The sequence below is a fragment of the Notolepis coatsorum genome, assembly GCF_963971535.1.
Source record: "Notolepis coatsorum genome assembly, contig: SUPER_15_unloc_1, whole genome shotgun sequence".
Taxonomy (NCBI): Eukaryota; Metazoa; Chordata; class Actinopteri; order Aulopiformes; family Paralepididae; genus Notolepis; species Notolepis coatsorum.
The window spans coordinates 1,602,921-1,675,009 of NW_028174866.1; the positions used below are offsets into that span (position 1 = coordinate 1,602,921).

The following is a 72,089-nucleotide window of genomic DNA, read 5'->3' on the forward strand; positions in this document are numbered from 1 at the left end:
GGTAATACATGGTACTACATGGTAATACATGGTACTACAGGGTACTACATGGTACTACAGGGTAATACATGGTACTACATGGTAATACATGGTAATACATGGTACTACATGGTAATACATGGTACTACAGGGTACTATATAATACATGGTACTACAGGGTAATACATGGTACTACAGGGTACTACATGGTACTACAGGGTACTACATGGTACTACAGGGTAATACATGGCACTACATGGTACTATATAATACATGGTACTACAGGGTAATACATGGTACTACAGGGTACTACATGGTACTACAGGGTACTACATGGTACTACAGGGTACTACATGGCACTACAGGGTAATACAGGGTACTACATGGTACTACATGGTAATACATGGTACTACATGGTAATACATGGTACTACAGGGTACTACATGGTACTATACATGGTAATACATGGTACTACAGGGTAATACATGGTACTACAGGGTACTACATGGCACTACATGGCACTACATGGTACTACATGGCACTACAGGGTACTACATGGCACTACATGGTACTACAGGGTACTACAGGGTACTACATGGTACTATACATGGTACTAAATGGCACTACATGGTACTACAGGGTACTACAGGGTACTACATGGTACTATACATGGTACTAAATGGCACTACATGGTACTACAGGGTACTACATGGTACTATACATGGTACTACATGGTACTACATGGTACTACAGGGTTGGCTCTGGCTCTATGGTCTTCTTCGCTTTCTACCTCGTCTGGCTCAGGTTCAGCGACAACTTCAAACTCTCTTTCTCCTTCTTCCTCATTATCAGAGAGCTCCAGATCAGAGTTACCCTCCACTATCCTGTACAGGAGTCTCTCTGCATCAGATCTGTCACCTGGAACAATGTTCAGACATGTTAAGAACTTTAACATCAAAATGGACCCAATGTCCTTTTTAATTGCATTCGGAAAAATGTTAAATTGTCCTCTTTAACGGACAACAGGAGTTAATGGTGTAGCTCAAAAACCTGGAGAGATATGCACGGTCAACCAATGTCCTCCACAGAGGACAAATATCAAAGAACGGCTCTCAGGAGGATATACAGAAAAAGCTGGTATTTAATAGAAACACCTGTATCTCAAGTGCCCACTCAACTACACAAAAGCCACATGCACAATGGCCACGTCAGCTGGGTGAAACTACTTTAGATTTAAAGATTTACACAACACAATTCTTAGTTACACACTTCACAATGTATCAGGTAAACCTGTTTATGTGTGTTGACACTAGACGACATACCATGGCATGGAATGGACAATGCGTTATCATCAAGACAGTACAGTACCATTAATTTAACATGTCCAGAAGTACAGTACCATTCATATAATATATATATAATATAATTTGAAACGTTCATGAACGCTGCTTGTTTAAGTGCGTTGATACTGTGGTGGATTTGAATAAGCACTCGGTGCTCTATTAAGTTGAGCTGTTACTATGCTCAGGGATCTATTGCTGATTGATTGATTGATTGATTGAAAACTGTATTAACAGATTGCAGAATGGGTACAGTACAGTTCAATACATACAATTGTTAAGGGGATGCAGACCAGAGAAAGACTTTCGTCTTGTTTACATCAGGGTCCCCCATTTTCAATTCATCATAACATATATGACATACACGACATACAGATAGACAGTACTGCTACATCTATACATTTATGACATACCAGATTTGCAAATACAGTACTGTTTGTGATACAAAAAGTGTCCAGAAAAAGAGTGTATATACATTTGACGTAGAAACTGTACATTGGAGGAGGTTGGGTGGGTGGGGTGGGGTTGGGTGGGTGGGGGCTGTACATTGGAGGAGGGGGGGGGGGGGGGGGGGTTGGGTAGGGGGGGGGGACACTGTACACTGTACTGAAGTATGACACCCACTTTCGTCTTGTTTACATCAGGGTCCCCCATTTTCAATTCATAGTGACATTTATGACATACACAAGATACATGACATGCATGTTGTTAGATTAGTTAGTTAGATTCGAAAGTTATATTATATTACAAGCAGTATTTTCTCATAAGACATGTCGTCGCCTCAGATTACAGTAGGCTATCATTTTGGATTCATTCATGTCATTTTGAAAATAAAGTAATTTAAAAGTTATTGTAAACGCTTTAACCTACGTAAATAATAAATTCTCCTCCATGAGCAGTTATCCTATAGCCTATAGTATACTATGAGTTATATTACTGGCAAAGCGTCTTGCTTCTCCTATCAGGTTTATAAGGGTTTTGATCATTTTCAAACACAAATTCTACGTTATATTCCTCTTCCAGTCGTGTATGTGGGGAAACATACGTCATCACCTAAGTGTGAATGTGTCAACATCAACAGTATCAAAATGTATGAATTAAAAAATGTTGTATTTGTCTCGACATACTTGCTTGTGGGTGTGGTCGTCCAGCACTGGGAGGGTTAATGGTAATCTGATCCAAACCGAAAGTATAGGTGTAACGGAGTTAGAAATGATATTTGTTTGCATGTGAATTTTATCTAAATTGAGAAACATCATACCATATTGTTTTGGGAGCCACCTGGTGACGTGTTGAGGTCATTGTATATCGCGCTGCATGTCCCTGTGGGGACACCGTATCTATCCAGCAGTGTTGTACCGGTCTGGTTGAGGTAGGTTCCTCATTGAAGTGTAGCTCTGCTAATTCACTAATTTCTCTGGTTAGAATTTGTCTAAACATTAAACTGCAGTAACCTAGTGCATAATGCTCACTGTATTACATAACGTAATGATAGCTGTGTTGGTTTGACCGCTGGTATTGGTTCTGTATGTGTGTTGCGTTTGCAAATGTTGTAACTGGAGGAACGTGTTATGGCGCGAATACTTTCTTTGTACAATAATCTTGAGAAGGAAGTCTAATGTACCGTTTTATGTTACACATGCAGGTCTACCAGATGTACAGTGACCAAGAAAACACTACAGCTGTTTCTATTTCATGTCTTTTTATAGGTATGTGGCTTCATACGTAATGCAAACATGTTATATTCGACGTCATTATATGTTGGGGATATACTGATGCACTTCCTGCTATGTCCAGCAGGTCGTGCAAGTTTACCAATTTGGTTAATAGACTTAATGGTATTATACTGTGTGTTGGGTAGTGGGTTTGTTATTTTAATTGTTATGAGAATGTAAAATACATGTACTTTTATAAATACTGTGTCATTGAGACATTATAAAAGAGCAGTGTTGTACCGGTCTGGTTGAGGTCTACCAGATGTACAGTGACCAAGAAAACACTACAGCTGTTTCTATTTCATGTCTTTTTATAGGCAATAAACAGTCGAAAGCAGTTCCGTCTCTTCATTCTCTGACCAGATGACAACCGTTACATAAAGACTTTCGCTGAATACTGTGACTTGAAACAAGAACACAGAACACCTACAGTAAGGTAAGTTCCGTCCTATTATGTCGTTCATGTGTGTAGGTTAAAGCGTTTACAATAACCTTTCAATTACTTTATTTTAAAGTTGAAATAGACCTAAATCCAAAATGATAGTTTATACTGTAATCTGAGGCAACGACATGTTAAAAACGAAAGTAGTAGTATGTTATTTTGTCGGGCTGTCCTAGAATACTCTGACTTGAAACAAGAACGTGGGTAAGTTCCATCCTATCATGTCGTTCATGTGTGTATATTGTACAATAACTTTATGCGCACATTACGACTTTTAATGTAGAACGAGCTTCTTGGTAAAAAAAATAAACAATGTTCTTGCAACAGAGAAATGCAGCCATGCGTCGGAGATGATTCGTGAATTATGGTAAATAAATCTTTATTGCGCCTCAGATACAACAACGCTCAACGTGATCATGTGATGCAAACGCTGCGTTTATGGAAAGTGTCCCTCCCTGGACATGTTAAACCTACATTCTCAGTTGTCAGTTGTTGAAACACGTAAAAGAATGTGAAGAATGTATCTCTGGTCTGCATCCCCTTAACAATTGTGTGTATTGAGCCGTACTGTATTGTACCCATTCTGCAATCTGTTAATAACGTTTTCAATCAATCAATAGGGACTTAGCGGGTGTAAGTTAACAGAGTTAATAAATAACATTTGACATATTATGAATGGTACTGTACGTCTTGATGAGGACGCATTGTCCATTCCATGGTATGTCTAGCTGTTGTATTCTGTAGTTATACTCAAGTGAAGGGTGGGTACCTTTTTATAACTTTTAACACACTACTACTACTACTACTACTACTACTACTACTACTACTACTACTACTACTACTACTACTACTAATACTACTATAACCAGGGTTCGAATTATCACCTGAGAGCTATGGGGGCCCCCTGAATATTTTTTTTTACTATTTTTTTTCCTGGAATTGTGGCTGTTTTCGAAGTCATATTTAGAGGAATATCTCATTAGGATTAGTCTAATACTAAGTAATAATGACATCACACAACATTCTAATCATTAGAGAGGAACTGAGGAGGGTAGAAAGAAAGAGAAGTCACCGCTGCTCTGTGAAAATGAGTTTGACACCCCTGTAGAGAGGAACTGAGGAGGGCAGAAAGAAAGAGAAGTCACCGCTGTAGACAACAACTGACTCAATTTTGGATCTAGAATTCTTATTTCTTGTGATAATATAAATTAGATTGGGAGAGTAGCTTAATATAAGCCTAATCTACTGGGGGAAACCTTGTTTTAACCTTTGAATAGACTGCTACCTAATAAGGTATTACACTCTTATCTTATGAGCTTGTATAGCACATCTGCAGACATATTGATCTAGTGCAGGGGTGTCAAACTCATTTTCACAGAGGGCCACATCAGCATTATGGTTGCCCTCAAAGGGCCAAAGACTGTATTAATGTTAATGTAATGTAAAATAAATATAGCTACTCATTTACATATTGTTAAACATGTTGTTTCTGTATTTATTACTTATTCAAGTTATACATATTGCATATGCATTTGCATAGATGTAGAAATATATGTTAGCTTATGTTATTTTAACAAATAATTTTAGTTTATCAGAACCCCATATTACTCCATCAATCAATGATCAAACCATTCAAGTAAATAACAAAGAAGAATATCATCAAATACAAGCTATGACATTAAGTTTGTTCAAAACCTTTTTGTCACAGTCAAGAAGGGCAGAACTAACAACTGAGCTGCAAAGAACACGTGGGACAGATGTAGCAGATGTTACAAAAACAAATGGCTGCACACAACCTTGCAGAGGCCACTAATGGAAGATAGTTTAATTTGATTGATTGATTGAAAAGTTTATTAACAGATTGCAGAATGGGTACAGTACAGTACAGCTCAATACATACAATTGTTAAGAGGATGCAGACCTGAGAAAGACTTTCGTCTTGTTTCCATCAGGGTCCCCCATTTTCAATTCATCATATGACACACATGACATACAGATAGACAGTACTGCTACATCTATACATTTATGACATACCAGATTTTCAAATACAGTACTGTTTGTGATACTAAAAAAATCCAGAAGAAGAGTATATACATTTGACATAGAAACTGTGCATTGGGGGAGGTTGGGTAGGTGGGGTGGGGCTGTACATTGGAGGTGGGGGGGAAAAAATCCAGAAGAAGAGTATATACATTTGACATAGAAACTGTGCATTGGGGGGGGTTGGGTAGGGGGGGGGGACACTGTACATTGGAATACTGACATACATTTCATTTGACATGGAAACTGTACATTGTAGGAGGTTGGGTAGGTGGGGTGGGGTTGGGTGGGGCTGTACATTGGAATACTGACAAAGCCATGCTTGGTCTTTATTGTACAACTGGGTTAGGACATTTGTAGGGGCCAGTTTTGAATTGCAGTCTCCCGTGGGTGTTCTTTGAGAGTGTTTTTGAAGGTGGGTAGTGATTTACATTCCTTTACAGCTTTGGGTAGGGCGTTCCACATTGTTGTGGCATAATTGCGAAACGTGTTTAGTCCCTTGTTTGAGCCGAATCTGGGTTTTACATGATTTGTGGAGCTCCCTCTGGTGTTGTGATCGTGGTATTCACTGACCTTTGGGAAGTATTTTGACATGTACATGGGTACCTTGGTCGTGTAGTGTATCTTGTAGACCAGGCCCATTGCAAGTTGCTGTACTCTGTTGTCTACTCTAAGCCATCCTAGGTTGGCAAAGTGTGCAGGGGTGAGGTGGGTTCTAGGAGTCAGGTCAAGCAGTAGTCTGACTAGTTTGTTTTGAGATGTTTGTAATTTGGTTTTTAGTGCCTTTGAGGTGCTTTGGTACCATGAGGTGCAAGCATAGTCGTTAACTTTAATTAACAGATTGCAGAATGGGTACAGTACAGTACAGCTCAATACACACAATTGTTAAGGGAATGCAGACCAGAGAAGGACTTTCGACTTGTTTACTTCATCAAGGTCCCCCATTTTCAATTCGTAATGAAATTGCTATTATGTGTCTGCATGAACACACAACTGTAACTGTACTCAAAAATAACAAAATAAGGGTTGTCTCAGTTCACAACTATATTGGTCAAGTTTTGGGTGGGACTTGTTTGCGTCCCTACAGCTTCTTATTCAATTGAGCGAGATGCTCGGTTATGTCACACAGCCAGCTTGCATCTGACAGTTCAGACAATATTTCTTCAACCCTTTGTTTGTTACCTATTCCGCCTGGATCTTTTTTGTATTTTGGGCTGTAAAATTGTCAAAGAATGTCTGAGGAGTAAGTGCTTTTGGCTTTTTTCCTTTGTTACTTCATCAATACCTCAGATGTTCAACACACATGTATGTGTAAGAATGTGTAATAACTAAGGCTGTCAAAGCTTTATTAACGCATTAACCCACAATTATTTTAACGCCGCTATTTTTTTACCGGCGCTCTTGGGGGGCCACATCAAATGACGTGGCGGGCCGCATTTGGCCCGCGGGCCATGAGTTTGACACCTATGCATTAGACTATTGTGTGATGTCATTATTCAGGCTCATTCTTAACCATCAATATTTGTTCATTTTCTTACTCACCTCTGATATATAATGCCATATTTACTTATTTGCATTTTGCATCTGAAAAAATACAACAATTTAATTTGAAAAATTAGACCAAATTTATGAACTTGAATTAACATTTATTTGTCTCTGCACTTATAAATCAAAAACTAACAAAATAATCTAATGGAAAATAAATAGTTGTATGGCACAACAGCAGCATTTATCAGGATACAGTAAGTAACATTATCATCTGATAATAAAATGAACATAAAATAAATACTTGTATAAATCAAAATAAATAATGTTATAAACAAATGTGCACAGGTAATCAAGAACTGTATGAAAAATAGTAGCAGCATCTTCTTAGAACAACAAGAAGAAAAGTAACTACTGCAGCATGTCACCGACATGCAGACTGGAAGAGCCGGGATTCAAACCACTGACCTCTTTTATCCAAAGCGAGTAGTGACGACTATATTCTCTTCCTCAACTTCTTGCTCTGAGAGCTAGTCACAGTCCCATTCATCCACTGCTCTGCCAAATGGGCTCCAAATGATTTATTTAACAATATCTTGGCGTTTTTACATGGAAGGCAGCCAATGCATCCCTCCTTGGCAAATAACCAGTCATATTTATTTTTCCAAAAGTTCCACTGACTCGGACCCCAGCATTGTGGTGGTTGAGTAGCAGCACAGTCCAGGTCTAGTGGTGGAGACTCGGGTCTGGCAGTGGCAACCGGCGCGGTAACAATAACAGGTGCACTGCGCACAGGAGCAGCAGAGCTAACACTAGTACTAGCACTAGCAGTGTCAACTTCAGTGACAGTAGCGCTGCTAGCTGCTGCACTAACAGCGTCAGTCTTTGGCCTTTTTATAAAACCAAAGCTGTCCAGCTTTGTACAGCCTTGCGGCGGGTTGAGCCTTTTTTTTTTTCTTTCTTTTTGGCGGCATGTGGCGTACTGTTTAGTGTTTATGTTTTTAGTTGTTCTTCTTTATTCTTTATCATTATTATTATTATTTAAATGTTTCTTGTTTAACTATGGATTGTGTTTCTTTTATAATGGTATAAATGATTATTTGTGTAAATAAGGTTATACGCCGACCATTAAGAAAATACATGTTAGTTTAGGAATAAGGGGCAGGTAACTATAAGATTTATTCTTCTTCCTGCTCCTTTTGTCCATGGAATGGCTATTTATGATTTTTTTTTTTTTTTAATGAAGAAACTATGATTGTATTATTCCATGTGGCAAATAAAAACTCTGAACTGAACTGAACTGAACACAGACCGGCAGCTTTCTGTTTACAGCAGCTGCTTGCTGCTTCTTCTTCACTAGGTTGCAGTAGCGTTAAACTCATGGGTGACGCATAGCGGCTTGGAGGTGAAATGCAGCCTATTCCACAACATTAATTACTCAGTTCTTTTAAAAACTGAAAAGAAAAATATGATCTATTAACAATTTATTTAGGTAACATAAATAATACTAATTCGTAAAAAAAAAATAAAAAATATTATATACATTTTTTGAGAGACCCCGACAGGGGCTCTTGACTATGGGGGCTCAGACTATAGCTATGGGGGCTGAGCCCCCATTGGCCCCCTCATAATTCGAACACTGACTATAACTATATACTATAATCTTTACATTTAAATGATGTGGAACTACTATTACTACTACTAGCGACTTTGGGTCTTTGAAAAGCGCTATACAGAATAAATTAATTATTATTATTATTACTATTACTACTGCTACTACTATTACTATTACTACTACTATTATTATTACTATGACAACTACTACAGTACTACTACTATTATTACTACTACTATTACTACCAGGGGAGGAAACTAACTTTTTGGCTTACCAGCCAACTGGCGAGTATCTGATTTTTTTTACCAGCCAAACAGATTTTTTACCAGACAAAAAAAATCGCTAATTGTGATAATTACTTCTTTGTATGTCAAGCCGCGTCAATGTTGTGTATGCATCTGGGTAGGCACACTGTGCCTTTAAGACAGCACGGTGGTCTTACGACAGTGCTGTGAAGTACCGTCAAGTGTTGTGGTAACGTCAGTTGGGTTGGTGTGCTGTTGTGCACAGTGCACTGGTTGAGCTAGCCCCTTTCGTGACTGCAATGTGCAAGCCAGGGGCTTTTGAGCATGAAATAAAATGTCTAACCTTACGTCGTAGTCCGGTGCTTTTTTGGAAACATTATAGTCATAACAGATACACCTAGCTGGCTGCTTTGAGCACACGGGGCTAACGTTAGCTAGCAAGCAGCTATAGCTAAAACGCTAACTAGAAGCTAACCACTGTATACAGTTCCAGTAGACTAACATTACACCTCTGTGATTTAAATGTGTCCTTAGTAACTTATACTCGAGGGTTGTACTAGGGTTGGATGCAGTTCCCCGTTGGTCAGTCTGTCTGTTTTCCATCTTCTGCTGTGTTTAACGTTATCTGTTTGCGAGTGCTCCTGATGGCTAATGGGACTTTTATTATTATATGTCCGCGGGTTGGCCAGTACTGCGCAAACGTTTATTAAACATTATATGTCCGCGGGTGGTCTTGTGCAGTGCTCTCGTGGCACTGTCAACTAAAGCGAACACTCAGAAGACGCGCACCGTTTGCCAGTGCAGTGATTGCAGAATGTTTAATTTTTTTGTATACTCGCCAGCAGGGGAGGAAACTAACTTTTTGGCTTACCAGCCAACTGGCGAGTATCTGATTTTTTTTACCAGCCAAACGTAAAAAATACCCGCATTTGGCGGGTAAAGTGGCCTAATTTCCTCCCCTGATTACTACTATTATTACTACTACAGTAGTTCTACTACTACTATTATTGCATACATACAGTAGCATGACGATGCTTATTTGCATAATTGTCTAAAGTCAAGATAAATGGTATTTTGGTCTTAAATCATTCATGATTATTTTTGAGTTGTATCATGAAGTGATTGGGGGGAGTGTAACGGACCACTTGAGATTAAATATGTTTGATTGATTGATTGAAAACTTTATTAACAGATTGCAGAATGGGTACAGTACAGTACAGCTCAATACACACAATTGTTAAGGGGATGCAGACCAGAGAAAGACTTTCGTCTTGTTTACATCAGGGTCCCCCATTTTCAATTAATCGTAGACAATGGATGTCTAGACAATATCCTTTGCTGTTTACTAAATAATATTCAGTAAATGTATGTACGCCTTGAAATGACGTGTGGGATTTTACCCGAGTTCGATACCCGTATGCCTATATAAATTTTGATACCAATGTTATTTAGTTTAGTGTTTGTACTGTGCTGGAAACCGTTATGTGAAATGTTTGTTTGTCTGTTTATGTACGTTTCCAATGCAGTTTTCACGGTGCTATAAGATGACGTCACGGATGGACAACTAAATAAAGATCGTCTTATGCATCAGTCGAGACTCTGTCGTTTGGAAACGTACATAAACAGACAAACAAACATTTCACATAACGGTTTCCAGCACAGTACAAACACTAAATAACATTGGTATCAAAACTACAAGGATTACATTCTTACACAAGACATAAAATCATTCGTTCACAAATTACATTATACAAAGTTACAACCATAATCAAATAAACAACAAAGCATACCTTGTTGCGCTCTCCAAGGAATGTAAACGAAAAGGTCCTTTCGTCCGTTTAAACACACAATCAATACATGATACAAAAGGATAAAAGTCGCGACGCACAGGAATACAAAGGTGAAACGAAGACGCACCAAACGTTCCTGCTGCCGACCGACTACATCACTTCACAGGTGCTTCCAGCTGTCCTGATTAACGGTGCGCCAATAGGGACAGATTTATATAGGCATACGGGTATCGAACTCGGGTAAAATCCCACACGTCATTTCAAGGCGTACATACATTTACTGAATATTATTTAGTAAACAGCAAAGGATATTGTCTAGACATATTTAATCTCAAGTGGTCCGTTACAACTACTACTACTATTACTACTACTACTACTAGCATTACTACTACTATTACTGCTACTATTACTACTATTACTACATTACTACGAGTCTACGACTACTACTACTGCCATTACTACTAGTAATATTACTACTACTACTACTACTACTACTACTACTACTACTACTGCTACTACTACTATTATTATTATTATTATTATTATTACTACATTTACTACTACTACTGCTACTACTAGTACTATTACCCTCTTGGAGCTAAGAGTGGCATGCGGCCCCCCCAGCCCCAGCCCCCTCCCCCCACCCCCCCTCCTACGTGTATGGCCCAGCGCCTCACGTTGGTGATGGCAGCTAACTCGTATGCGTGCTGGAGGGGGGAGCCAAGGCGCGTCTCTACAATTTGTAGCCGCATTGGTTGAGCTCCATTTCTGCAGACCCCTCTCTGATTGGTTGAGCGAAGCCCCTCTCTGATTGGAAATGTACTACCAGATTCGCTTAATAACGTTATTTCGCGTGACTTCGCGGTTTATTCATAACGTTATGCACATTTCGCAACACAGCCAGCTGTCAGAAACTGTACATTGTAATGTTGTTATTTCGCGGCCTGCCCATTTGATGTTCCCAAATCATATTCAGAAAGTATCACAGAGACTTCTATTGACCAAGGAATTAGTTATTATTAGTAAGACACATTTCGTAGCAATTGACCACCAGACTCTTTCTCTTAATTAATATAAATGTTATATTGTAACTGTCTAGTTACACATTGGCTGCAGGCTGCAATTAAAACTTTGAATCTGAGAGAGCTCTGGTCAGCGAAGCCGCGAGCGATTATTATTGGTTTTTAATGACAAACCAATTACATACTATCCAACATATGTGTAAAGGCACACACAACATATTCCAGTTAACGGTATATTTTTTTAATGATTCGTTATGGCATAATCAATACTTCCATGCGTATAAATTGCGTTTGCAACCTCCATGTTTTGGGGCTATTCATCAGAAAACTCGGATCCGGGATTCGGCTCCCATCCGTCGGGCAAGAACTGTGGGTTTTCAGCCTCTCTCTCTGGAGCTTAACGGAGTTTCGACTCCTGGCTAGAGGAGCTTGTCGCGGGTGCGTGTATGTTGCTTATTAACAGCGGAAGAGGGCAAAAATGCTTCCGCATTCGTCACCGCACGCCATGTTATACCAGTAGCAGGAGAAACTGCTATTTAGCAGGGAAACTGCTATTTGTCCAACTGCCTGAAATAACCAACTGTACAACCGATTTACAAGGAATACCACTTTATTTCATTAAGGTCCTATGCTAAACAATGATATGAGATCTATTAATTAAAACCTATGAGCCATGAAGCCGATACGCATTTCCCCTCTGCGACAGGACAGGGTTTAACAGAACCAGAGCATGCAGCAGGTATAGACAGACGTCCCCTAGGTAAATTATATCACCTCTAAGTTAATCACTCTATACATTACAGCACTATCACATATAGGTAAACCCTTCACCTCTAGGTAGAGCACATCTCACAGCACACTTTTATATGGGCAACAACCCTTAGTTAGAATGAGGTACGGTACATACACAATGCACAACAATAGTCACACACACACAGTTTATCCGACCATCTGGTCCATGTGAATATCTAGGGCATCGCCTTCCGCTATCAGCCCACGCTCTCGCTGTAAATCCTCCGCCACCTCTCTCTCTTGGTACGGCCTCATGTCCAATAGGACACTTTATTACAACACCTAAGTAATTCATACAGGGGACTAGGGGTCTCTAATTGGGGGGACTAATCGGACCCCGTAAAGGTTGTCTGCAAACGTAACTCAGTCACCCTCTATATGAGGCACGCAATTATGAACATGCATATGTCCTATTACAGTAACACACGTCAAAATACCCTCTTTAAGAGGCACGGCACATTATACAAAGGAGATGCCTAATCACACACACGGCCCGCTAATCACACTCTCAAATAGGCACTGATAGATAATGGATCAATTGTACACACTAATTATGGCAGACTCCCCAGGTCCGAATTACCCCTCCCTCTTGCTTCCCCTGTTCCCCTTCAATTGGTCACACAATATCTATACAACATATACCAGCCTGGGCTATATAATAAATAGGGCATATAAAAGGACTAGCCAATATGCAGGTTAATTAAGGGCACGATATCATACAGATAAGGTAACTAGAAAATACACACTATCCCATATACAATATATATATATACAGTAGGCCTACACAGTTATAAAAATAGATTATAATACAAAATCCTATACTAAGTGCAAATGTGGGTAACAGTGGACTTAACTCGCCGCACGGCGCGACCCCCCCGAGGGTCGACGCTTGGACCCCGTCCAACTCTCCGGACGAATGTTCCGGCACACGGTGGTCCTCCAGGTTGCAGTTGGATTTGTAACCTGGTAACGTACTCGGTGTCCGCGAGGACGAGCCGAGTATAAAGTCTTTTGGGAGCGATGTAACTCAGACCCTCTATGTCCCGTCCCTACCTGTCTCCAGGAGGGTAAGCCTCCCCTCCTCACGCTACCGGGAACAATGGACGGCTATCTAACTTCTCTTCATCGCCGGCGGATAACTCTCCACGATCGACCCCACCCCCCGGGCCCTACCAGAGTCTGGTTACTGCTTGCGTGCTCCAACCTCGATCTCTGAGTCCCACTGGCTTATCAACAGTCTCAGCGTCTCATCCCTGCACACAATCAGCAACACCTGCGTTCAATAATGAAGCCACTTGAGTCCCTGCTCCTGACGTCATCACTTCGGCCCATTCACATCACACTATTATGGTCTACCCGTTTCTAATGTTGAAGTCTGTGATGCTTTTTTCTCTGACCACATGCCCGTTTTATTTGATGTAGCTCTCCCATGCTGTATTGACAAGCCATCTGCACCGGCCCGCCGATGATGCCGTATGTTTAACCCTTCCACTGCTGTGCTTTTCTCGTCCGCTTTTACTAGCGCTACTGTAACTAGCTCAGCTAGCCCTGTGTGTGTTAACACGGAGGAATTAACCAGGTTGATTGATTGAATTGATTGAAAACTTTATTAACAGATTGCAGAATGGGTACAATACAGTACGGCTCAATACACACAATTGTTAAGGGGATGCAGACCTGAGAAATACTTTCGTCTTGTTTACATCAGGGCCCCCCATTTTCAATTCATCAGGTATATGACATACACATGAGTCATACAGATAGTCAGTACTGCTACATCTATACATTTATGACATACCAGATTTGCAAATACAGTACTGTTTGTGATACAAAAGGAGTCAAGAAAAGGGAGTATATACATTTGACGTAGAAACTGTACATTGGAGGAGGTTGGGTGGGGTTGTGTGGGAGGGGGTTGGGTACATTGGGATATTGACAACCAGACTGGGTAATTTACATTGGAGGTGGTTGGGGGGGGGGGGGGGGGGGGAGAAACACTGTATAAACAAGCAAAACTGTACATTGGGGGGGGGGGGGGGAGAAACACTGTATAAACAAGCAAAACTGTACATTGGGGGGGGGGGGGAGACACTGTACAAACAAGCAAAATTGTACATTGGACTATTGACAAAACCATACTAGGTTTGACTCCACCTGTCTGGAGATCCTTGATGCCGTCGCTCCATTAAAAACCAGGCGCTCCAAACCTAAACCTGAGCCCTGGTTGAACGACAGCACTCGTGAAGCCAGACGAGAGTGCAGGAGGGCTGAACGACAGTGGAAAAAGGACAAGCTGCAGGTGTCTTTCGACATTCTGAGGGACAGCTGGTGTAGATATCAGCAAACTGTTAAAGGAAAACTCCAACATTTTGGGAAATTAGCTTATTTAACATCTTCCCTGGAGTTAGACAAGAAGATACATACCTTTTTTGTCTCTGTGCGTGCATTTAGCTTAGGGAACAGTCGCTCCGTTAGCGTAGCTTAGCTTCATCACTGGAAGTGGGGGGGGTTTAGAGCCTGACGTTCCCTACAGTGCCCTACAGTCACCAAATACACTCCAAATACAACTCCAAAACGTTCCTGTAAACATGTTGTGACCTGTGTATTTACCACGTGGAGAAATAAAAAATAATTGAATTCGACAATTACGTTTTCTAAGCAGATATACTCGGAACAATTTTTTGCCGAACGACTCCTCTCTGCGTGCAGTCAGTGATTTCTACATGGAAGCCGTGTTTGTTTACATTCTCATTCATTCAAAGGATCCGAACCGATTGAAGTTTATGGATACCATGACTTAAAATCAGCAGCGGAAAACGTTTATTTTGTACATTATCTAACGTTAACCACGTGGTAAATACACAGGTCACAACATGTTTACAGGAACGTTTTGGAGTTGTATTTGGAGTGTATTTGGTGACTGTAGGGCACTGTAGGGAACGTCAGGCTCTAAAACCCCCCCACTTCCAGTGATGAAGCTAAGCTATGCTAACGGAGCGACTGTTCCCTAAGCTAAATGCACGCACAGAGACAAAAAAGGTATGTATCTTCTTGTCTAACTCCAGGGAAGATGTTAAATAAGCTAATTTCCCAAAATGTTGGAGTTTTCCTTTAAGGCTGAAAAAACAAAGCATTTTTCTGATATCATTTTAAACAACTGCCACAAGCCTCGTGTTCTTTTTAAAACGATTAATTATATTCTTGATGTCCACCAGCCTGTTTGTCTTGAAGCTTCCACTGAAACATGTGAGCTTTTTATTAAATTTTTTATTGACAAAGTTGCCAACATTAGAGCTAGCACGTCCACCCCTACTTGTGACCATTCGACTACTACTGCCACCTGCCCTGCCACCTTTAGCCAGTTTGTCCCTTGCTCAGCTAGAGGACATTATGACCCATATGAAGCCCTCAGGCTCCCCCCTAGACGTCCTCCCCCCTCACCTTATCAAAGAGGTCAGCAGGGTCATAGGACCAAATGTCCTAACAATTATGTACAACAGCCTTACAGGTGATATACCTGTACATTTTAAACATGCTGTGGTGCAACCGCTTATTAAAAAGCCTAGCCTGGACGCCTCTGTCCTCTCTAATTTTAGGCCTATCTCCAAGCTCCCGTTTTTATCCAAAATTTTGGAAAAAATTGTACTTGTCCAACTAATGTCTTTCCTTGACACACATGGCATTCTGGAGGTCTTCCAATCTGGTTTTAGAGCACTGCACAGTACAGAGACTGCACTTTTAAGAGTTTTTAATGATATCCTTCTCGCCACTCCCTTATTCTCGTACTTTTAGATCTCACTGCTGCCTTCGACACAGTGGATCACAATATTCTGCTCTCCCGTTTGGAGCACTGGGTTGGCATTAAAGGCCAAGCCCTGGGCCCTCATTCATCAACATGACGTAGAAAATGTTTTATTTCCATACTTAAGCACAGAATTTAGAATCTGTGCACGCACAAAAAAAACGGGATTTATCACACGTGCGTACACAGGTTCTACGCACACCTGTCTTGATAAATATGACTTTGATCCTACGTTTGAGCTTGTGCACTGTTTTAAGTATTTGCATACCAGAACCGCCCCGATTAACCATATACGGTAATGGAATACCCCCATGAAATGTGGAAAAATGGACTAAGCCGAGGGAAGCGTGTTATGTGACAGGCTGACAGACGTGTACACGTACGGTGATGTCGGATATGATATCTATTAACCATTGCTGCCTGGGCAGCGCAAACACTAATAAAGACTGTGCTGGAATATGACTGCCTTTTCCCGTTTTGTTTGATTAATACCCAGGGATTAAAGTTCTCCTCAATTTTATTCCAAATCGCGACGGATTTTCCGTCAATTTTCTACCTGCTGCATATGATTTCTAGAGGCATACAATCTATTTTGATGTCAGTATTGGGTAGCCTATATAAACAATAATACGAGAGCATATACAAGAACAATGAATCTATGTATGATGTAGCCTGCCTTTCAATACATGAACTTGAATTCCATCATGTTTGTGTGCGGGACTCACAAGGCTGTTGTCACAATGGGTGGTACCGGTACAGTAATAACAGTCTACACAATATCACGATGGACCATGCCATGTAGCCTATGTTCTATTATGACATGATCTGTGACGACAAATGTTCTAGAATGTTTGATTAAGATATCATACTCTGACAGCATGCCTATGATCAACGAAAACGCGAACTTGAATCCCATCATCATATTTACATAGTCTGTCCACTATCTGGTGTCATTGCAATGCGTTTTTTATTCTTTCTTATACAGTAAAAAGGGGGAAGAACACTATATCGTGGGTGTTCATATGACTTGTATTCTGCTTACAGCTTCGAAATTCCACTTGTTTCGTTTAACGTAAAGCCTTTTAAATATAATCAAAATGTTCCCGTGTTTCTGCGGTCTGTGCGCAAAATAATAACGAGTTGAGCTACGCGGAGCGCAGTCAGTCAGTACACCCTGTATATTCCGATAACGCTATGTAAACCATGCTGCATTCATTCTGAGAGAAAGATCTATTATTCCAAATGCTATTTATAGGGTTTTGACCATAATTACACTACTGTTGCTATTTTACAATGAACTATAATGAATTACGGTTCATACAGAACATGCCAGTGTTGAAACTAATGCACAGAAGCTCATTTCCTTGTTGTAATAATATATTCTACCAACGGGCGCCAGGTACGCATGGTCCGAGCTGTGCGTAAATATAAGCACGAAGTCAAGTTCAAGTTGAAATTGATGAATCCCACACTCTGCTTAGAAATGGTCGTACGCACAGCTTAAGCACATATCTGTGCGTAAATCACGTTGATGAATGAGGGCCCTGGAGTTTTTTAGATCATATTTGTCTGAGAGAAGTTTTTGTGTTAGCCTCCACAGCACCTCTCCCCTGCGGGGTTCCCCAAGGCTCAATTCTCGGGCCAATTTTATTTGTGTTGTACCTGCTCCCCTTAGGGCCTATACTCCGAAAGCATGGCGTCTCCTTTCACTGCTACGCAGATGACAGCCAGATTTACATGCCATTAAAAAGAAACACTATCAACCGGGTAAAACCACTATTAGCATGCCTTGATGATGTTAAGGCATGGCTGGCATCAAACTGTCTTTGTCTCAATGACAGTAAAACAGAGGTCATGGTGTTTGGTCCCAGCAATGGTCATGTGCCTCCTCCTGGTGATTTGGGCCCTCTTGGGCTTTTTGTGAAGCCAACAGTCACCAACCTGGGGGTGAAATTCGATTGTGACCTAAAGCTGGACAAGCAGATCAATACTGTGGTGGGGAAGGAGCTTTTTCCAGCTTAGGAGGCTGTCCAAGGTCAAACCTTTTTTATCCCGTTCCGTTTTTGAAACGGTTATCCATGCTTTTATGACCTCTCGCCTTGATTATTGTAATGCCCTGTACGTGGGCGTCAGTCAGGCCTCCCTCTCTCGTTTGCAGTTGGTGCAAAACGCCGCTGCCCGTCTGCTGACGGGAACGCGAAAGAGGGAGCACATTTCCCCTGTGCTGGCTGCCCTCCACTGGCTTCCTGTGCGTTTTAGGATTGATTTTAAGGTTTTACTGTTTGTTTTTAAATGTTTGAACGGCTTGGCACCGGGGTACCTCTCAGACCTGCTGGAACCCTATGTTCCTCCAAGGTCCCTCAGGTCCTCTGACCAGCTCCTCTTGGCCGTTCCCAAGTCCAGGCTGAAGCTTAGGGGGGACCATGCTTTCGCTGTGGCAGCCCCAACGCTCTGGAATGAGCTGCCACTGCACGTTAGGCAGGCCCCCACTCTGCAGGTGTTTAAATCACGCCTCAAAACACACTTATTTGCTCTGGCTTTTGTTTTTTAAACCGTTTTTGAGAGATTGGACTTTTTATGTGACACATTGTACTGTTTTATTATGTGTTTTTATTACATTTTTATGTTTTATCCTATGTTTGTGGACTTGTACAGCACTTTGGTCAACTTTGTTGTTTTAAATGTGCTATATAAATAAAGTGGATTGGATTGGATTGGATTTTTCAAAAACGTTCAAAACTATACTTAGATGGGGATCATCCCTATGTTCCCCGGGTCCTATGTTCCCCGGGTTCTATGTTCCCCGCTTTGATTGATTAATAGATTGAACATTTTATTAATTTTTATTATTTTATTAATTATTAATGTCCGCCTTGTTTCGAACGGTTAAGCTTAGGCCCTCTTTCGAACTGGTTAAGGTTAGAGTTTGGAATCAGGGCTGGTGGTCTAAAACTTTCAATCAACCAATCAATGAAAGCGGGGAACATAGAAACCGGGGAACATAGGACCCGGGGAACATAGACATGCTCCCTTAGATGTACAAAACAAGCATTTTAAGAACAGCATAAACACGTATAATATAGTTTATATCGATTCACGTTAGAATAAGGATGTTATCTTATGATTTCATGTGATAAAAAAGCGTTTAAAGAAATCACAAAACGAACGTTTTTTTACTTCCGGTATTTGAATGAATGGAGAATTTGCGTCGAATATTGTGAACTGTGTGTTGTATAACTGTGAACAATGTGAACTCCCATTGGCTTGAAATTAATGAGTGTTACGTCAGCACCGCCAGTTCCCACGGGAGAATAGGTTTCATTGACAACTGTGTTTCTAGTTGTGCCCCCCCCCCCCGCGGGGTGAATCTGCTGTATTATTAGTATCGCACTCAAAGGGTTGCTGAAGCCTCGCGCTGTCCTCCAGGTTCTGTCTGGTTAATAGATCGCTGGCTAACAATGCTTTCATACTGAAGGGTTGGATTTCCTTTTTATAACCGAGACCTACATGTTGGTGAGTCACTATGAATGTCATGTATGTCGTGTATGTCATAAATGTCACTATGAATTGAAAACGGGGGACCCTGATGTAAACAAGACGAAAGTCTTTCTCTGGTCTGCATCCCCTTAACAATTGTGTGTATTGAGCCGTACTGTATTGTACCCATTCTGCAATCTGTTCATAAACTTTTCATTCATTCACACTCGCACAATCACAGAACTCTTGCCGACAGACTGCAGCTACTTTAACCCCTTGCGGTGTCAGGCCGAGGAGGGGGTCTCACAGCACACACATCCACACGTACACACTCACTTTAAATAAACAACTCACTGTAGCACCCACTTTACCCACTTTAGACACTTTAACACACTTTATATTTATATTTATTGGTAAAGATATTTGCACTACAACTCATACCTCATTGCACCTTACCCTAAATTGTACATCATCCCATTTCTGCATTGTACTTTATATTGTATTGTAACTCAGTTACACATTTTTTTCTACTCTATATCGCAGGGGTAGGCAACCCTAGGCACGCGTGCCTGCATTTTTTTTTGCTTTGAAATATTATAGTGAAATATTTTGCACTGTTGTCGCATCTTGTTGAAATCCTCCCACAGGTTCTTTTTACTACCACATATTTAATTGAGACCCTTTATTTGTTTATTATTTCAATTTAGCTGGAAATACATTGCTACATCATTCAGTAACATTTGCAGAGCCTTATAACAAAAACATTATTACGGTCACCATTGTGACCAGTGGGATTAATCAACACATTTTATTATTTATTTTTCTATTTCATTGAACATTGCACATGTTAAAAGCAATTTTTATTACCAAGTCAACTTGTGTTCTTAAAACAATGACAATAAACATAGTTTTATTAGGTTGAAATAATGTGGTTGTGTACTTATTTTTCTGTTAACTTATTATGGATTGAAAACTGAAAACCTTAATGCACAGTAACTGAACTCAATATTTTTAAGTTTTGGTAACTTATTATTATAATTTTTTTTACAGTGTAGTCTTGCGATCAATCAAAACTTATTTACACGATATACCTCACATTCACCCTCCATTCACATCCTGGTGTTCTCCTGGTGTTCTCCATTAGGCCTGTAGGTGGAGCTATGACAGCACACGTACAGTACACACACCGGTGTGTGATGTGTCCAAAAATGTATGGGCAAATGTGAGTGAAATGGTCGCACTGTATGCAGCTGTTTGTCTGCATTGATTTAGGGTTGATACAACCATCATAATAATATTGTTAATAATAACAATAACAATAATGATGTAATAATGTAAAAATTATCATAAGAAATACCTGATTATGAGAAAAATAAATGACGATGCATGGAATATTGTTGAGGCACACTAGTTACAACTATATTTCAAACAGGCACTCCATGTCAAAAAGGTTGCTGACCCCTGCTATATTGTATATTGTATATATGTAAGTAAGTAAGTAAGTAAGTAAGTAAGTAAGTAAGTAAGTAAGTAAGTAAGTAAGTAAGTAAGTAAGTAAGTAAGTAAGTAAGTAAGTAAGTAAGTAAGTAAGTAAGTAAAGTTTATTTATATAGCACTTTTCACAGAGAGAACTCACAAAGTGCTTTACATACAGCAGAAATAAAATATAAAAATAAAAACCAAGAACCATTCAAGTGATAAGAGACAGAACAAAAACACAATGCATCACAGAGAAAAGAAAAGAAAAAAAGACATATTTTATACCTGGAGGAGAAGCTCAAACATTACCCAAAGGCCTGTTTAAACAGCAATGTTTTTTATCTAGCACACTCTCAGGAGCAAAACAGAAAAAAGCATTTCATATAAAAGTATTCTGTATTTTTGTATGACAACTAATCAAGAAACTTGAAACTTGAAAACGTGAGGGGCAGTAGCTTGTACAGGCTAGCAGCAGTAACTTGGTGAGCCTGTTTAGGTCCAGTTTAGGTATCTGTCCAAATTCTTGAAATTCAAGAAGATGCCTGACCAATGACACATAACCACTGCCTAGTGGTGGCTTGCTTGAGCGGGCAGGGCATTGCAAAGCTTCCCTTGTTTCCACTTGGTAGAGAGCACAGAGTTCCCAGTTAGTGGGGCAATGCAGCTTCTTAGATGTAGAAGGCTGGGCTGGATCAATCAGGATATGGCGTTTTGACATGATGCAGGCACAGTGTTGCATACAATTATTTTACGCATGTATTTATTTTTCTACATATTTAGTGAGAAAAATTTCATTAACACCCTCTTTGGAGGAATTAATGGTGAAGAGGTTGGAGGTGGATTGGCTAACATTACACAATGGCTAGCTAGCTAGCTAGTTGCTAGCTAGATATCTAACTGTATTTCATTTCATTCATCATCAACAGCTAGAAATATTATTTGATCAATAAGAACATGATACAAATTCTCACCGGTCCATACATCAAAATCTCTTCTCTGTGTGTGCACTCTTTTCAGGCTACTGCCCTCTGCTGGTCTACTGCAGTAAAAGCATGCAACAAACTGACACATGGACACAAGGCCATGGCTGAGCAAGTGAATGTCTTTATTAGAACAAAACTGCCATTTTAACACTAGCACAGCCATGGAGAAAATCTCACTGATTCCCGCCGGAACGGGTCAGATGACCCGACAGCTTATATGAGAAATATGAGAAAAATAAACAGTGTAAACTATATAATTACCTGTTCCACTCGACGGGGTCGGTACCGACCCCTTTTGACCTTATTAAATTATAGGCATATTTTTATGAAGATGCAAAATAATTTGTGATTTTAAAATCAACCGTTTTCAAGTATTAACATCACTACTATGTCACAAATACATGTAGAATGTAAAACGTTAGGTTGGCAATAGTTTAGCAATAGGTTAAAAGTGTACTTATATCATTTTAAGTTTTCTATTTGCGGAACCGGAAATGGAAATGTTGAACCATGGGAATTGAAGCTTTTTTGCTGCCATTTTGTAGAGGAGATCGCTAGCTATCTGCCAGCATTGAAATGTCTCCGATCTACACTTCCTGGCAAGTTCTATGGGGGTTCAAAGTTCAGTGTTCTGAATGAATTATGTCAATAATTGTTATGATTCGCGATAATAAGCTACAAAAGGTAACGTTTTTGACAAATATTGAAACGCAGTCAGTTTCCCCACACTATTGTTACCATGTAGGAAGAATTAGAGCTGAAATTAGTTTCAAAATGGTTACACTGTGGGGGAAATAAAATAGTACAGTCGATTACAGTAAATATCAGTATCTGTTATTATGCACGCCTGGTGATACTATATCCAAATTGAACTCGGCCATTTGAAAGATACTATATGTATATATATATAAATGTGCGAATTGGCTATAATAAGGTAATGTATAAGCATATATTCTGGGATGGGAGAATTCAGTACTGTATATACAGAACCTTCAGTTTGATCATCTTCCCTTTATTAATTTCCTTAGATCTTTTGTACACATGATCTCAAGAGGGTACTGAATGAGCTCAGTGGCAGTTTTTTAAGTTTGGTCATTATTATCATGGTTTTATTCACTGTCAAAGATGAAAAGAAAAATCATAATTCATATTTTCCTTTGTTTCATCACAATTTAAGCAAGCCTAGTAATAGACACAATATTTCTGACACTGAGAATACATTCATTGAGGTCCATAGATGTTCCTAGATACCAAGAATATGCAAATAGCCCTTGTAGAAGTGGAGCAATATTCCATTTACCTAGGTATACATTTTATGCAGATTTTCACCTGGGGTGGAACAGGTTATAAAAATATGAGGTTTACCACAGGTTTGAGTGACAAAAATAAATAAATTAATTAATTAATAAATAATAAATAAAAATATTATAATATTATAAAAAAAAAAATTATGCAAGAGTCACACATTGACGGGCAAAGATCCACATGCGGCTCGCGAGCCACGGGTTGGCCACCCCTGCACTAGACGCTCGCAAAGTGCTGTGACTTTCCACATATATATTCCATATATATGTGGAATAACGTTCTAATTACATTTTCCTGATGTCATTTTGAAATTTCAGAAACCGTGCTGCAGATAAAACGGGTACTTTTAGGAAAAGTCATTGAGTGACAGAGCTGGAGCTGGACCGAGTGACAAGGATACATTTATTTAAAATGCCTAGGGGTCATGTGACCCCTTGTCGGCTGTGCTAGTGTTAACAAACATATATACTATTATAAAAGAGAATAATGGGACGAAAAGTGGAAAAATGCAATGCTGAGGTCAATGACCCCTCAAGGTCACCAGAGCAGGTCAGTCTGAAAGTGTTTCCACGTCTGAAATCAAACCTTGGGGTATGTAGATGATATGCTGAAAGTTTCATGCTTCTTTCATAAAATGCACAATTCGTTTGCTTAACCACGGCACTATATTAGACGCCTAGCAATTAAGGTAGTAAAAGTAATGACTTTCAAGTATTCTTTTTTTTCCACTTTTTCTCCTCCTTTTTCAATTTTTCTCCCATCCCAATTTAGCTGTGCCAATTCTCCCCTCCCCTGTCTTGAACGTTGCTCGCATATGCCCCCCACTGGCCGGTTGTAGGGAGGATAGAAGCCTGTCACATGTCTCCTCCGATACATGTGCAGGCAGCCAGTCGCATCTTTTCACCTGCCAGTGCGGACTCTCATTTGGCGAGGAGTAGCGTGCAGGAGGCTCACACTGCCCCCGCAATTCTCCCGGAGCAGCTTCTTCACCTCAATTAACTCAGCCCTGCGTTTACTCAGGCCAGCACTGAAGTCGGGAAATATCATGACCTGTCCGCCTTGGAACTCCAGCCGTCCCTTCTCCCTGGCTAGGCGTAGAACCTGCTCCTTCTCCTGGAACTAGTGGAATCATGCGAGGAAAGACCGTGGGCGACCCTCGGTCGCTGGTACTGGTCCCGTTCGATTTGTGCGATCCAAAGTCGGTGGAGATTGTAAACCCCCAGGATTTCAGTAAAAAGGTTGGCAACAAATGTTGTGGGGTTCCCCGACTCCAAACCCTCGTTCACATGTAGAATGCGTATGTTGCATCACCTTCCTCTATTCTCCAAGTTGTCTGTCTTAGCCTGCAGTATCTTGTATTTATCATACAGCTGGTCGTATTGCTTCTCCATGGAGTCCAGGCAATTTAGCCCATCTTCGTGTTCCTGTAGGCGGCCCTCGCAAGTTTCCAGAGCTGCTTCAAGTGGGGAGACGGCTCGCCTTATCTCCTCTCTCAGTGCGTTGTTCTCCTCGTGAATGACGGACTGGACTATGTCACGGATGGCGTTCAGTAAATTCTCGTCCACAGCATTGCTAGCATTAGCCGTCGGGTTGCTAGCTTGACTGGTTTTGAAGGGTTTCGGGGGCATACTGTCTAAAATGTATTAACAAAAAGAGTTAAAAAGTTGAAATAATGAGCTCTCTCTCTAATGTAAAAGAATAAAGGCTGTTTTGACGCAAATGTACATGTTGTATAGCTTAATTATTATAAGGATTCAGGACCTTGTGGTTCTTGCGACTACTCCATAGCGCGCCCCTAGTGGTCTCTGACACAATATTTCTGACACTGGGAATACATAATCCCAGGTCCCTAGATGTTCCTAGATACATGCAAATTGACCTTGTAGAAGTGGAGCAATCTTCCATTTACTTGGGCATGTACCTTTAGGTGAAATTTCTTAAAATAGGGCTACAGCTTAGTCCGTTTGTCTAGTTGTGTGCCCGCATTCTCCAATAGTGTGGTGTTGGGGAAATACCGTTTGGTATATTTAGATAATAAAGTATAACCTCTACTGTCTTTAACTATGAAGGAATTACAACCTTTATTTAATGGTTAATATTTTGATAAAAGGTAATTTACTATATTTGTATGGCATTTACACTTAAAGTAGAAAAACAAAAGTAATCTGTAAAATAATAGTGAATTTCCTGTGAAAAAACATATATTTTTTACAGTGTACGTTACACACACAAATGCTATAGTCATTATGACACATTTTACAAAGAAAGGCCTATGTTAAAGTGCAGCTTGGCTTAGAGGATAATGTCTTGTATGAACTACCAGTAATATAAATAATATTAACAACAAAAATGTGTTCCATCTTCATGTCAGATGATTTTCAAAAAGGAAAATGTACTACGCCTCTGTCGTCTACTCTAAGCCATCCTAGGTTGTCAAAGTGGGCAGGGGTGAGGTGGGTTCTAGACCCATGTTACTGACCAGACACTCTATATCAGTGATGTCTGTTTACTGCAGAGTGGAGGGACTGGGAGACTATGAGCTTCAATGTGTTGTTGAGCTTCAGTAGTGCTCAATCAATCAATCAATCAATCAATCAATCAATCAATCATGTACCTCGGCGCAGCTGAATAACAGTAGGAGTGATGGCCTGCTGCGTCCATCACGTGTATGGTGATTAATATGAATCAAAGCGTGATTAAATTGAACCAAAGCGTGTTAATATGTGTCGAACCAAGCGGGGATCTCATGCGCATGCGCGAGCACCTCGCGGGCACCTCGCGAGCACGCCGGTGCACCTGGGCGGCGGAAAAGGAAAGGCGCATTACTGTAGTGGCGTGCGGTGACGAATGCGGAAGCATCTTTGCACTCTTCCGCTGTTAATAAGCAACATGCCCCCGGGTGCTCCGTGCCAAACATGGCAGCGGTAATACGCATACGTCTGTCTCAAAGAGTCCTGCATGTATAACAAATGCGCATGTTGGTGAATTTATGACTGTGTGCCATTATTACTATCAATGTAATAATTGTGGAATATTACTATAATGAGCTGTATGTGTATGAACCAAGAATCCTTTGTGAAGCACTTTGGTTGACAAGTGTCATGTTTAAATGTGCTATATAAATAAATTTGATTGATTTGATTGATTGATTGATTGATTACGACTACTACTACTATTACTACTACTACTACTACTACTACTGCTACTACTATTATTATTCTTATTATTATTACTACTACATTTACTACTACTACTGCTACTACTAGTACTATTACGACTACTGCTATTATTACTACTACGACTAGCATTACTACTATTATTACTACTACTAGTATTACTACTACTACTATTACTACTAGTACTGTATTACTACTACTACTGTATTACTACTACTACTACTACTACTACTACTACTACTACTACTACTATTACTACTAGTACTGTATTACTACTACTACTACTACTACTACTACTACTACTACTACTACTACTGCTATTACTGCTATTACTAATACTACTACTACTACTACTACTACTACTACTACTACTACTACTGTATTACTACTACTACTACTACTACTACTACTACTACTACTACTACTACTACTACTACTACTATTACTACTGCTATTACTAATACTACTACTACTACTACTACTACTACTACTACTACTACTACTACTACTACTACTACTACTACTACTACTATTACTGCTACTATTATTATTATTATTACTACTACTAATACTATTCTATTACAACTTCTTCTCATGTCTTTCTGTTTGCAGTGATGGCAAGTAACGTGAAAACCCTGTTGAAGACATTTCTGGGTCAACTGAAGCGAGATGAACTAAATGATTTTATATGGAACCTGACTAACCCTGATGAAGATGGCATTTCAGAGATACCACCCGGTGATCTGCCACAGAACTCCACAAAGCAAGATGTTGTGGACAAGATAGTGGACACCCACGAAGATAATGGCATTATTGTCACCTGTAAAATTCTGAGGATGATGCAAAAAAATCAACTGGCCACAAAATTGGAAGTGAAAGCAGCGACTCTTGTTCTCGCAACAGGTACAGCAGTGATGCATGATACATATTCATTCTTAGCCTACAATAATTAATCTGGAGTAGAGATGTATGGAAAAGGAAAGGCGCATTACTGTAGTGGCGTGCGGTGACGAATGCGGAAGCATCTTTGCACTCTTCCGCTGTTAATAAGCAACATGCCCCCGGGTGCTCCGTGCCAAACATGGCAGCGGTAATACGCATACGTCTGTCTCAAAGAGTCCTGCATGTATAACAAATGCGCATGTTGGTGAATTTATGACTGTGTGCCATTATTACTATCAATGTAATAATTGTGGAATATTACTATAATGAGCTGTATGTGTATGAACCAAGAATCCTTTGTGAAGCACTTTGGTTGACAAGTGTCATGTTTAAATGTGCTATATAAATAAATTTGATTGATTTGATTGATTGATTGATTGATTACGACTACTACTACTATTACTACTACTACTACTACTACTGCTACTACTATTATTATTCTTATTATTATTACTACTACATTTACTACTACTACTGCTACTACTAGTACTATTACGACTACTGCTATTATTACTACTACGACTAGCATTACTACTATTATTACTACTACTAGTATTACTACTACTACTATTACTACTAGTACTGTATTACTACTACTACTGTATTACTACTACTACTACTACTACTACTACTACTACTACTACTACTACTACTATTACTACTAGTACTGTATTACTACTACTACTACTACTACTACTACTACTACTACTACTACTGCTATTACTGCTATTACTAATACTACTACTACTACTACTACTACTACTACTACTACTACTACTACTACTACTATTACTACTACTACTGTATTACTACTACTACTACTACTACTACTACTACTACTACTACTACTACTACTACTACTACTATTACTACTGCTATTACTAATACTACTACTACTACTACTACTACTACTACTACTACTACTACTACTACTACTACTACTATTACTGCTACTATTATTATTATTATTACTACTACTAATACTATTCTATTACAACTTCTTCTCATGTCTTTCTGTTTGCAGTGATGGCAAGTAACGTGAAAACCCTGTTGAAGACATTTCTGGGTCAACTGAAGCGAGATGAACTAAATGATTTTATATGGAACCTGACTAACCCTGATGAAGATGGCATTTCAGAGATACCACCCGGTGATCTGCCACAGAACTCCACAAAGCAAGATGTTGTGGACAAGATAGTGGACACCCACAAAGATAATGGCATTATTGTCACCTGTAAAATTCTGAGGATGATGCAAAAAAATCAACTGGCCACAAAATTGGAAGTGAAAGCAGCGACTCTTGGTCTCGCAACAGGTACAGCAGTGATGCATGATACATATTCATTCTTAGCCTACAATAATTAATCTGGAGTAGAGATGTATGAATTTAGAGATTTAATGTGGAGTAGAGATGTATGAATTTATATGTTTAATCTTGAGTAGAGATGTATGAATTTAAAGGTTTAATTTGGAGTAGAGATGTATGAATTTAGAGGTTTAATCTGGAGTAGAGATGTGTGAATTAAGAGGTTTAATCTGGAGCAGAGATGTGTGCATTTAGAGGTTTAATCTGGAGTAGAGATGTGTGCATTTAGAGGTTTAATCTGGAGCAGAGATGTGTGAATTTAGAGGTTTAATCTGGAGTAGAGATGTATGAATTTAGGTTTAATCTGGAGTAGAGATGTATGCATTTGTTTATTTAATCCTTAGTAGAGATGTATGCATTTAGATGTTTAATCCTTAGTAGAGATGTATGCATTTAGATGTTTAATCCTTAGTAGAGATGTATGAATTTAGATGTTTAATCATGTATCATTGCAACAACGTGTCATCTTGCAGGTCCCATGTGTGCTACCTACTGAAGATGTTAGTAGCATCAGCACAAAATGTATCAGCACCAAATAGACATTCAGCACAACACATCTTTATGTAGTGTTGTTCTATTCAAATAGACTGACAGGAGTTTATTTCTACATTCAGAATTAGACCTCTATATTTTACCTTGAAAAATGGCCTCACAGGCTAGAAACACTGACTGATTACTTTAACGCACTGTAGCTGCACACGTTTGCTTTAAGTTATTAATTTGTATGCAAACGAATAGATGCACAATAGATGGAACGACACGCTAAGACAATATCTATTTGACTGGTTGAATTTTCTATGTTACTACAAATTTAGCTATTGTAAATTAATTAAAAAAAAAATATTTTGAGTAACGTTTTAACATAGCCTACATTTACTATACTAGGCCCAACTACATGAGAATACAACAGTTGTGCAAAGTTACATTTACGTCTCACTTTATTCAGCCACAGCGTCTGGTGCAGCGTCTGGTGGAGCATCTGGTGCAGTGTCTGGTGCAGCGTCTGGTGGAGCGTCTGGTGCAGATATCATGAAAGGTATGTGAGGTATAGCCTAGTGTAAAATGTGTGTCTTTAACAACCCTCTTCAGAATCATACAGTTATGAAGTGTTTTTCAAATTTGATTAGATTAGATTAAAATGTATTGTCAATATTTTAACTTCAATCGGTTTGGATCCTTTGAATGAATGAGAATGTAAACAAAAACGGCTTCCACGTAGAAATAACTGACTGCGCGCAGAGAGGAGTCGCTCGACAAAAAATAGTTCCGAGTATATCTGCTTAGAAAAACGTAATTGTCGAATTCAATTATTTTTTATTTCTCCACGTGGTAAATACACAGGTCACAACATGTTTACAGGAACGTTTTGGAGTTGTATTTGGAGTGTATTTGGTGACTGTAGGGCACTGTAGGGAACGTCAGGCTCTAAAACCCCCCCACTTCCAGTGATGAAGCTAAGCTATGCTAACGGAGCGACTGTTCCCTAAGCTAAATGCACGCACAGAGACAAAAAAGGTATGTATCTTCTTGTCTAACTCCAGGGAAGATGTTAAATAAGCTAATTTCCCAAAATGTTGGAGTTTTCCTTTAAGGCTGAAAAAACAAAGCATTTTTCTGATATCATTTTAAACAACTGCCACAAGCCTCGTGTTCTTTTTAAAACGATTAATTATATTCTTGATGTCCACCAGCCTGTTTGTCTTGAAGCTTCCACTGAAACATGTGAGCTTTTTATTAAATTTTTTATTGACAAAGTTGCCAACATTAGAGCTAGCACGTCCACCCCTACTTGTGACCATTCGACTACTACTGCCACCTGCCCTGCCACCTTTAGCCAGTTTGTCCCTTGCTCAGCTAGAGGACATTATGACCCATATGAAGCCCTCAGGCTCCCCCCTAGACGTCCTCCCCCCTCACCTTATCAAAGAGGTCAGCAGGGTCATAGGACCAAATGTCCTAACAATTATGTACAACAGCCTTACAGGTGATATACCTGTACATTTTAAACATGCTGTGGTGCAACCGCTTATTAAAAAGCCTAGCCTGGACGCCTCTGTCCTCTCTAATTTTAGGCCTATCTCCAAGCTCCCGTTTTTATCCAAAATTTTGGAAAAAATTTTACTTGTCCAACTAATGTCTTTCCTTGACACACATGGCATTCTGGAGGTCTTCCAATCTGGTTTTAGAGCACTGCACAGTACAGAGACTGCACTTTTAAGAGTTTTTAATGATATCCTTCTCGCCACTCCCTTATTCTCGTACTTTTAGATCTCACTGCTGCCTTCGACACAGTGGATCACAATATTCTGCTCTCCCGTTTGGAGCACTGGGTTGGCATTAAAGGCCAAGCCCTGGGCCCTCATTCATCAACATGACGTAGAAAATGTTTTATTTCCATACTTAAGCACAGAATTTAGAATCTGTGCACGCACAAAAAAAACAGGATTTATCACACGTGCGTACACAGGTTCTACGCACACCTGTCTTGATAAATATGACTTTGATCCTACGTTTGAGCTTGTGCACTGTTTTAAGTATTTGCATACCAGAACCGCCCCGATTAACCATATACGGTAATGGAATACCCCCATGAAATGTGGAAAAATGGACTAAGCCGAGGGAAGCGTGTTATGTGACAGGCTGACAGACGTGTACACGTACGGTGATGTCGGATATGATATCTATTAACCATTGCTGCCTGGGCAGCGCAAACACTAATAAAGACTGTGCTGGAATATGACTGCCTTTTCCCGTTTTGTTTGATTAATACCCAGGGATTAAAGTTCTCCTCAATTTTATTCCAAATCGCGACGGATTTTCCGTCAATTTTCTACCTGCTGCATATGATTTCTAGAGGCATACAATCTATTTTGATGTCAGTATTGGGTAGCCTATATAAACAATAATACGAGAGCATATACAAGAACAATGAATCTATGTATGATGTAGCCTGCCTTTCAATACATGAACTTGAATTCCATCATGTTTGTGTGCGGGACTCACAAGGCTGTTGTCACAATGGGTGGTACCGGTACAGTAATAACAGTCTACACAATATCACGATGGACCATGCCATGTAGCCTATGTTCTATTATGACATGATCTGTGACGACAAATGTTCTAGAATGTTTGATTAAGATATCATACTCTGACAGCATGCCTATGATCAACGAAAACGCGAACTTGAATCCCATCATCATATTTACATAGTCTGTCCACTATCTGGTGTCATTGCAATGCGTTTTTTATTCTTTCTTATACAGTAAAAAGGGGGAAGAACACTATATCGTGGGTGTTCATATGACTTGTATTCTGCTTACAGCTTCGAAATTCCACTTGTTTCGTTTAACGTAAAGCCTTTTAAATATAATCAAAATGTTCCCGTGTTTCTGCGGTCTGTGCGCAAAATAATAACGAGTTGAGCTACGCGGAGCGCAGTCAGTCAGTACACCCTGTATATTCCGATAACGCTATGTAAACCATGCTGCATTCATTCTGAGAGAAAGATCTATTATTCCAAATGCTATTTATAGGGTTTTGACCATAATTACACTACTGTTGCTATTTCACAATGAACTATAATGAATTACGGTTCATACAGAACATGCCAGTGTTGAAACTAATGCACAGAAGCTCATTTCCTTGTTGTAATAATATATTCTACCAACGGGCGCCAGGTACGCATGGTCCGAGCTGTGCGTAAATATAAGCACGAAGTCAAGTTCAAGTTGAAATTGATGAATCCCACACTCTGCTTAGAAATGGTCGTACGCACAGCTTAAGCACATATCTGTGCGTAAATCACGTTGATGAATGAGGGCCCTGGAGTTTTTTAGATCATATTTGTCTGAGAGAAGTTTTTGTGTTAGCCTGGGCGACGCTGTATCCTCCACAGCACCTCTCCCCTGCGGGGTTCCCCAAGGCTCAATTCTCGGGCCAATTTTATTTGTGTTGTACCTGCTCCCCTTAGGGCCTATACTCCGAAAGCATGGCGTCTCCTTTCACTGCTACGCAGATGACAGCCAGATTTACATGCCATTAAAAAGAAACACTATCAACCGGGTAAAACCACTATTAGCATGCCTTGATGATGTTAAGGCATGGCTGGCATCAAACTGTCTTTGTCTCAATGACAGTAAAACAGAGGTCATGGTGTTTGGTCCCAGCAATGGTCATGTGCCTCCTCCTGGTGATTTGGGCCCTCTTGGGCTTTTTGTGAAGCCAACAGTCACCAACCTGGGGGTGAAATTCGATTGTGACCTAAAGCTGGACAAGCAGATCAATACTGTGGTGGGGAAGGAGCTTTTTCCAGCTTAGGAGGCTGTCCAAGGTCAAACCTTTTTTATCCCGTTCCGTTTTTGAAACGGTTATCCATGCTTTTATGACCTCTCGCCTTGATTATTGTAATGCCCTGTACGTGGGCGTCAGTCAGGCCTCCCTCTCTCGTTTGCAGTTGGTGCAAAACGCCGCTGCCCGTCTGCTGACGGGAACGCGAAAGAGGGAGCACATTTCCCCGGTTCTGGCTGCCCTCCACTGGCTTCCTGTGCGTTTTAGGATTGATTTTAAGGTTTTACTGATAAGAATATATTTTTTAAATTTTTTATTTTTTATTTTTTAATTTTAAATTTTTTCATTTTAATTTTTTTTGTCAGGCCACTGAACTTAGAAGCAGGCCAGGACAGTGTTTCTAGTTGTATTCTAAAATTCTATTCTATTGTATTCTAAAATGTGACTATATGGTTTTATATTAACTTAATAAATAAACAAAAACGAAAAATCTACTTATTTCAACGAACATTTCAAATTAAATAACAGATTATGCACATAAAACGCTGAAAACAACCGAAGCAACAATAGTATTTTAATGAGGCTATTATTATTATCATTATTATTTTGCAACAAGTTAGCCCTCTCATAAATAGCACATATAAATGAATAACTAACTTGAACTAACTTAATAGGATTGAAGTGATACATGACAAAAAAAAAAAAAAAAAAGCCAGACGATGTGCATTGGGCCGCGGCTCTCTGACGCCTTATTTTCTGGGCCCCGGCCTGAAAAGTTTGGGAACCCCTGATCTAGTCGATTCATTATAGTATCACTCACCCTCGCGCTGCTGCCGTCAGTTCAACATAATGACGCGTTCCTTATCGGCTTCAATCTCAGCATCCAAATCATCCATCAGACTTATAGCTGTTCTATTTCACGGTCAGGTTCCAACAAACTGTCTTCTTTAACTCCCAGCAGTACATCCAATAAAGTGATCAAGTGATCAACATCCGGAGTTTCCACGTCAATTTCAATGTCCATCTTATTCAAAACTCGTGTAGTAACACAGAAGAGCCCTTCGGAGCTAAACCAATCAGAGAGGGTCTTCGCTGTACGCGGGCTAGCCAATCAGAGAGCGTCTTCGCAAACTGTGGCTATGAAAAAAAATCACGCATTCCTGCCTGCTTGCCTGAACTTATATGCGCAAATAGAAACATGTATACCGACCTGGCCTGCTTCGGAGTTCAGTGGCCTGACTGCGGGCACAAACAAACAAATTTAAAAATAAAAAAAAGCATTTGCCAGGGCAGCCAGGCCATGCCAGTCTGCCAGGCCACCGGGAAAACTCCCGCTGCTCCCGATGGCCAGTCCGCTAGTGATTGTCTGTCTACATTTATTTAGACTATCATTATTTAAATATTGAGTGCAACACAGTAATTATTGTGAAACTGTGGTGTATTAACATAATTCGTGAGTTGGAACTGGGTTGGGGGATCTGCACTGACAATTTAGCGTGTGGTACCTTCAGACCTTCTCGCCACCTGGAGAAGAACCACAGAACAGGAGGAAGAGAGGCAGACCGAAAGCCACCTGGAGAAGAACCACAGAACAGGAGATGAAGAAAGAAGGGCTGTCCTGGCAACATCTGGAGGTATCTGGAGCCATTTCTAAATTGTCTCGTTTAAACCAAGTAAAGCATGAACATTTGCATGGTGTGCCTTTCTGTGCTTATTCATCCACAATCTATAGCTCTACATGAAAATATTCGCAATTACCGGTAATGGTAAAAAGAAATCGCAGAATTTTATTTCAACCAAAAATGCTTAAAGGGGAACTATTTTACTATTTCTTTCACTATTTGGGCACTTTTACACAATTCCTGTGAGTTTATGGAACACCTCTGTAATTTTAAATTTTTTTTAATTCATTGTTTTGTATTTCTAATCAAGTCCTCAAAAACAGCATTTTTCTACCTCAAGATCTTAAGCCGTGTCTCTCTGACTGTGTGGAGTGGGTACGAGTCTCAGCACATGGGGCCACATCATCATCATGGTGTCTCTCTCTGTGTGGAGTGGGTACGAGTCTCAGCACATGGGGCCACATCATCATGGTGTCTCTCTCTCTGTGTGGAGTGGGTACGAGTCTCAGCACATGGGGCCACATCATCATCATGGTGTCTCTCTGACTGTGTGGAGTGGGTACGAGTCTCAGCACATGGGGCCACATCATCATCATGGTGTCTCTCTCTGTGTGGAGTGGGTACGAGTCTCAGCACATGGGGCCACATCATCATCATGGTGTCTCTCTGACTGTGTGGAGTGGGTACGAGTCTCAACACATGGGGCCACATCATCATCATGGTGTCTCTCTCTGTGTGGAGTGGGTACGAGTCTCAACACATGGGGCCACATCATCATCATGGTGTCTCTCTGACTGTGTGGAGTGGGTACGAGTCTCAACACATGGGGCCACATCATCATCATGGTGTCTCTCTGACATCACAGATCAGCACATGTTCAGATGACTCAGTTCAGTGAAGGTGAATATTGTGAGAGGAGAATTGGAAGAATGCGCCAATATGAGAATTAGAGACATATATCCTATTAATATAAGTCCACATAGCTAGGAAACAATGCTAAACACTGAAAAAGGCCATTTATAAGATAGATTGTGCAAGAATGGAACGCTTTTCAATGTTCATGCGGCAGAATTGTTACAATAGCCGATGATCCACACGTTTGCTTTAAGTTATTAATTTGTATGCAAACGAATAGATGCACAATAGATGGAACGACACGCTAAGACAATATCTATTTGACTGGTTGAATTTTCTATGTTACTACAAATTTAGCTATTGTAAATTAATTAAAAAAAAAATATTTTGAGTAACGTTTTAACATAGCCTACATTTACTATACTAGGCCCAACTACATGAGAATACAACAGTTGTGCAAAGTTACATTTACGTCTCACTTTATTCAGCCACAGCGTCTGGTGCAGCGTCTGGTGGAGCATCTGGTGCAGTGTCTGGTGCAGCGTCTGGTGGAGCGTCTGGTGCAGATATCATGAAAGGTATGTGAGGTATAGCCTAGTGTAAAATGTGTGTCTTTAACAACCCTCTTCAGAATCATACAGTTATGAAGTGTTTTTCAAATTTGATTAGATTAGATTAAAATGTATTGTCAATATTTTAACTTCAATCGGTTTGGATCCTTTGAATGAATGAGAATGTAAACAAAAACGGCTTCCACGTAGAAATAACTGACTGCGCGCAGAGAGGAGTCGCTCGACAAAAAATAGTTCCGAGTATATCTGCTTAGAAAAACGTAATTGTCGAATTCAATTATTTTTTATTTCTCCACGTGGTAAATACACAGGTCACAACATGTTTACAGGAACGTTTTGGAGTTGTATTTGGAGTGTATTTGGTGACTGTAGGGCACTGTAGGGAACGTCAGGCTCTAAAACCCCCCCACTTCCAGTGATGAAGCTAAGCTATGCTAACGGAGCGACTGTTCCCTAAGCTAAATGCACGCACAGAGACAAAAAAGGTATGTATCTTCTTGTCTAACTCCAGGGAAGATGTTAAATAAGCTAATTTCCCAAAATGTTGGAGTTTTCCTTTAAGGCTGAAAAAACAAAGCATTTTTCTGATATCATTTTAAACAACTGCCACAAGCCTCGTGTTCTTTTTAAAACGATTAATTATATTCTTGATGTCCACCAGCCTGTTTGTCTTGAAGCTTCCACTGAAACATGTGAGCTTTTTATTAAATTTTTTATTGACAAAGTTGCCAACATTAGAGCTAGCACGTCCACCCCTACTTGTGACCATTCGACTACTACTGCCACCTGCCCTGCCACCTTTAGCCAGTTTGTCCCTTGCTCAGCTAGAGGACATTATGACCCATATGAAGCCCTCAGGCTCCCCCCTAGACGTCCTCCCCCCTCACCTTATCAAAGAGGTCAGCAGGGTCATAGGACCAAATGTCCTAACAATTATGTACAACAGCCTTACAGGTGATATACCTGTACATTTTAAACATGCTGTGGTGCAACCGCTTATTAAAAAGCCTAGCCTGGACGCCTCTGTCCTCTCTAATTTTAGGCCTATCTCCAAGCTCCCGTTTTTATCCAAAATTTTGGAAAAAATTTTACTTGTCCAACTAATGTCTTTCCTTGACACACATGGCATTCTGGAGGTCTTCCAATCTGGTTTTAGAGCACTGCACAGTACAGAGACTGCACTTTTAAGAGTTTTTAATGATATCCTTCTCGCCACTCCCTTATTCTCGTACTTTTAGATCTCACTGCTGCCTTCGACACAGTGGATCACAATATTCTGCTCTCCCGTTTGGAGCACTGGGTTGGCATTAAAGGCCAAGCCCTGGGCCCTCATTCATCAACATGACGTAGAAAATGTTTTATTTCCATACTTAAGCACAGAATTTAGAATCTGTGCACGCACAAAAAAAACAGGATTTATCACACGTGCGTACACAGGTTCTACGCACACCTGTCTTGATAAATATGACTTTGATCCTACGTTTGAGCTTGTGCACTGTTTTAAGTATTTGCATACCAGAACCGCCCCGATTAACCATATACGGTAATGGAATACCCCCATGAAATGTGGAAAAATGGACTAAGCCGAGGGAAGCGTGTTATGTGACAGGCTGACAGACGTGTACACGTACGGTGATGTCGGATATGATATCTATTAACCATTGCTGCCTGGGCAGCGCAAACACTAATAAAGACTGTGCTGGAATATGACTGCCTTTTCCCGTTTTGTTTGATTAATACCCAGGGATTAAAGTTCTCCTCAATTTTATTCCAAATCGCGACGGATTTTCCGTCAATTTTCTACCTGCTGCATATGATTTCTAGAGGCATACAATCTATTTTGATGTCAGTATTGGGTAGCCTATATAAACAATAATACGAGAGCATATACAAGAACAATGAATCTATGTATGATGTAGCCTGCCTTTCAATACATGAACTTGAATTCCATCATGTTTGTGTGCGGGACTCACAAGGCTGTTGTCACAATGGGTGGTACCGGTACAGTAATAACAGTCTACACAATATCACGATGGACCATGCCATGTAGCCTATGTTCTATTATGACATGATCTGTGACGACAAATGTTCTAGAATGTTTGATTAAGATATCATACTCTGACAGCATGCCTATGATCAACGAAAACGCGAACTTGAATCCCATCATCATATTTACATAGTCTGTCCACTATCTGGTGTCATTGCAATGCGTTTTTTATTCTTTCTTATACAGTAAAAAGGGGGAAGAACACTATATCGTGGGTGTTCATATGACTTGTATTCTGCTTACAGCTTCGAAATTCCACTTGTTTCGTTTAACGTAAAGCCTTTTAAATATAATCAAAATGTTCCCGTGTTTCTGCGGTCTGTGCGCAAAATAATAACGAGTTGAGCTACGCGGAGCGCAGTCAGTCAGTACACCCTGTATATTCCGATAACGCTATGTAAACCATGCTGCATTCATTCTGAGAGAAAGATCTATTATTCCAAATGCTATTTATAGGGTTTTGACCATAATTACACTACTGTTGCTATTTCACAATGAACTATAATGAATTACGGTTCATACAGAACATGCCAGTGTTGAAACTAATGCACAGAAGCTCATTTCCTTGTTGTAATAATATATTCTACCAACGGGCGCCAGGTACGCATGGTCCGAGCTGTGCGTAAATATAAGCACGAAGTCAAGTTCAAGTTGAAATTGATGAATCCCACACTCTGCTTAGAAATGGTCGTACGCACAGCTTAAGCACATATCTGTGCGTAAATCACGTTGATGAATGAGGGCCCTGGAGTTTTTTAGATCATATTTGTCTGAGAGAAGTTTTTGTGTTAGCCTGGGCGACGCTGTATCCTCCACAGCACCTCTCCCCTGCGGGGTTCCCCAAGGCTCAATTCTCGGGCCAATTTTATTTGTGTTGTACCTGCTCCCCTTAGGGCCTATACTCCGAAAGCATGGCGTCTCCTTTCACTGCTACGCAGATGACAGCCAGATTTACATGCCATTAAAAAGAAACACTATCAACCGGGTAAAACCACTATTAGCATGCCTTGATGATGTTAAGGCATGGCTGGCATCAAACTGTCTTTGTCTCAATGACAGTAAAACAGAGGTCATGGTGTTTGGTCCCAGCAATGGTCATGTGCCTCCTCCTGGTGATTTGGGCCCTCTTGGGCTTTTTGTGAAGCCAACAGTCACCAACCTGGGGGTGAAATTCGATTGTGACCTAAAGCTGGACAAGCAGATCAATACTGTGGTGGGGAAGGAGCTTTTTCCAGCTTAGGAGGCTGTCCAAGGTCAAACCTTTTTTATCCCGTTCCGTTTTTGAAACGGTTATCCATGCTTTTATGACCTCTCGCCTTGATTATTGTAATGCCCTGTACGTGGGCGTCAGTCAGGCCTCCCTCTCTCGTTTGCAGTTGGTGCAAAACGCCGCTGCCCGTCTGCTGACGGGAACGCGAAAGAGGGAGCACATTTCCCCGGTTCTGGCTGCCCTCCACTGGCTTCCTGTGCGTTTTAGGATTGATTTTAAGGTTTTACTGATAAGAATATATTTTTTAAATTTTTTATTTTTTATTTTTTAATTTTAAATTTTTTCATTTTAATTTTTTTTGTCAGGCCACTGAACTTAGAAGCAGGCCAGGACAGTGTTTCTAGTTGTATTCTAAAATTCTATTCTATTGTATTCTAAAATGTGACTATATGGTTTTATATTAACTTAATAAATAAACAAAAACGAAAAATCTACTTATTTCAACGAACATTTCAAATTAAATAACAGATTATGCACATAAAACGCTGAAAACAACCGAAGCAACAATAGTATTTTAATGAGGCTATTATTATTATCATTATTATTTTGCAACAAGTTAGCCCTCTCATAAATAGCACATATAAATGAATAACTAACTTGAACTAACTTAATAGGATTGAAGTGATACATGACAAAAAAAAAAAAAAAAAAGCCAGACGATGTGCATTGGGCCGCGGCTCTCTGACGCCTTATTTTCTGGGCCCCGGCCTGAAAAGTTTGGGAACCCCTGATCTAGTCGATTCATTATAGTATCACTCACCCTCGCGCTGCTGCCGTCAGTTCAACATAATGACGCGTTCCTTATCGGCTTCAATCTCAGCATCCAAATCATCCATCAGACTTATAGCTGTTCTATTTCACGGTCAGGTTCCAACAAACTGTCTTCTTTAACTCCCAGCAGTACATCCAATAAAGTGATCAAGTGATCAACATCCGGAGTTTCCACGTCAATTTCAATGTCCATCTTATTCAAAACTCGTGTAGTAACACAGAAGAGCCCTTCGGAGCTAAACCAATCAGAGAGGGTCTTCGCTGTACGCGGGCTAGCCAATCAGAGAGCGTCTTCGCAAACTGTGGCTATGAAAAAAAATCACGCATTCCTGCCTGCTTGCCTGAACTTATATGCGCAAATAGAAACATGTATACCGACCTGGCCTGCTTCGGAGTTCAGTGGCCTGACTGCGGGCACAAACAAACAAATTTAAAAATAAAAAAAAGCATTTGCCAGGGCAGCCAGGCCATGCCAGTCTGCCAGGCCACCGGGAAAACTCCCGCTGCTCCCGATGGCCAGTCCGCTAGTGATTGTCTGTCTACATTTATTTAGACTATCATTATTTAAATATTGAGTGCAACACAGTAATTATTGTGAAACTGTGGTGTATTAACATAATTCGTGAGTTGGAACTGGGTTGGGGGATCTGCACTGACAATTTAGCGTGTGGTACCTTCAGACCTTCTCGCCACCTGGAGAAGAACCACAGAACAGGAGGAAGAGAGGCAGACCGAAAGCCACCTGGAGAAGAACCACAGAACAGGAGATGAAGAAAGAAGGGCTGTCCTGGCAACATCTGGAGGTATCTGGAGCCATTTCTAAATTGTCTCGTTTAAACCAAGTAAAGCATGAACATTTGCATGGTGTGCCTTTCTGTGCTTATTCATCCACAATCTATAGCTCTACATGAAAATATTCGCAATTACCGGTAATGGTAAAAAGAAATCGCAGAATTTTATTTCAACCAAAAATGCTTAAAGGGGAACTATTTTACTATTTCTTTCACTATTTGGGCACTTTTACACAATTCCTGTGAGTTTATGGAACACCTCTGTAATTTTAAATTTTTTTTAATTCATTGTTTTGTATTTCTAATCAAGTCCTCAAAAACAGCATTTTTCTACCTCAAGATCTTAAGCCGTGTCTCTCTGACTGTGTGGAGTGGGTACGAGTCTCAGCACATGGGGCCACATCATCATCATGGTGTCTCTCTCTGTGTGGAGTGGGTACGAGTCTCAGCACATGGGGCCACATCATCATGGTGTCTCTCTCTCTGTGTGGAGTGGGTACGAGTCTCAGCACATGGGGCCACATCATCATCATGGTGTCTCTCTGACTGTGTGGAGTGGGTACGAGTCTCAGCACATGGGGCCACATCATCATCATGGTGTCTCTCTCTGTGTGGAGTGGGTACGAGTCTCAGCACATGGGGCCACATCATCATCATGGTGTCTCTCTGACTGTGTGGAGTGGGTACGAGTCTCAACACATGGGGCCACATCATCATCATGGTGTCTCTCTCTGTGTGGAGTGGGTACGAGTCTCAACACATGGGGCCACATCATCATCATGGTGTCTCTCTGACTGTGTGGAGTGGGTACGAGTCTCAACACATGGGGCCACATCATCATCATGGTGTCTCTCTGACATCACAGATCAGCACATGTTCAGATGACTCAGTTCAGTGAAGGTGAATATTGTGAGAGGAGAATTGGAAGAATGCGCCAATATGAGAATTAGAGACATATATCCTATTAATATAAGTCCACATAGCTAGGAAACAATGCTAAACACTGAAAAAGGCCATTTATAAGATAGATTGTGCAAGAATGGAACGCTTTTCAATGTTCATGCGGCAGAATTGTTACAATAGCCGATGATCCACACGTTTGCTTTAAGTTATTAATTTGTATGCAAACGAATAGATGCACAATAGATGGAACGACACGCTAAGACAATATCTATTTGACTGGTTGAATTTTCTATGTTACTACAAATTTAGCTATTGTAAATTAATTAAAAAAAAAATATTTTGAGTAACGTTTTAACATAGCCTACATTTACTATACTAGGCCCAACTACATGAGAATACAACAGTTGTGCAAAGTTACATTTACGTCTCACTTTATTCAGCCACAGCGTCTGGTGCAGCGTCTGGTGGAGCATCTGGTGCAGTGTCTGGTGCAGCGTCTGGTGGAGCGTCTGGTGCAGATATCATGAAAGGTATGTGAGGTATAGCCTAGTGTAAAATGTGTGTCTTTAACAACCCTCTTCAGAATCATACAGTTATGAAGTGTTTTTCAAATTTGATTAGATTAGATTAAAATGTATTGTCAATATTTTAACTTCAATCGGTTTGGATCCTTTGAATGAATGAGAATGTAAACAAAAACGGCTTCCACGTAGAAATAACTGACTGCGCGCAGAGAGGAGTCGCTCGACAAAAAATAGTTCCGAGTATATCTGCTTAGAAAAACGTAATTGTCGAATTCAATTATTTTTTATTTCTCCACGTGGTAAATACACAGGTCACAACATGTTTACAGGAACGTTTTGGAGTTGTATTTGGAGTGTATTTGGTGACTGTAGGGCACTGTAGGGAACGTCAGGCTCTAAAACCCCCCCACTTCCAGTGATGAAGCTAAGCTATGCTAACGGAGCGACTGTTCCCTAAGCTAAATGCACGCACAGAGACAAAAAAGGTATGTATCTTCTTGTCTAACTCCAGGGAAGATGTTAAATAAGCTAATTTCCCAAAATGTTGGAGTTTTCCTTTAAGGCTGAAAAAACAAAGCATTTTTCTGATATCATTTTAAACAACTGCCACAAGCCTCGTGTTCTTTTTAAAACGATTAATTATATTCTTGATGTCCACCAGCCTGTTTGTCTTGAAGCTTCCACTGAAACATGTGAGCTTTTTATTAAATTTTTTATTGACAAAGTTGCCAACATTAGAGCTAGCACGTCCACCCCTACTTGTGACCATTCGACTACTACTGCCACCTGCCCTGCCACCTTTAGCCAGTTTGTCCCTTGCTCAGCTAGAGGACATTATGACCCATATGAAGCCCTCAGGCTCCCCCCTAGACGTCCTCCCCCCTCACCTTATCAAAGAGGTCAGCAGGGTCATAGGACCAAATGTCCTAACAATTATGTACAACAGCCTTACAGGTGATATACCTGTACATTTTAAACATGCTGTGGTGCAACCGCTTATTAAAAAGCCTAGCCTGGACGCCTCTGTCCTCTCTAATTTTAGGCCTATCTCCAAGCTCCCGTTTTTATCCAAAATTTTGGAAAAAATTGTACTTGTCCAACTAATGTCTTTCCTTGACACACATGGCATTCTGGAGGTCTTCCAATCTGGTTTTAGAGCACTGCACAGTACAGAGACTGCACTTTTAAGAGTTTTTAATGATATCCTTCTCGCCACTCCCTTATTCTCGTACTTTTAGATCTCACTGCTGCCTTCGACACAGTGGATCACAATATTCTGCTCTCCCGTTTGGAGCACTGGGTTGGCATTAAAGGCCAAGCCCTGGGCCCTCATTCATCAACATGACGTAGAAAATGTTTTATTTCCATACTTAAGCACAGAATTTAGAATCTGTGCACGCACAAAAAAAACAGGATTTATCACACGTGCGTACACAGGTTCTACGCACACCTGTCTTGATAAATATGACTTTGATCCTACGTTTGAGCTTGTGCACTGTTTTAAGTATTTGCATACCAGAACCGCCCCGATTAACCATATACGGTAATGGAATACCCCCATGAAATGTGGAAAAATGGACTAAGCCGAGGGAAGCGTGTTATGTGACAGGCTGACAGACGTGTACACGTACGGTGATGTCGGATATGATATCTATTAACCATTGCTGCCTGGGCAGCGCAAACACTAATAAAGACTGTGCTGGAATATGACTGCCTTTTCCCGTTTTGTTTGATTAATACCCAGGGATTAAAGTTCTCCTCAATTTTATTCCAAATCGCGACGGATTTTCCGTCAATTTTCTACCTGCTGCATATGATTTCTAGAGGCATACAATCTATTTTGATGTCAGTATTGGGTAGCCTATATAAACAATAATACGAGAGCATATACAAGAACAATGAATCTATGTATGATGTAGCCTGCCTTTCAATACATGAACTTGAATTCCATCATGTTTGTGTGCGGGACTCACAAGGCTGTTGTCACAATGGGTGGTACCGGTACAGTAATAACAGTCTACACAATATCACGATGGACCATGCCATGTAGCCTATGTTCTATTATGACATGATCTGTGACGACAAATGTTCTAGAATGTTTGATTAAGATATCATACTCTGACAGCATGCCTATGATCAACGAAAACGCGAACTTGAATCCCATCATCATATTTACATAGTCTGTCCACTATCTGGTGTCATTGCAATGCGTTTTTTATTCTTTCTTATACAGTAAAAAGGGGGAAGAACACTATATCGTGGGTGTTCATATGACTTGTATTCTGCTTACAGCTTCGAAATTCCACTTGTTTCGTTTAACGTAAAGCCTTTTAAATATAATCAAAATGTTCCCGTGTTTCTGCGGTCTGTGCGCAAAATAATAACGAGTTGAGCTACGCGGAGCGCAGTCAGTCAGTACACCCTGTATATTCCGATAACGCTATGTAAACCATGCTGCATTCATTCTGAGAGAAAGATCTATTATTCCAAATGCTATTTATAGGGTTTTGACCATAATTACACTACTGTTGCTATTTCACAATGAACTATAATGAATTACGGTTCATACAGAACATGCCAGTGTTGAAACTAATGCACAGAAGCTCATTTCCTTGTTGTAATAATATATTCTACCAACGGGCGCCAGGTACGCATGGTCCGAGCTGTGCGTAAATATAAGCACGAAGTCAAGTTCAAGTTGAAATTGATGAATCCCACACTCTGCTTAGAAATGGTCGTACGCACAGCTTAAGCACATATCTGTGCGTAAATCACGTTGATGAATGAGGGCCCTGGAGTTTTTTAGATCATATTTGTCTGAGAGAAGTTTTTGTGTTAGCCTGGGCGACGCTGTATCCTCCACAGCACCTCTCCCCTGCGGGGTTCCCCAAGGCTCAATTCTCGGGCCAATTTTATTTGTGTTGTACCTGCTCCCCTTAGGGCCTATACTCCGAAAGCATGGCGTCTCCTTTCACTGCTACGCAGATGACAGCCAGATTTACATGCCATTAAAAAGAAACACTATCAACCGGGTAAAACCACTATTAGCATGCCTTGATGATGTTAAGGCATGGCTGGCATCAAACTGTCTTTGTCTCAATGACAGTAAAACAGAGGTCATGGTGTTTGGTCCCAGCAATGGTCATGTGCCTCCTCCTGGTGATTTGGGCCCTCTTGGGCTTTTTGTGAAGCCAACAGTCACCAACCTGGGGGTGAAATTCGATTGTGACCTAAAGCTGGACAAGCAGATCAATACTGTGGTGGGGAAGGAGCTTTTTCCAGCTTAGGAGGCTGTCCAAGGTCAAACCTTTTTTATCCCGTTCCGTTTTTGAAACGGTTATCCATGCTTTTATGACCTCTCGCCTTGATTATTGTAATGCCCTGTACGTGGGCGTCAGTCAGGCCTCCCTCTCTCGTTTGCAGTTGGTGCAAAACGCCGCTGCCCGTCTGCTGACGGGAACGCGAAAGAGGGAGCACATTTCCCCGGTTCTGGCTGCCCTCCACTGGCTTCCTGTGCGTTTTAGGATTGATTTTAAGGTTTTACTGATAAGAATATATTTTTTAAATTTTTTATTTTTTATTTTTTAATTTTTAATTTTTTAATTTTAATTTTTTTTGTCAGGCCACTGAACTTAGAAGCAGGCCAGGACAGTGTTTCTAGTTGTATTCTAAAATTCTATTCTATTGTATTCTAAAATGTGACTATATGGTTTTATATTAACTTAATAAATAAACAAAAACGAAAAATCTACTTATTTCAACGAACATTTCAAATTAAATAACAGATTATGCACATAAAACGCTGAAAACAACCGAAGCAACAATAGTATTTTAATGAGGCTATTATTATTATCATTATTATTTTGCAACAAGTTAGCCCTCTCATAAATAGCACATATAAATGAATAACTAACTTGAACTAACTTAATAGGATTGAAGTGATACATGACAAAAAAAAAAAAAAAAAAGCCAGACGATGTGCATTGGGCCGCGGCTCTCTGACGCCTTATTTTCTGGGCCCCGGCCTGAAAAGTTTGGGAACCCCTGATCTAGTCGATTCATTATAGTATCACTCACCCTCGCGCTGCTGCCGTCAGTTCAACATAATGACGCGTTCCTTATCGGCTTCAATCTCAGCATCCAAATCATCCATCAGACTTATAGCTGTTCTATTTCACGGTCAGGTTCCAACAAACTGTCTTCTTTAACTCCCAGCAGTACATCCAATAAAGTGATCAAGTGATCAACATCCGGAGTTTCCACGTCAATTTCAATGTCCATCTTATTCAAAACTCGTGTAGTAACACAGAAGAGCCCTTCGGAGCTAAACCAATCAGAGAGGGTCTTCGCTGTACGCGGGCTAGCCAATCAGAGAGCGTCTTCGCAAACTGTGGCTATGAAAAAAAATCACGCATTCCTGCCTGCTTGCCTGAACTTATATGCGCAAATAGAAACATGTATACCGACCTGGCCTGCTTCGGAGTTCAGTGGCCTGACTGCGGGCACAAACAAACAAATTTAAAAATAAAAAAAAGCATTTGCCAGGGCAGCCAGGCCATGCCAGTCTGCCAGGCCACCGGGAAAACTCCCGCTGCTCCCGATGGCCAGTCCGCTAGTGATTGTCTGTCTACATTTATTTAGACTATCATTATTTAAATATTGAGTGCAACACAGTAATTATTGTGAAACTGTGGTGTATTAACATAATTCGTGAGTTGGAACTGGGTTGGGGGATCTGCACTGACAATTTAGCGTGTGGTACCTTCAGACCTTCTCGACTCTAACGTTACCGGAGTTGAATCGAGTTGATAACATGCAGTGGAAAAGCGGCAATAGTCCCGGTTGGAGTTAGTAAACACAGTTGTATGTTAGCCTTCTTGGATGTTGAATAAACACCTATTGTCTTTCAACACCCCGCCTCTCAGACTCCCATTGTCTCATCTGCTAGCTAGTAGCTAGTAGCTATGGTAACATTTCATTGGCTGTATTAGAGCTGGCGGGCTACCATAGTTAAACATGCGTTGTGTTGTACAAACCGTGCTAACGTTATGGCAAGATGTGTGTAGGCCTATGTAATGTTAATGGCTATGTTTTTAAAGTCGTAATGAAGATTGATTTATATTGCGCTTGCCATTTCCACAAACTGACTACAAGCACCTGCTGCTGCAGCCAGCAGCCAGCGCGTCACCATCTCTCGCCTCTGTGCCAAATGACGTTTTTTTTTCTTTTTTTGCGCATCCCCTGAACCGAACAATACACACACGCCCCGAACTGTGGAGGTTGTGCCGAACGGTGTAGATTATAGATTCATTACACACAAAGTCAAATATTTCAAGCCTTTATTTGTTTTAATTTTGATGACTATGGCTTACAATCACAAAGCAGGCGCTGACATGAAACCCACAGCGCAGGAGGAAGAGAGGCAGACCGAAAGCCACCTGGAGAAGAACCACAGAACAGGAGATGAAGAAAGAAGGGCTGTCCTGGCAACATCTGGAGGTATCTGGAGCCATTTCTAAATTGTCTCGTTTAAACCAAGTAAAGCATGAACATTTGCATGGTGTGCCTTTCTGTGCTTATTCATCCACAATCTATAGCTCTACATGAAAATATTCGCAATTACCGGTAATGGTAAAAAGAAATCGCAGAATTTTATTTCAACCAAAAATGCTTAAAGGGGAACTATTTTACTATTTCTTTCACTATTTGGGCACTTTTACACAATTCCTGTGAGTTTATGGAACACCTCTGTAATTTTAAATTTTTTTTAATTCATTGTTTTGTATTTCTAATCAAGTCCTCAAAAACAGCATTTTTCTACCTCAAGATCTTAAGCCGTGTCTCTCTGACTGTGTGGAGTAGGTACGAGTCTCAGCACATGGGGCCACATCATCATCATGGTGTCTCTCTCTGTGTGGAGTGGGTACGAGTCTCAGCACATGGGGCCACATCATCATGGTGTCTCTCTCTCTGTGTGGAGTGGGTACGAGTCTCAGCACATGGGGCCACATCATCATCATGGTGTCTCTCTCTGTGTGGAGTGGGTACGAGTCTCAGCACATGGGGCCACATCATCATCATGGTGTCTCTCTCTCTGTGTGGAGTGGGTACGAGTCTCAGCACATGGGGCCACATCATCATCATGGTGTCTCTCTCTCTGTGTGGAGTGGGTACGAGTCTCAGCACATGGGGCCACATCATCATGGTGTCTCTCTGACTGTGTGGAGTGGGTACGAGTCTCAGCACATGGGGCCACATCATCATGGTGTCTCTCTCTCTGTGTGGAGTGGGTACGAGTCTCAGCACATGGGGCCACATCATCATCATGGTGTCTCTCTCTGTGTGGAGTGGGTACGAGTCTCAGCACATGGGGCCACATCATCATCATGGTGTCTCTCTGACTGTGTGGAGTGGGTACGAGTCTCAGCACATGGGGCCACATCATCATCATGGTGTCTCTCTCTGTGTGGAGTGGGTACGAGTCTCAGCACATGGGGCCACATCATCATCATGGTGTCTCTCTGACTGTGTGGAGTGGGTACGAGTCTCAACACATGGGGCCACATCATCATCATGGTGTCTCTCTGACATCACAGATCAGCACATGTTCAGATGACTCAGTTCAGTGAAGGTGAATATTGTGAGAGGAGAATTGGAAGAATGCGCCAATATGAGAATTAGAGACATATATCCTATTAATATAAGTCCACATAGCTAGGAAACAATGCTAAACACTGAAAAAGGCCATTTATAAGATAGATTGTGCAAGAATGGAACGCTTTTCAATGTTCATGCGGCAGAATTGTTACAATAGCCGATGATCCATTTTCCCAATGATGAATCCCTGTACGGGTGGACCTCGCGGGCGCTCCAGAGTGACGTCAGACTGCACCTCCCAGGGGTCTCAAACTCAATTTACCTGGGGGCCGCTGGAGGTAAAGTCTGGGTGAGGCTGGGCCACATCAAATATTCCACAAAAAAAGGGTTTCAAGTATTCAAAAAAAAAGTACAACTGATCCAATCTTCTCAATCTTTAGCAATAACATTTCAGAACATGAACAGTTCTTCAGAACATAAACGGTTCTTTCTTCAGGCTTCTCAGTGGTGTCAGTGGACTCATCCACAGCTATGGAAATGCACTGTGCATTTTTTTTTATTCTATCACAAAGCTGTTTATAAAAAAAATAGGTAAAAAACATATTATGCGTTTTCATCAATAAATAAATGCCCCACATTTTTTAATAGATTGGGGGCCCACAAATTGATTCTTTCATGGGGCCCAGAATCTCCAGCTACGCCCCTGGCTGGGACTCAGGAATCCTGAGTCCGGATGAACGCATATTTTCCCTTTGAATTGCAGTCGACTTTTCTTTTACTGACCATCTTTGAAAATGCCATATTTTTCTGCTGGCTGCCTGCTGGCGAAAATAGGCTAATAGCTACATTTATCTCACAGAGATAAAACTGGGAGCGAGTTTACTATAGATGCCAACTCTGCTCTGACTTGAACTGAAAGAGAGACCCGCCCTACTCCCCTACTCTGCCTCTGATTCGCAGACTGTGGGTGAGGGGGAAAAACGCTGACGGGACACGTATGTGTCGTAAACATGGCTTGGATTCAAAACCAAATTCACAGAAATACTCAACAACATGGCCCCCCTAAGAACCACCAGGGTTAAAAATCGCGCTGAGCCGTGGATGCACACTGAAATACTGGCCGCTATGAAAACCAGAGACAAAAAATGCTATGAACTTCATAAAAGTCAGACAAAGCTTTCCAAAAGCTCAAACAGTGAACTCCAAGCCCACGTGGTTGAACTAAAAATTCAAAGAAACAGACTAAGAAATGACGTAAACACCATGATCAGAACCGCAAAAAGAAATTTCATCAACAACAAAACTGAGGAAAACAAAAACAAACCCCGCGAACTTTGGAAATTACTCAATAATCAACTAGGCTGCAGTAAAAAACTTATACATAAGACGGACAACACGCTCATCACAGACAAGCTGGATGTAGCCAATTACTTAAACATCTTTTTCACAAACATAGCCACAACACTGGTAAACAAACTACCCTCCCACTCAGGGCATTATGGGGTAGAACACATAGTAGCATACTACAAAAACCTAGGGGTCCACAAAGACGACTTCATACTTGAAATGGTAACAACCGATGAGGTACTCAAAAAATTTAGCGCCCTCCAACCTAACAAGGCCACTGGCCATGACAACATCCCCTCCAAATTCCATTATGTGAAATGTTTGTTTGTCTGTTTATGTACGTTTCCAATGCAGTTTTCACGGTGCTATAAGATGACGTCACGGATGGACAACTAAATAAAGATCGTCTTATGCATCAGTCGAGACTCTGTCGTTTGGAAACGTACATAAACAGACAAACAAACATTTCACATAACGGTTTCCAGCACAGTACAAACACTAAACTAAATAACATTGGTATCAAAACTACAAGGATTACATTCTTAGTTACACAAGACATAAAATCATTCATTCACAAATTACATTATACAAAGTTACAACCATAATCAAATAAACAACAAAGCATACCTTGTTGCGCTCTCCAAGGAATGTAAACGAAAAGGTCCTTTCGTCCGTTTAAACACACGATCAATACATGATACAAAAGGATAAAAGTCGCGACGCACAGGAATACAAAGGTGAAACGAAGACGCACCAAACGTTCCTGCTGCCGACCGACTACATCACTTCCCAGGTGCTTCCAGCTGTCCTGATTAACGGTGCGCCAATAGGGACAGATTTATATAGGCATACGGGTATCGAACTCGGGTAAAATCCCACACGTCATTTCAAGGCGTACATACATTTACTGAATATTATTTAGTAAACAGCAAAGGATATTGTCTAGACATATTTAATCTAAGTGGTCCGTTACAACTACTACTACTATTACTACTACTACTAGCATTACTACTACTATTACTGCTACTATTACTACTATTACTACATTACTACGACTACTACTACTGCCATTACTACTAGTAATATTACTACTACTACTACTACTACTACTACTACTACTACTACTACTACTACTACTACTACTACTACTACTGCTACTATTATTATTATTACTACTACATTTACTACTACTACTACTACTGCTACTACTAGTACTATTACCCTCTTGGAGCTAAGAGTGGCATGCGGCCCCCCCACCCCCCTCCCCCCACCCCCCCTCCTACGTGTATGGCCCAGCGCCTCACGTTGGTGATGGCAGCTAACTCGTATGCGTGCTGGAGGGGTAAGCCAAGGCTGTCTCGTCAACCCCCCCCCCCCCCTACCCCCCCACCCCGGGTGCTCCGCGCCAAACATGGGGCAGCGGTAATACGCATACGTCTGTCTCAAAGAGTCCTGCATGTATAACAAATGTTGGTGAATTTATGACTGTGTGCCATTATTACTATCAATGTAATAATTGTGGAATATTACTATAATGAGCTGTATGTGTATGAACCAATAATCCTTTGTGAAGCACTTTGGTTGACAAGTGTCATGTTTAAATGTGCTATATAAATAAATTTGATTGATTTGATTGATTGATTGATTACGACTACTACTACTATTACTACTACTACTACTACTGCTACTACTATTATTATTATTATTATTATTATTACTACTACATTTACTACTACTACTGCTACTACTAGTACTATTACGACTACTGCTATTATTACTACTACATGATATGCATGATGCATGATACATATTCATTCTTAGCCTACAATAATTAATCTGGAGTAGAAATGTATGAATTTAGAGGTTTAATCTTGAGTAGAGATGTGTGCATTTAGATGTTTAATCTGGAGTAGAGATGTATGAATTTAGAGGTTTAATCTTGAGTAGAGATGTATGAATTTAGAGGTTTAATCTGGAGTAGAGATGTATGAATTTAGAGGTTTAATCTGGAGTAGAGATGTGTGCATTTATAGGTTTAATCTGGAGTAGAGATGTATGAATTTAGATGTTTAATCCTTAGTAGAGATGTATGAATTTAGATGTTTAAAATTAAGCATTACATCACACGCAGGAGTGGTTTGTGACCAATAAACCATGCCTAGGGGTGGTCGTTACGACCTGTAGTTTGAGAACCGCTGCTTTAAGAGAATGTATAATGACTTATGATCATAGGTTTCGTTCTCGCCACCTACAGTCGGTTGTTGAATTTTGTACTAAATTACATCAACAAATATTTTCTCATATGGGGGTCCCTAACCTATTGCATGTCTTTTTTCGGGCTCCTTGAGACAAAGAAAATTAAGAACCCCTGGATTAAAGAACCATACCAGACCCAGTGTGATTTATAGACTGATCATTACTGTAGATTGTCCCCGTCTTTAACCAATTTTGTGTTCATGTATTTTTGGGGTGTTTTTTACTGATCTCCACTTACCATACAAACCTGCACCAATGGTTCACTTCACACCACATTGGTGTTGAAAAAGGGTCGTCTGCCTCCATGACACCTGAAAGTTGCTAGGTGTCGATGATTCACCCTGAATACCACCACGCCTTTTTATTTTCACTAACGCTACTACAAGCCCCAAACTAAAAGGGCTTGCTCGCCACTGTGTGCTATATCAAATGGTGGGATGGACCCCTCTATACGTACGGAGCAAATCACATGTATGTTTTTTTATATATAAGGTCGTCCTAGGGAAGCTTCCCCGTTATCTTTCTAGTCTCATTAGCTTAGCCTCTAGCAGCGACCATACCAGGTCCACAAGATGGCTACTTTTAAAAACTCCCAGAATACTCCCTGAACTAGGAAAGACTGCTTTTTCTCACTTCGCACCTTGGGCATGAATGGGCTACAATACAAGAATATTATCCACTTGGATACCCTGGTCTCTAATGTAGCTGCTTTCTGTAGTGGGGTCCCCACTGCAAAATTACTGTTATTACCCTCAGTCATACACTTTTACTATCATGTGAGCTACTCTTGTGTTTTATGTGATGTATTGCATTTTGTATACATGCACTTTTATTGCCGTTATCTTGGCCAGGTCTTCCTTGTAAAAGAGATCTCGTATCTCAATGGGACTTCCTTGTTAAATAAAGGTCATATTAAATGTTTAAGACGGTGACAATCTGGTAATGTCGAAGTAAAAATAACACTGGTGGGTTCATTTTCAAGGCCTCATTTTCAAGGCCTCGAATCGGGTCTTAACATATTTTCTTTTGTGCTTCCAAATAGTCTTAGTGGTTATATATTGATGTCTTCCACTTGTCTTGCAGCCATCCGTCAGGCCATCTCCAAGTCCCTGGTCGCATACTACCAGAAGTGTAAGTATTAATGATTTGATTCTGTAAATCTAATGTCTTTGGGATCGGTCCACTTGAAGTGCTATGCAGTGTAGAATCCTTCCCAACAAATGACCTGAGTTGGAGACTGGTGCTATTCAGAGAATCTGTGAGTGTTAGTAATTCCTTCCACCAAGTGTCTATTGGCACTTTTACACTGACGCTACCTTCACATGGTCCTTGTTGCACTTTTATCAAATACGGCTATAAAAAGTCTTAGTATTGTGCTCGCCATTCTGCACATCCAACTCTTAAACTGTTATTTAGTAATTAAGCATTACATCACGCGCAGGAGTGGTTTGTGAACAATAAACCATGCCTAGGGGTGGTCGTTAGGCCCAAGGCGCAGCCGAGCGTCGTTAGACCCCCCTAGGCATGGTTTATTGGTCACAAATCACGACTGCACGTGGTGTAAAGCTTTTATACAACTGCCAGATTCATCCAACCTTATTTCTATACAATAAACACACATTAATCGAAGATTTATTGAAAAAACCATCCGCCAGAAAAAGTAGTTCCCACAACTCCATGTGGAAGCAGCTTGAAGTGCATCCAACCAAACTAACACATCCAACTGTGTATTATTGGAATGATTGAGAGAAGTTGCCTCATGTGGAAGCAGCTTGAAGTGCATCCAACCAACTAACACATCCAACTGTGTATTATTGGAATGATTGATTGAAAATGTTATTACCAGATGCAGAATGGGTACAATACAGTACGGCTCAATACACACAATTGTTAAGGGGATGCAGACCAGAGAAAGACTTTATGACATACCAGATTTACAATTATGGTTTATTCACATTGATGGTAACATTCCCGGTTATAGTGCAGTTTGTGAAAAGAGCATCTGGGTAGTTATTTGGCCTCTTAGCTGGGACAGAAATCTCAGAACCTTCTGCAATGCGCTTTTGCAGATGAGCCTGCGAGAACACTGCTATAATTTCGCCTGTTCTCAAAATTTGGGGTCCAATATGATTGCAGGGAAGACTCACATCTATGGCCAGTGACAGACATAATCTCCCTCGATTGGAAGCCTGCATTAGTCAATTTTTGCACAACGGTGCTTCTCAAACAATGGTTTGTGTAAATTGTGGCGATGCCCGCGGCTTTGCAGATTCGGGGTAACATCGAGGCGAGGTAGTTGACTCCCATCGGGGCTTTGGTAAACCTTGCGGGGGGAAATAGTGTGTTAATAACATTCTACAATGGCATGCAAATCTCTTGATTCTGATAGGCTGAAATTAACTCACCAAGCATCCTTTCTAGCCTTTTTGGCCGGGTGAAGATAGAATGCAGTAGCTCCAGCTGGCAGCAGGGAAATATACTTCTCCAATGAAGCGACTGGACACAGTGGACCCGGCTGTTCATACATGAACCCACGTTGACTTTCCTTTGATTGATACACACAATTGTTAAGGGGGAGAGTATATACATTTGAGGGGGAAGAAACTGTACATTGGTACACTGTACCTTCTGGCGTTCATTTGCGTCATTGTGATTTTTCGTCTGCTCGTTGAAGGAGAGGGTGGCATATTTCTTCCCCTCGTCATCCGTGCTAATAAGGAACGAGTCGCGCTTGAGTAGCCTATAATAATAATAAACCATTTTATTTATAAGGCGCCTTTCACGACACTCAAGGTACAACAATTTAAAAACAGTTCATTTCCTATTACCTATTGCCCTCATTTGCTCTTCGTCCCATGTGAGTCTGCAGATCAAACCACACTTTATGTACCAGGGTAAAGGGCTCGTCCGGCGTCAGGTACCGTTGGATTTCATTGAAATCGGTGTCTGTCAGGGCTTTGTGGTGGGTTGTTTTATCGTGCCCTTTGATAGATAGAAAACGTATACAGTATAAAAACATACAATATAAAATCACACAAGAATAGCCTACATGCAATGCAATCCCCACAATAAAAGTATTACACAAACAATAAAAAAAAAAATGCTACAGTACCTTTGCGCCTTATATCCTTGACGACCCCGACGAATACATTGTTACTGGTTATAAAGTCATGGTCTCTCATTAAACACCATGAACGACTGATTGGGGGGTCGTTGATGTGCCTGTGTGAATGAGAAAACAATTGTTAAACGTTTTATAGGCCATCGTTGAGGTAGAAGGGTTAGGCTATATAATTTATAAATGCAAATAATTGTTAGGCATTTTACCTGTTCAGCGCTGCTCTTAATGCACTTAAACTGCTCAACCCGTATGGTTCTCCCTTGCCGTTCTTCACAGTTCCATAAAACTGTCTTAGTACCTGGTTGAACTCGCTCTTGTCAACAGTTTTTAAATCCATGTGAACGTTTTGCTCCGTGCACCACGTATTAAAACAATTGACGGCCCAATTAGTTTGACTGATTGTCATCTTCTCATTTCTGTTCTTTTCAAGGTGCACAAGTTTGTTTTCGTCAATGTCACCATGTCTTTTTCTTTCATCTGCCTCATTATTCTCCTGTGCATCCCATTCATCATAGGTCAGTCCAAGATCAACAAGTCCAACGTCAAGTTTGTTTTCGTCAATGTCACCATTCTCCTGTGCATCCCATTCATCATAGGTCAGTCCAAGATCAACAAGTCCAACGTCAAGTTTGTTTTCGTCAATGTCACCATTCTCCTGTGCATCCCATTCATCATAGGTCAGTCCACCAAATAGATCAAAATTTGCAATGAAATCGGACATTTTTACAAACTTGTGTTTACAAACAAACCTAGCGGGACATTTCGTGAAATTACTGTCATTTTTAAGGGGAGGGAGATTTTACAACGAATGCCATCTAACACCACACTTCCCACGTTGTGTGTGTGTGAATGTGAACGTGTACGTGTGTGCGTGTGTGTGTGTGTTTGTGGGCGCCAGCGTCGGACAGTGTGAGAGTGAACGCTGCAGTCGGTGGGAAGGAAGTAGAAATTTAAATCAATCAATTAATCTATCAATCAAACCGCGATTTTTCTTTTGTTCTAGATTGACTCAAGACCCATCAATTACATCATCCAACATTGTTTAAAATACTAACACATTCCCCTTGACAGAATCGCTTCATATTTAGTCGTTATGGTGCTTTCAACATAACCATTTGTTGTCCGCGATCTTGTTTTCTCCCGGAGTGAGCCGGGGAGGGGTATGTGATTCGGTTGTGGGCGGGTCCTGAGCCCAGGACCGTGGATTGTTGCCAATAAAGACGTGTGAATGGCCAATCAGAATCGAGAAATTTGCATGCCGTTGTATAATCCTTAGTAGAGATGTATGAATTTAGAGGTTTAATCTGGAGTAGAGATGTGTGAATTTAGATGTTTAATCCTTAGTAGAGATGTATGAATTTAGAGGTTTAATCTGGAGTAGAGATGTATGCATTAAGAGGTTTAATCTGGAGCAGAGATGTGTGCATTTAGAGGTTTAATCTGGAGTAGAGATGTGTGAATTTAGAGGTTTAATCTGGAGCAGAGATGTGTGAATTTAGAGGTTTAATCTGGAGTAGAGATGTGTGCATTTATAGGTTTAATCTGGAGTAGAGATGTATGAATTTAGATGTTTAATCCTTAGTAGAGATGTATGAATTTAGATGTTTAATCCTTAGTAGAGATGTATGAATTTAGAGGTTTAATCTGGAGTAGAGATGTGTGCATTAAGAGGTTTAATCTGGAGCAGAGATGTGTGCATTTAGAGGTTTAATCTGGAGTAGAGATGTGTGAATTTAGAGGTTTAATCTGGAGTAGAGATGTGTGCATTTAAAGGTTTAATCTGGTGTAGAGATGTGTGCATTTATAGGTTTAATCTGGAGCAGAGATGTGTGAATTTAGAGGTTTAATCTGGAGTAGAGATGTGTGAATTTAGAGGTTTAATCTGGAGCAGAGATGTGTGCATTTAGAGGTTTAATCTGGAGCAGAGATGTGTGCATTTAGAGGTTTAATCTGGAGTAGAGATGTGTGAATTTAGAGGTTTAATCTGGAGTAGAGATGTGTGCATTTAGATGTTTAATCCTTAGTAGAGATGTATGAATTTAGATGTTTAATCATGTATCATTGCAACAACGTGTCATCTTGCAGGTCCCATGTGTGCTACCTACTGAAGATGTTCGTAGCATCAGCACAAAATGTATCAGCACCAAATAGACATTCAGCACAACACATCTTCATGTAGTGTTGTTCTATTCAAATAGACTGACAGGAGTTTATCTCTACATTCAGAATTAGACCTCTATATTTTACCTTGAATACAGGCTAGAAACACTGACTGATTACTTTAACGCACTGTAGCTGCACACGTTTGCTTTAAGTTATTAATTTGTATGCAAACTAATGGTGGCTGCACAATAGATGGAACGACACGCTAAGACAATATCTATTTGACTGGTTGAATTTTCTATGTTACTACAAATTTAGCTATTGTAAATTAATACTATTTTTTTGTATTTTGAGTAACGTTTTAACATAGCCTACATTTACTATACTAGGCCAAACTACATGAGAATACAACAGTTGTGCAAAGTTACATTTACGTCTCACTTTATTCAGCCACAGCGTATGGTGCAGCGTCTGGTGCAGCGTCTGGTGGAGCGTCTGGTGCAGCGTCTGGTGCAGCGTCTGGTGGAGCGTCTGGTGCAGCGTCTGGTGCAGCGTCTGGTGGAGCGTCTGGTGCAGCATCTGGTGGACCATCTGATGCAGATATCATGGAAGGTATGTGAGGTATAGCCTACTGTAAAATGTGTGTCTTTAACAACCCTCTTCAGAATCATACAGTTATGAAGTGTTTTTCAAATTTGATTAGATTAGATTCAAATGTATTGTCAATATACAGCACAAAGTACAGTACAATGAAAATAAGTTTGACATCCAACCATCCAATTGCAATAGTAATATACAATGTACAGGTGATTAAACTGGGTATAAAATATATAAATGAGTACTACTGAGTAATAGTGCTAATATGTATGTACAGTGATACAGGTATAAAGACACTATGCGTAATTAGTAAGAGTAGGTAGGGATATGTACGGATATAGATACAGTCTCGACTCTACAGATATGTAAAAGATTATATGCAGGTATGTACAGACAGATGTGGATAGATATATGGTAAGAATAAATATATATACAGTATATATAGCATTATTGTACATCAGCAGAGAGAGACAGAAATAAGAAATGTAAAACAATCTATACTGTATGTGCTTGAAACAAGTAAAATAATCTGCCAGCTAATTTGGCAAGATTTCTTGAATAAGTAATAATATCTATGGTTGTCTCTCCTGATTGGATAAAATGGGAAGGAATACCAGGAAATGTATTTAGTGTTTACTGCAGAGTGGAGGGACTGGGAGACCCATGTTACTGACCACACACTCTATATCAGCGATGGCTGTCAGAATGTAGAGCTACTTAACACTTATTTTAACAAACAAATACCACTTACAGCAGCTTGAATGAAAGATGGCTGCAGCCTGATAGGTCATAGGTCATATCTGTCACCAACAGATGTGTTTTCATTCCTCTCAGGGAGCAACTTTGTGGATCAGCACCGGGTAGCCCTCATCCAGCGGGTGTCCGCGGTGGAGGTCATCTTGGACGTGCTCCTTGACGAGGGAGTTATTACCCAGGAAGACTACAGCAAGGTCAAGTCAAAGGGCATCAATCAGGAGAAGATGAGGGAGCTCTACGATGGTCCCCTGAACGCCTGCGGGAAGAAAGGGAAATACGTCTTCTACAAGATCCTGCTGAAGAACCACGCAATGCTCATGGAAGACCTTTAGCAAGACACTTAACTCCTAATTGCTCCCGATGAGCAAGTTGGCTCCTTGCATGGTCGCCTCTGTGAATGAGTGAGTGAACGGGTGAATGTGAGGAACAAAATTGTAAATCGCTTTCGATAAAAGCTGCTATATAAATGCACCATTTACCCCAAAATAGTTCATGGGAAATCTATTTCTATATTATTGTGATGATACATTTGAGGGCATTCACACAAAAACAGCTTGAAAACACGTTGATTCAGAATGTTTGTGTTTATTGCCATTTATAATAAATGCTGGTTGATCTTGGTTCTTTTTGGATGAAGTTGACAAGTTGTTCTAAAACCATCATGGTGGTAATAAACAGTATGAATCATCACTAGTAGTCAAGTAGTAGATTTACAAATCATGTTAGTCAGGGTGTTAGTGTTAGTCAGGGGTTAACCCAGTTCACCACACCATTCAATGTGATAGATATCTCTGAACCCTGGTTCAGTTCACCACACCATTCAATGTGATCGCTATCTCTGAACCCGGGCTCAGTTCACCACACCATTCAATGTGATCGCTATCTCTGAACCCTGGTTCAGTTCACCACACCATTCAATGTGATAGCTATCTCTGAACCCTGGTTCAGTTCACCACAGCATTCAATGTGATCGCTATCTCTGAACCCTGGTTCAGTTCACCACACCATTCAATGTGATCGCTATCTCTGAACCCTGGCTCAGTTCACCACACCATTCAATGTGATCGCTATCTCTGAACCCTGGTTCAGTTCACCACACCATTCAATGTGATCGCTATCTCTGAACCCTGGTTCAGTTCACCACACCATTCAATGTGATCGCTATCTCTGAACCCTGGCTCAGTTCACCACAGCATTCAATGTGATCGCTATCTCTGAACCCGGGCTCAGTTCCTGTCAAATTCATGCGTCAATTTTAGACTCATTGCACGACACTGATTATTGTATTGTAAATGAGAACTATTTTACTTTTATTGCACTATTTTACTGTCTACTCTTTCATTAGTCTATTTAAAAATGGCCATATAATCAAACCATAAACAGAGGCCTATTAAGATGTTAGATCCTAATATGAAAAACGATGTAATTTAATGCTCTATGCCCTACCTTGTCTATTTTGCTGCTATGTATTTTCATATTCAGGAGAGAGAACCCTAGATATGTTTACTTATTTCAAGATATCTTGCCAAGCCACATTTGCTTAATGCACTGGTACTATAGATTATTTTACTTGTGACACATTTGCTTAAAACTAGTTAGACCATTTTGCCGTGTGGAGTACTCTCTCCTGATTGGATGAAGTGGGAATGGGATACCAGAACATTTATTTAGTGTTTACTGCAGAGTGGAGGAACTGGGAGACCCAATGTTACTGATGACCAAACACTCTATATCAGTGATGGCTGTCAGAGAGCTATTATTTTAACATGTAAACCTTATTTAACAAACAAAATACCACTTACAGCACCTTTAAAAGCCATACATCAGTTTAGCAGAGCACACATCATCATGGATAAGAAAACACCATTTCTACATTTCAAATGAATTTGATGAGACTTTGCTATGTATGTATATAAACAACCATTAGAATATCGCCCAAAAATGTATTTTGTTAGTCATAAATGGGTATTTTGTGAAATTCTCCAATTGACTGCAATTCCTTCTGCACTGTGCTTGGAGCGCCCTCTACTGGCAGGAGATGACACTCTTGACCATTAGCGTCGAGACAGATGGAAATGCATTAGAAGAAAGATGCTCTGCACATGAGTGAACTCTATCAATATTATTATCATCATACAGAAACATAATTTGTATTTATACCTACCTACTGCTTTCACAGTCTACAACTGCCCTGCCTCATCATACTAGTTAAGTCTACCCATATAACTCTGTATGATGTGGGCGGCTAGGTGGTGTAGTGGACAAGTCACTCGCCACCAGTGTGGAGACGCTAGGATTCGCGTGTTCGAATCCAGCTCTCCACATTGTTTTTCAGTTTGGCTGGTCGTCCGCAGTAATACACATTGGCCGTATTACGGGGAGGGAAAAACTGAAGGGTGGGGATCGAACGTTGTGAACAAGCGACTCCTACAAGTCGGTTGGTGCGCCTGCGCAGTAGAATCAGGAAGTGTCGGGGGCAGCGTGAGCCTCCCACGCGTTACTCCTCGACACTGAGAGGTCGAGCTGCGCAGGTGAAAAGATGCGACTGCTGTTACCTCAAGTACCGGAGGGGACTTGTGCTATGTATGACTTAGTCCACATTGCAGCCGGCTTGTGGGAGGCAAGAAACAGCGTTCGTGACAGGGGAGGGTTGAATTGGATGATACGAAAAATTGGGATGGGAGAAAATATAGAAAATGGGAGAAAAAGTGGATCAAAAAAAAAATAACTCTGTATGATGTACAATAATGCTGTACCATATACGTATACTGTACATTTATATTTACCGCATATATATATATTTATTCAAAGCGATTTACAAGTTCTGTAGGCCTACAACAAGTTTGCAGGAATGTTACAACTCTGGCAGCTAAGGTCAGTAAGATTGTTCGTTAAACAGTGTTGAACTTGAGTGCTAGACTTGAGTGCATAGTAGTAAAGACGATATTAGCATAGTAGGTAGTAGTATACAACATGTAAGTATAGTAGCATAATAATAGGGTACATAATAGTAAAAGCTGTAAGGTTATTTTTTTAAACTCACACAGGAGGTCATTCTGTAAGAGATAAGCAGTAAGTTGGTTGGATACAGCACGTTCAAGTGTTTTAGAAAGGAAGGAGAGAAGAGAGACAGGACTTTTTTTTTTATGAGGGGCGTGACTCTGGCTTGTTTTAGGGAGGTGGGGAAGAGTTGATGGTTGCAGTTAGGAATGGGAGGATACTACATGTTACATGGTACTACATGGTACTACATGGCACTACATGGTACTACATGGTACTACATGGCACTACATGGTACTACATGGTACTACATGGTACTACATGGTACTACATGGCACTACATGGTACTACATGGTACTACATGGTACTACATGGTACTACATGGTACTACATGGTACTACATGGCACTACATGGTACTACATGGTACTACATGGTACTACATGGTACTACATGGTACTACATGGCACTACAGGGTAATACATGGCACTACAGGGTACTACAGGGTACTACAGGGTACTACATGGTACTACATGGTACTACATGGTACTACATGGCACTACAGGGTAATACATGGTACTATATAGTAATACATGGCACTACAGGGTACTACATGGTACTACATGGTACTACATGGCACTACATGGTACTACATGGTACTACATGGTACTACAGGGTACTACATGGCACTACAGGGTAATACATGGCACTACAGGGTACTACATGGTACTACATGGTACTACATGGCACTACAGGGTAATACATGGTACTACATGGTACTACATGGCACTACATGGTACTACATGGCACTACATGGTACTACATGGCACTACAGGGTAATACATGGCACTACAGGGTACTACATGGTACTACATGGCACTACATGGCACTACAGGGTAATACATGGTACTACAGGGTACTACATGGTACTACATGATACTACAGGGTAATACATGGTACTACATGGTACTACAGGGTACTACATGGTACTGCAGGGTACTACAGGGTACTACATGGTACTAAATTGGCACTACAGGGTACTACATGGTACTACATGGCACTACAGGGTAATACATGGCACTACAGGGTAATACATGGCACTACAGGGTAATACATGGCACTACATGGTACTACATGGCACTACAGGGTAATACATGGTACTACATGGTACTACATGGTACTACATGGTACTACATGGCACTACATGGCACTACATGGCACTACATGGCACTACAGGGCACTACATGGTACTACAGGGTACTACATGGTAATACAGGGTACTACATGGTACTACAGGGTACTACATGGCACTACATGGTAATACATGGCACTACATGGTAATACAGGGTACTACATGGTACTACATGGTACTACAGGGCACTACATGGTAATACATGGCACTACATGGTAATACAGGGTACTACATGGTACTACAGGGTACTACATGGCACTACAGGGTAATACATGGCACTACATGGTAATACAGGGTACTACATGGTACTACATGGTACTACATGGCACTACAGGGTACTACATGGTACCACATGGCACTACAGGGTACTACATGGTACTACAGGGTACTACATGGTACTACAGGGTACTACAGGGTACTACATGGTACTACATGGTACTACATGGCACTACATGGTAATACAGGGTACTACATGGTACTACAGGGTAATACATGGTACTACATGTTAATACATGGTACTACAGGGTACTACATGGTACTACAGGGTAATACATGGTACTACATGGTACTACAGGGTAATACATGGTACTACATGGTAATACATGGTAATACATGGTACTACATGGTAATACATGGTACTACAGGGTACTACATGGTACTATATAATACATGGTACTTGTTGTGAAGGGCCAGATTAAACCGAATATATATATTTATTTATATATATATATTTAATTGTATTTGTATATTCTCTAATATTCCCTGATATCCCTTGTATATTCCTTGTACAATATGCATTGAATATCCATTCTAGCCTACTGAACATCCCATAATAGTCTCCATTCTACTATTGGTCGAGACCTTGGTGCCAGGCTGCCATACCCCCCAGACCCAGTTCAAACGTACCGCTCAACATGTACGAACAAGTCCTAGTTCCGCGTAGGAATCTGGCTACCGCACCACTAATGGTACTATTTGTTCATAGTGCGTATATATACTGCGCTACTAAAGTAGGACTTCCTTTTTAGTCCAGTTTCTTACCCTCCAATAGAGTGACAGACGTAAAGCCTCCCCGCGACGCCACGTGTGGGAGTAAGGCCAAGTTCGGCCTACCATCGGTATTGAGACATTGTGTATATTAATATTTGAATAGTCATATTTGGCACTATATCGTCGAGTTGGACGTAGTCTATTAAGCTAATAATAGTCTATTCATATGTAGTGCTTCGTGCGGTGAGAATACCATCGTAGTCAGTACCCCCATCGTTTCGGGTAGAACTGGCTGCTTATCCAGGGTGGCCGACCCCATGTGAGGCTGCACCCGAGGAGCCCCAGAGCCGACGAGCGAGTGGACCTGCATACCGGATTATTCTACCGATGACAGCCCGCCTTCCCAGGCACGGATTATGCTTTGTATACAGTGATTATTCTATGGATAAAGACCAACACTGCCGTGTGTTGGAAACCCCCCCCCCGGAGAGGACGACAGGTGAGGAGACGCTCTACACGACGAGGTCGCTTCACGTCTCTCCATCGTGGACCGGAGGAAGCCGGCCCACAGAGAGTCCAACTGCTTTCATCTGTGGATCGAGGATCGCTGAGGCACCGAGCCGCACAACCGTGGGTTCTCCCAGGATACCCTCGGCCAGACGGATACAGCCAGACTCTACCCCCCCCCCCCTTCTCCAGTTGTCTTACAAGCGACCGGAATTCCCCCCTAGTGTATCCAGTTCTATAATCATTAAAGTATCATTGCTATTATTCCTTAAATATTCCAGGTTGTATATTTACCGCCTGCGCCACCAGAGATTGGACGTTCTCTATTGATATACCAACGAATACTCATTTGCCATAAAAGTGCATCCTATTTCAAATCATAAATGTAATTAAGTGATTGCTCTACATACCTTTTGCTATGTATTAATTATTATTAAACGCAGACTTTCGACTTGGTACATTTGTGTTGGATCGTTTCATCTACGTGGGAGTGTTTACCATAATTATTTATGCCTAGTACTGGGTGGCCAGAGTCTAAAGTACAAGAGGTAGTGGTAGTAAGTATCATATCTAACAATACAGTCAGGGAATTGTACCCCTCAGTTAAAATTGGTCCTTCGAGCCGGATGGTAATTAGTGTAATATTAATATAGTGTTATTAATATTGAAATGGCCTATGATGAACACTCCACGAAACGATCCTCCTAACCAACACCCGCAGCGCGAACGACGGCTCCCTCAGTACTTAGAGGCTTACGCTGTCAGTCAACAACCTAGTCTTCTACTAACAGTAAACGCGGTAAAACTAGAAAGTAAAAGTATGTCTAACCCCAACGCCCAGACTACCCCGACCATAGAGGCCCCTACGGGTTCTAATGTAACTGACCAAGCTCACGGTGGGGACCAGTGGGAACCAGACATGACTTCACACCCCGCCAGTACTGAAGAAGTAGTCCCCGATGAGTCCCGGGAGGAATACAACGCTACCGAGAGAGAACTCGGCACGGAAGAAGACGGGGAGAGCACCGTGGAGATAGAGCTCCAAGGCTCCGCAAGGAGTACCCCGAGGGAAGGTTCCCCTATACAACCGCCTTCTCCCAGCGAGGCAGAGAGGACCCTACAGCAGGCCTTCCTCATCAGCCTGAACGCCGCTGCTGAACGCGACCGACTGCAGATCCAGCAGCGGAGCGAAGAAGAGCATATACGTCTAGAAATAAGACGCATTCAGATGGAAGAGAATGTGGCCCGAGACCGAGCAGACAGCCAGCGAGCAGCTGCTGGTGCTCTACGGGACGCAGAGCGCGACAGACAGCAAGCGCAACTAATAGAACAGCTGATCAGACGGACAACACCCTCTCCCTCCGTCAGAGGCTCCAGGAACTCGTCTAGACACACCTCCAGGGCGGCATCCCCTAGCCGAGTAAACAACCCTGAACTTGACCAACAGACGAGGTCTATACCCCCCACAGACCACCTCCCCCCACCGGTCCAAGCGAGACCTAGCAACCGGGAAGGAGCAGCATATCCTGTGGAGAGGCTAAACCAGAGACTACAAGCACTGGATGACCTAACTGAAGACGAAGAGGAAGAGGAGGAGAACCACGCCCGACGACAGCACAGTACAGTACAGGTACAGCCCAGGCTATACTCCCGCGGAGCTGCGCTACAGACCCCCGACTCTATACACGGGTGAGCACGACGCACGACCCGCACCGAGGAACAGCACCTGGACAAGCGGGCCATGGTACACTGCCGGTACCAGCCCATACCAAGGAGCGGGAGGAGACTCGCCTAGGAGGCCTCTCCCCCAACGCTCGCCGATGTATCCACAGTCAGCGTCATACATTGGCACGCCTATGGTACCCGACTTCACCCAAGAGAACCGGGCCCAGTATACAGAGCTCCGCATGTGTCTGGAGACCATGTTGGTGGATGTATTGGATGAACGCCATAAATACGCCATCCTACTGAAGCACTTAAAGGTACCCCGCGCACATAATATAGCGCTCGCCTACGCGACTTCCACCACCCCATACACAGCAGCGCTGGTAGCATTGGACCAGAGGTATGGGCGCATATGGGATTACGTGATCCAGGAGATCCGACACATCGACCGCTTACCCCCAGCAATAGACAATCGAGCACTGGACGACCTGTCCATCAGAGTGCAGTCCCTGGTAGGGATGTTGGGAGCGCAGAGAGAGAAGGGGAGGCATGAACTTTACGCCAACTCAAATGTGGAAAGGATCTTGGAGAAGCTGCCGCCCGCTCGACAGGAGCGTTTTAGGCGGCAGAGAGACCACCGAGACCCGAATGGCCCCGAACCGAACCTCCTCGATCTAGCAGACTTCCTGGCGAGAGAAGTCAGCAGCCTACGGCTAGATACATTCGGACGGAGCACCCCTGGCTCCAGAGAAGGAACCAGACGACTAAATGATGGAAGAAGATCGGTGACTGTGATGCACCAATCGGAGTCAGTACCGAGCAGCAGGAACCACAGTACCCCCTCCAGAACGGAGAAGTGGAAGATAGTGTGCCCCTACTGTGAGAAAGAACACTGGCTAGCGCAATGTGACTCCTTCCCCAAGCTGAACGCGGAGGAAGCAAGTCAATGGATAAAGTCCAACAAGCGCTGTTTTCGCTGTGCGCGCTCACACATGGCAGCCGAATGCCGCTTAAAGAAAAGGTGCACCAAGTGCGATGGAGCCCATCTGGACATACTTCACGACAGTAACAGACGGCGCCCTTCACCCGCACCATCCAGCAGCAAAGCGAGCGTCATGTACATCGATCCCGCCAGCAGCAGTGGAGCCCGAGTACTCCTAAAAGTAGTGCGTGTGACACTAAGCTACCAGAATAAAGTCCTGGACACTTACGCCGTCCTCGATGACGGGTCAGAGAAGACCCTTCTGCTCGCCTCCGCTGCGGCCCAGCTAGGGCTGCGGGGAAGCGAAACCCAAATGACAATTCGGACAATAAGACGAGATTTGAAGACGATAAAGGGCGAGAATGTCTCATTCTCTATCGCAGCAAGCGGCCAGCCTGAGCGACGGTACCAGATTACAGACGCTTTCACCAGCCAAGAAATAGGACTGTCGCGGTACACATACCCCGTCGCCAAGCTGATGGAGAAATATGCACATCTGCGCAAGTTACCGATCCCGCTCATAGACAATGCTATGCCGACCCTGTTGATAGGCTCCGACCATGCAGACCTCATTGTCCCGATAGACCGGGTTCATACCGGACCCCGAGGCTGTCCTGCAGCAGTCGAGACCCGTTTGGGATGGACTCTCCAAGGCCCGCTCGCCAAATCTCTCAACCGAAGTACAGCCACTAGATGTCTCCACTCCCGAGTCACAGAGGGAGAAACCGCACTCCTGCAACACGTAGAGCGGCTATGGACCTTGGAACAAATGCCCTTTAAGAACGGAAAGAAAGACATTCGCTCTAAAGATGACATTTACGCCATTCACCTCCTCGAGACAGGGACCAAGAGAGTCCCGGTCAACGGCGTGTTGAGATACGCCACGCCACTCCTGCGGCGAGAAGGAATGCCTACTTTCCACGCCAAGACAGACGCCACAGAACGGTACCTGCTGAACACGGAGCGGCGCTTAGCCAAGAACCCCGCCCAAGAGAGTGTATACCGCGCCGAGATTGAGAAGCTCATCACAGCGGGACACGTCACAAAGATGGACATTAAAGAGGCTGACCAGACCACTGAATCGTGGTACGTGCCTCACCACAAGGTCCATCACAACGGTAAAGACCGCATAGTATTTAACTGCAGCTACCAGATCGGATCCCAAAATCTGAATAAAGAGTTACTGCCCGGTCCCACACTCGGCCCCTCCCTACTCGGCGTTCTACTCCGCTTCCGCCAGGAAAAGGTGGCCATCAGCGGGGACATTAAAGGAATGTTCCTGCAGGTGAGATTAGTAGAGGAGGACAAGCCCCTGTTACGGTTCCTATGGAGAGAGAAGCCAGGAGATGAGCACCCAGCCATCTACCAATGGGAAGTCCTCCCCTTCGGAACGACGTGCAGCCCCTGCTGTGCTACATTTGCACTACAGAAACATGTAGCAGAGGACCCAGCAGCGGACGAAGAGGTCCGACACAGCGTAAAGAACAGCTTCTACGTAGACAACTGTCTACAAAGCCTTTCAACCCAGGAAGAAGCCGAGGCTCTCCTGATTAAACTCTGCGCCTCATTGATCAAAGGCGGCTTTGATCTCAGGCAGTGGGCCAGCAGCGATCCGCAAGTACTGCGCAGCCTCTCCTCCGAGGACAAGGCAGCCAGCAGCGAGACCTGGATGGCTACAATCCCGGGAGAAGCCCAGGAGATGACCCTGGGATTGGTGTGGCGATTCAAAACAGATTCGCTTCACTACAGACACAAGCCCCTGACTACGGAGCAGGGAAGGCCGGCGGCGGCGCCGACCACCAGACGGAGTGTGTACACAACACTCGCCCGACAATATGACCCGCTAGGATGTATTCTACCGTACACCACCAGGGCAAAAATGATTGTACGAGCATTGTGGGACAAGGACCAGGGCTGGGACGACCCCATTCCCGCACACCTTGAATCCACCTGGAGAGAGTGGGAGATGGAGCTCCACTCACTCCCAGGCGTTAATATGCGCCGAAGCTACTTCCCACCCACGGTGAGGCCAGAGACATGTAAAATGGACTTACACGTCTTCAGTGACGCCTCAGAGGTCGCATACGGATCAGTAGCCTACTTGCGGGCCCAAGAAGAGGGGGGAGAGATCTACACAGCATTTGTCCTCGCCCGCTCGAGAATAGCCCCACGCAAGCAACAATCTATCCCACGTCTAGAGCTCTGCGCAGCCCTAGCCGGAGCGCACCTAGCCACGCTCATCCAACGTGAGCTCACCATACCGGTGTCTAGAACAATCCTGTGGTCAGATTCCACGACAGTACTCGCCTGGATCAAATCGGACTCATGCAAGTACAAAGTCTTCGTGGGAGTCAGAGTCACCGAGATTCAAGACTTAACCGAAGAGTTAACCGGAGAAACAGAGTGGCGCTACGTTGATACAAAACAGAACCCAGCTGACGTCATCACCCGGGAAATGCCCCTAGATGACCTCACCCGTCGCAATGTCTACAGTGACGGCCCAGCATTCCTAAAGCTCCCGGAAGGAGAGTGGCCCACGCCTATCCCGAGGGAAGCAAGTCAAGAGGAGGCTGAGAATAAGAAACCTATGTTCTGTGGATTGAGCACTGTTATCTCCGCAGACCCCAACATAGATGATTGCACTACCATAGAGAGTGCACAACAAAGGACATTCCTACTGCACTACCTACCGTCTCTACAGACCCGCCAGAAGTGGGTAAAGGAGAGAGACAATTTGACAGAAGGAACAGTCGTCATGATTATTGATCAATCACTGCCCAGAGCTATGTGGCCGGCCGGCCGCGTAAGCAAAGTGATCACCGGTGCCGACGGCAAGGTCCGAGCAGCTGAAGTGCTTGTCCAGGGTCGCACTTACACCCGTCCCGTGGCGAGGCTCATAGAACTGCCCCGACTCCCAGACACAATCGATGATGACCATGACCCTATAACCCTATGACTTTGTGAAGTTGACTGACCCCTACAGCAAACCCTTATGTGTAAATAGACAACGCGATTAATCTGTCTCTGCTTAACTGATTAGGTCTGGGACCAATCAGGGGGTGGCTGTTGTGAAGGGCCAGATTAAACCGAATATATATATTTATTTATATATATATATTTAATTGTATTTGTATATTCTCTAATATTCCCTGATATCCCTTGTATATTCCTTGTACAATATGCATTGAATATCCATTCTAGCCTACTGAACATCCCATAATAGTCTCCATTCTACTATTGGTCGAGACCTTGGTGCCAGGCTGCCATACCCCCCAGACCCAGTTCAAACGTACCGCTCAACATGTACGAACAAGTCCTAGTTCCGCGTAGGAATCTGGCTACCGCACCACTAATGGTACTATTTGTTCATAGTGCGTATATATACTGCGCTACTAAAGTAGGACTTCCTTTTTAGTCCAGTTTCTTACCCTCCAATAGAGTGACAGACGTAAAGCCTCCCCGCGACGCCACGTGTGGGAGTAAGGCCAAGTTCGGCCTACCATCGGTATTGAGACATTGTGTATATTAATATTTGAATAGTCATATTTGGCACTATATCGTCGAGTTGGACGTAGTCTATTAAGCTAATAATAGTCTATTCATATGTAGTGCTTCGTGCGGTGAGAATACCATCGTAGTCAGTACCCCCATCGTTTCGGGTAGAACTGGCTGCTTATCCAGGGTGGCCAACCCCATGTGAGGCTGCACCCGAGGAGCCCCAGAGCCGACGAGCGAGTGGACCTGCATACCGGATTATTCTACCGACGACAGCCCGCCTTCCCAGGCACGGATTATGCTTTGTATACAGTGATTATTCTATGGATAAAGACCAACACTGCCGTGTGTTGGAAACCCCCCCCCCGGAGAGGACGACAGGTGAGGAGACGCTCTACACGACGAGGTCGCTTCACGTCTCTCCATCGTGGACCGGAGGAAGCCGGCCCACAGAGAGTCCAACTGCTTTCATCTGTGGATCGAGGATCGCTGAGGCACCGAGCCGCACAACCGTGGGTTCTCCCAGGATACCCTCGGCCAGACGGATACAGCCAGACTCTACCCCCCCCCCCCTTCTCCAGTTGTCTTACAAGCGACCGGAATTCCCCCCTAGTGTATCCAGTTCTATAATCATTAAAGTATCATTGCTATTATTCCTTAAATATTCCAGGTTGTATATTTACCGCCTGCGCCACCAGAGATTGGACGTTCTCTATTGATATACCAACGAATACTCATTTGCCATAAAAGTGCATCCTATTTCAAATCATAAATGTAATTAAGTGATTGCTCTACATACCTTTTGCTATGTATTAATTATTATTAAACGCAGACTTTCGACTTGGT

At 41.8% G+C, this 72,089-nt stretch overlaps 1 protein-coding gene across 5 annotated transcripts; it reads left to right on the forward strand.

Annotated features, from left to right (window-relative positions):
* Positions 1 to 3,279: 3,279 nt before the first annotated feature.
* Positions 3,280 to 60,034, forward strand: LOC311242258 (uncharacterized protein). Of its 5 annotated transcripts, none has more exons than XM_084338457.1 (13): positions 3,280 to 3,470; positions 27,300 to 27,590; positions 28,654 to 28,944; positions 29,942 to 30,031; positions 34,794 to 34,916; positions 36,248 to 36,337; positions 41,100 to 41,222; positions 42,554 to 42,643; positions 48,020 to 48,136; positions 53,921 to 53,968; positions 56,474 to 56,635; positions 58,518 to 58,673; positions 59,493 to 60,034. In XM_084338457.1, exons 2-13 carry the CDS (start codon positions 27,302 to 27,304, stop codon positions 59,744 to 59,746), a joined length of 1,833 nt encoding a protein of 610 aa, XP_084194583.1. In that variant the 5' UTR covers positions 3,280 to 3,470; positions 27,300 to 27,301; the 3' UTR covers positions 59,747 to 60,034. The 5 variants fall into 5 exon arrangements, with proteins under 5 accessions (XP_084194583.1, XP_084194582.1, XP_084194585.1 ...); XM_084338456.1 differs by having other exon boundaries at positions 3,280 to 3,465; XM_084338459.1 differs by having other exon boundaries at positions 3,280 to 3,465; positions 56,474 to 56,554; positions 58,512 to 58,673.
* The last annotated feature ends 12,055 nt before the right edge of the window (positions 60,035 to 72,089 follow it).

What these genes read in the sequence shown, in the direction of transcription:
- LOC311242258 (XM_084338456.1), top strand. An exon ending in GACTCTTGTTCTCGCAACAG is followed by an intron (nt 27,591 to 28,653) that starts GTACAGCAGTGA and finishes TTCTGTTTGCAG; the next exon opens with TGATGGCAAGTAACGTGAAA. An exon ending in GTGCATCCCATTCATCATAG is followed by an intron (nt 56,636 to 58,517) that starts GTCAGTCCACCA and finishes ATTCAGCCACAG; the next exon opens with CGTATGGTGCAGCGTCTGGT.